At 49.7% G+C, this 71,365-nt stretch overlaps 1 protein-coding gene and 1 pseudogene across 1 annotated transcript; both read right to left on the bottom strand.

Annotated features, from left to right (window-relative positions):
• Positions 1-4,765: 4,765 nt before the first annotated feature.
• LOC133751067 (UDP-N-acetylglucosamine transporter-like) lies at positions 4,766-17,500 on the bottom strand (annotated as a pseudogene).
• An 18,798-nt stretch (positions 17,501-36,298) lies between these two features.
• Positions 36,299-60,771, bottom strand: HAPSTR1 (HUWE1 associated protein modifying stress responses). Its single transcript, XM_062180502.1, has 4 exons — positions 60,508-60,771; positions 59,768-59,848; positions 50,723-50,998; positions 36,299-38,690 (listed from the first exon to the last, which is right to left on the bottom strand). Exons 1-4 carry the CDS (start codon positions 60,731-60,733, stop codon positions 38,446-38,448), a joined length of 828 nt encoding a protein of 275 aa, XP_062036486.1. The 5' UTR covers positions 60,734-60,771; the 3' UTR covers positions 36,299-38,445.
• Positions 60,772-71,365: the final 10,594 nt, after the last annotated feature.

Here is a 71,365-nt window from a genome sequence, read left to right as displayed (position 1 = left end):
ATCCCATATGGGCACCAGTTTGAGTCCTGGCTGCCCCACTTCTGATCTACGTCTCTGCTATGGCCTGGGAAGGCAGAGGAAGATGGTCCAAGTGCATGGGAGACCCAGAAAAATCTCCTGGGTCCTGGCTTTGGATTGTTCCAGCTCCAGCCAGTGTGCCCTTTCGGGAGTGAACCAATAGATGGAAGACCTCGCTCTGTCACTCTGTCTTCCAAATAAATAAATAAATATTTTTCAAAAACTTATCCCTGCAGGTCAACAGCAACATATAACAATTCTCAACCACATTCCATCTGCCACCAGAGTCTTAGGCAGACTGTCTTCAATGCCCAGATGAGTGGCACATAGACTCTGCATTGGTTCCTTTCATTAATCCAAAAAATGAATTTAGGATATCCCTGCCAACAGGTCTTTCCCATCTTGCATGTACCTGGTCTAACGACCAAGATAAAGACTCGGGATCCCTTCTGAAGAGAAAAGGCACATCCAGAGAATTGGGTGCCAGGTTTGGGGGGGCTGCACACAATTAGACATATAATGGCAAAGGAGCCAGCAAGGAGAGACTAAGGAAAAGTGGCTAACACAGAAGGAAGCAGGACAGGAGATGGTGTCTTGGAAGTCTCAAGAAGAGGTGCTTTCAGCAGGGAAAAGTGATCAACAGCTTCTATCCTCATAACATGAAGAAAGGAAATTGACCACTGTGCTTAGCAAGGTGGAGGTCCCTTTCAGAAGGGTCAAAAGCTTGATTGGAGTAGATGGAAGAGAGGAAAGAGAGATGAGGAGGTATAGACTTTGAACAGCTTTGAGACAGCTTGCTAGGGGGAAAGGGGGATGGAATGTTCCTGGACATGGAGGTGGACACAGGAGAAATTATCGTGGGGAAGGAACCAGTTGTGTCCATCAGGCGTGATACTGATGAAAATGGCCTGCAGAGATGTTGATGGTGTAGAGGAAGAAACAGCATTGAGATGAGAAAGTGAGCTCTAGAGTCCGAGAGACATGTTGACCTCAGCTAGCGGTGTGCACATGTATGTCTCTCTTTGTCATAGGATGGAAGGTAGAGAATATGGGTGTGGGTAAGTTGACGGTCTCATGTGAGTGCATCTGTGATCCGCTGTCTCTGTGAATTATGTGGTAAGAGGGGCATGGGCAGTACCAGGGAGCTGAAGAAGGAAGGGGAGACCTGAAACAATATACAGGCAAACAGCTGAGTAGTTTTAGTCTTCATTTTTGGGTTATGGAGCCCAAGTCTGTTGAACACAGACGAAAGTAAACATGAGTAGGGGAAGGGTGTAAAAATGGATTGGCAGCCCAGCAGCTGGAGGAAGGTCAACCAGCAGAACAGATAGTGGTGGCCGCAGACTGGAACGTCGCAATGATGACAAAGTCCAGGGTTCAACTGCAGCAGTCACTGACTATAGGAGGCCATAGAAAGAGAATTGAAGCTAAGGAGGCCAAAGAATTGAGAGATCAAGCTAGTGAGCAGATCCTGTGTCCCAGCAGTGCTCAACGCTGCATACAGGAAGGATAGCCTGAAGATGTCTTGTTTTAATGCCAACATCTGGGTCCCACTGTGCCGATTCCCAGTTAACTGGTCTCAGGAGGAGCTCTAGGTGACTCTGATGTTGTCAGGGCTACGAGCCACTGATCAAGATGGATGTTGACGTTACCAAGGAAGGAAGACACAGAGACAGGGAAGGCTGTTAGTGAATGAGGAATGACCAGGGAGTCTACAGAGGATGGCAGCAAGGGGAGTCGGGCAATGCTAACGTGGAACAACAAGAGCTTCAGAGGATGTGGCTTAGGTGGGAGGGGAGAACAGAAGCCTTGGGGCAGGAATGGGTAAGCACCTCCAGGGCTACAGTGCAAGTGGAGAAAATCCAAGTCTACCTGAGAGGCAAAGCAGAAAGTTGAGTCACTGGGGGTTGTTACGGTTTGAATAGTCTGGTGTCTCCCAAAGGCCCATGTGTTGGAAGCTTTGTCCTCAAAGTCTTACATTAATAGTTAATGGATTAAGGGTGGAGACTTTCTCCAATTATGGTATCTAGGAAGAGGACCCAAAGAGAGGTCTTACATGTTTATCCAGCAAGGGTGCCTATCCTGAGGCAGAGAGAAGGGGAAGGCAGGAGAGAAGACGCCTTTGTGTGGGAAGGCAGAGGAGCTCAGTGGGTCCTACTACACAGAGACCCTCTTACACGGCACATGAAAAAGCCACCCAGTGTCTCCTAGACGGTAACTCTCTGCTCAGTGCAGCTCTCTCCTTGAAACTTTGAAGTGACACAGCAGCATTTTATAAGATTTATTTTTTATTTACTTGAAAGGGAGGGTTGGAGAGAGAGGAGGACAGACAAGGAAGAGAGAGAATCTTCCATCTGCTGGTTAATTCCCCAGATGGCTAAAATGGCCAGGTCTGGGTCAAGTGGAAGCCAGGAGCTTCTTCTGGGTCTCCCACATGGGTGCATGGGCCCAAGCACCTGAGCCATCCACCGCTACTTTCCCAGGTGCAGTAGCAGGGAGCTGGATGAGAAGTGGAGCAGCCTGGCCTTGAACTGGCACCCACAGGAGATGCCAGTATCACAGGCGGGGGCTCAACTCACTGTGGCACAATGCCGGTCCCTAGAGCAGCACTTTTAATTAACATGTCATGTCCCTATCCCTGCTCTGTGCACCACCAGGGAGAGAGGAAAACTCTATGAGGGCAGGAAGGGAAGCTGCTTCAGGGGGGCCGAGGAGCAGGTGCAGGCTTGGAGTCACCCTGAATGCATCAATCTATGCAAGCATTTGAGCCACCTTCTGCTGCTTTTCCAGGCACATTAGCAGGGCGCTGGATTGGAAGTGGAGCAGCCGGGGCACAAACCAGCGCCCCTAAGGGATGCCAGCATTGCAGGCGGCAGCTTTACAGGCTACACCGGCTCCAATGTTTGTGTTTTTATGTGTTTGTGGCAGAAATTAAAAACTGACTCTTACTAAAATCAGAGCAGTTTTTCAAAAGAAAGAAACAGCCACAGTGGGGAATCCCAGGGTGGCTGACGAACTGGGGCTCCTAAGTCCATTTATCTGTTCATTTGTTCTTTCTTTGATCTACCCAATAGCTGCTTATGAGATCCCAGCACCCGTCAGGCAGAAATTTAGGTGAAGGAACAAGATAGTGTAATTTCAGCCCACCTGAACCTCATCTGGCGAAGTCAACAGGTCTCTCTAACCACATATATATATTATGTAATATATATTATATTATACATTATAATATTATATATATTATAGTTTTCACGTCAATTAGAACATCTATACAGCATGAATGAAAAAGTAAACTGAAATACTTTTTATACTCAACAGGTAATTCTGTCTACAGTCAATAATTAAATTAACTGTTAATAATTAGATTGAGCCCATATTCCGACTTCAGAAGGCATTTTTGCTCACCAACTTATTTATAATATATTCTCGCCCCTTGAATCAGCTTATTCAGTAACTCATGTAATTTGCATCCTCAACTCCAGTGCTGAAAGGAAAAACAAAAGCCACGGTTTTAAAGCACTATGGTGGCTCCTTCCCAGGGGCTCTGTGGAGACACAGAAAGCAAAGTCAGACCCTCTCCCAGCCATGTACCCAGAGTATTACTGGGGTCAGTGGGTTTTATAAGAGGTTTAAAACTTCTGACTAGCCTTAAGTTTAAAGTCATAGACTCATGTAAAATAATCTAATAGAGCAATCAGAAATGTCTCTAAGAAAAGTCATTATGGTCTCAGTCTACTGACATGTGTACTACTTTTTTGGCTGTTTTCTCAACAATTGTAGATTAAACAAAGTTTTTACATAGCAATGAATAAAATATTCATTTAAAAACTTCCTAACGTATAAAGTGTATGATTGATAATTCAAAATTCTCCAAATGGAGGTATTAGGCAATAATTTTATGTTAAATTACCAAATGAATATTTCATCTCTTTCAATTTAAACTTTAATGGTAACTAATACACATGAATTGAATTTAAACCAATAGTAAGGATTCACCTGACTTATAGAAAAGAAGTGGAAGAAGGGGGCACCTCCATTAGCACAGAAGTCAATGGTGCTACACAGGAGTAGCCAGACTCCTTTCAGCTCCTCTAAGTATTCAACAGCCTATGGAGAAAGACATTTCTACACTAAATAGGAACTGGATTCTCTACCAAACTAGACCTAGAGTAGTACTTAATCAATGTTCGTGTAGTTCAACAGGTAACATTTAGTAGCCCTTGTTTAGTAACATTTTGTATAAATATAAAAGCCTCAGATCTGTGAAATGTTTTTTTCCCCAAAATCAGGCTTCTATTTTTTCACAGCATCACAGGTAATTACAATTTTCAAACTTCAAATATTCCATGTGATTAGACAGAACTGTACAGGAAGAGTCAGATAAAAAATTCAGTGAGATTACATAGAGTTTGTAAAAATTGATTTAGGACATTTGTGTGCCCTTGCAAACAGTGCGTGGACATTTCTGCAGCAATCAGAACGGTACGATCTTGCTAAACTCAGATTTCAATCTTCCTCCCATATTTCTTTTAATTCTAATCCTGGGAAATGCTTTCATGTTTTGAGTTCTTGATGTAATGTATTTTGTCACATATACAGTCCACCTGTGTATTTTCAAACCATTTTAAAAATCTGATCAGATTTAGCATGATGGGATTGTCACAGAATCTGTAGAAGCCCTGTATGCAAGATTAATGTTGAGATCTCTAGTGCACCCTTGTGAAAAACCAGTTAAAGGCAGTTTTGACTATGCTTTAGTGAGATTTCCTGCAGGCTTGGGATCATGACCACACAAGAAAGTAGCTGTTATTACAAGGATGGCTCCAAGGAAAAAAGACACTGGTGGGCACAAAACCCCATAGCCAAAACAGGGTATCAGTGTTGATAATATTATAGACAAAGATGTTGCAAATCCTTTTAAAATATCATCCACATACTTAGTAATAGCCTCCAAGTGCCGGAAGAACAATATCCTGGTCCATTGGTTATATCCCTGAAAAAATCCGTTCTTTGACACCAGTTCTCCATCATAAATGTATATACAGCCATTAATCCAACCAGACTTCCAAACAAACCAAGCTCAGTGTTTCTTATCCATACTAAGATTTTCTCAAAATAAGCACCAGCAAAGCCACTTGGAAAATGTGCCGAGAACTGCCATGAGGCCGACAAACTGAGAACAGCCCAGAGTTCCTGGGAATCCAGCTCCTGAGAATCTGAGGGCCGCTGAGCAAATGCAACCCCCATCATCAAAATTAGCAGGGAAAGCCGCTGGTACACACCTCATTTTTTACTAAGCCTTGCTGCAGAAAACACGCTGTTGAAAGACCTTTCAGCTGATACGTGGCCTGCTAAGTAGCTGCAGCCAGATTTGACAGAGCCACAGAGTAAACTATTCTGAAGGGTATATACCCCTGATGGAGTAGCAAGTTCAAGTGTTCACAGGGGCTTATTAAGAATCCCATTGTGTGCTGCGCCTAGACTACGTGTGTCGTCTTTGCAGAAGCTCACCAATAACCCCTGCTGTGGAAGACGGGGAACGTGGACCCTCCTCTTTTAAAGTCCTAGAATAACTCACAGTTAGAACCAGACCAGTAGTCTGCAAGACCAATATTCCCAGGGAAAGATATTTCAGGTTGGCAGATGTTGTTTTATCTCCATCCAACTTCCATGTAGTTGCGTGCACTGGGGACGCCGGCTCAGCAATGCCGGGGGGCGGGGACCCAGACTCCGCCGTGACTGCTGACCCGCAGTGCCGCCTGCTCGCCCCACATAACTGCTCTTAGTAAGTGTAATGGTGGCATGCACACGGATGGGAGAGCCAAGAGACAAGAAATGCACCAGTTACCGCCACCTGATAAGCCATCCAAAGCTCAGAGGCATACACCACGAGCGACTGTTACCACACGCCAGTGGGGAAGCTCCACTCCATGCCACCAGGCTGCAAGGCCCCGGCAGGAGCTAAGTGGACGCTGCTCCGTCTGTCTTTGATTCCTTGGGGACCTGCAGTGCCAGTGACCATCTGCATGGCTGTGATGGCCATGCAAGCCTTCACTCAGGTCACATCAGCAGACAGACCACTGGCTAATATGAGTCCCACAGTCAAGTCCATCATCAATGGCGTGGGGCAGTATGTTCTGTTCACAGTGGGAGAGATGGGGAAGAAAAACATAATGAGAAATATTCCCAACCACAGCAGGCACCAGAGAGGGGAGACTGAGGCAGCCTTCCGGGAGCTTGCTATGCACAGTGTGGTCCAGACACCGGCAGCATCCTCAGGGACTCAGGTCCCCCTGTGCACCTGCTGGGGCACAATGCATCATCATAAGACTCCCCAGCTGACCCATACGCACACGCAGAGCTGGTCTAGCAGCGATCACACCTGAGCAGGGTCCTGAGGCTTTAGGAAGAGTTAAGTGGATGGACAAAGGTGATGGGGGAATTGAAGGAACAGCAAATGCAGAGCCTCAGGGAGGCAGGTTTGCAAAGGCCCTCGCTGGAGCCAGGAGCTGCAGAGGTAGGCAGGGGTCTTAGGTGCCCACAGGGCCAGACATCAGTGAGCGCTTACAGAATGCACCACATTTTCCTGCTAATCCACCGTGCATGGTCTACGCAGCTATTCCCTGCCCTATCTCATGCCTCGTAGCTCCCCGGCACAACCACCCCTCCCACCCCTCATGCCTGTGAAGCCACCCAGACTCAGGGCTTCCTCCTTCTTACCCTAAACCGGGTCTTTCTGCACCTGCCCCAGTAACATCCAGGTGCTTCCTAAAATTTCAGAATCCAAGGCTCTGCCAGGATCTACTGGGGCCAGCTCTCTGGGGTGCAGTCCTGCACTCTGCATGTTTAACAGGCTGCTGGGGTCCTCGTGCACATGAAAGTCTCAGCACAGCACGAGGGTCCCTGGCGGTTCCAGCTCAGCTCTGCCACCTCCTCTTTCCCTTCCGAGCTGCCTGGCGAGGCCCCTCTGGCTCCACCAGGGCAGCCGAGCAAGCCGGGATGTTTTTGTGAACCGTGTCCTGCGTTGCACCGTGGGCCCTTCTCATCTCAGCCTCTGACGTTTCCGTTTCTGATGCCTGTGACCCACCCCTCTTTCCAATCTAATACATCACGGGGTTAAATCCCACCTCAGTCCCCCATTGCTTCTTAGAATAACGGCCTGCATCTTCCAGAAAAATCCCACAGCATCCTGCATCCAGGTTTGGAGGGTTGATTTTGTGTGTCAGCTAGACTGGTCCCCGGGGTGCCCAGAGTTTTCCTGTGCGTGTGTTCTTGGATGGCATCACCATCCACTCGTTATTTGAGAGGCAGAAACACAAAGAGAGCTCCAACCCACTCGTTCACTCTCTAAATGCCCGCAACAGATAGGGCTGGGCCACGCCCAAACAGGGAGCTGAAAACTCAACGCAGATCTTCCCCATGGGTGATGGGGCCCGATTAAGCCATCACCTACTGCCTCCCACAGTCTGCATGAGCCAAGCAGAAATGAAGCACCACAGATGGAAATCGAACCCAGGATCTCCGATATAGGATGCAGGTGTCCCGACCAGCGTCTTAACCACTAGGCCAAAGCAGGTCACCTGCGCAAAGCAGATTGCCCTGGGGCCAGTGCTGTGGCATAGCGGGTAAAGCTGCTGCCTGCAATGCCAGCATCCCATACGGGCGCCAGTTCAAGTCCTGGCTGCTCCACTTCTGATCCAGCTCTCTACTATGGCCTAGGAAAGCAGTAGAAGATGGCCCAAGTCTTTGGGCCCCTGAACCCAAGTGGGAGACATGAAAGAGGCTCCAGACTCCTGGCTTTGTATTGGCACAGCTCCAGCAGTTGTGGCCATTTGAGGAGTGAACCAGGGGTTGCAAGACCTCTCTCTCTCCCTCCCTCCCTTCCTCCTTCTCCCCCCACCCCCCTCCGTAACTCTGCCTTTCAAATAAATAAATCTTAAAAAAAAAAAAAGCAGTGCTCTTCCCAGCCTGGGTGGGCCTGATCCAAACCGCTGAAGACTCAAATGTAACAAAATCCCCAGTACTTCCACAAACGAGGGAGATCTCCTGGCTGCCCGCTGGGATGCCAAGCTCTTCCCGCCTTGGAAGCTAAGCTGGACTTCCACTCTCCCGCGTCTTGGGCCTGCTGGTCTTTGTACCGGAACTTACACCCCCGGCTCTCCCGGGTCTCCATCTGGCCGCCTTTCACGGTGCACACGGGGGAACGTCTCCATGCCCATTCCCCCACGATCCAGTTCCCATCATAAAGCCCTTTCCCTCTGCGTCCACGTCCCACAGGCTGCTTCTCTGCAGAAGCACAAAACCCTCACCTGCCGTCCATCAACAGACGATTGTAAACCGGCCCCCTCCGTCAATGAGCCTCATTTTCCAGGAGCAAAACAACCGCTATTTGGCCCTTCTCGAATGACGCACTCCTCCAGCAGTCCTCAACTCACTCCCAGAACTTTTAGAAAATACACACGATGACCACACTCAGTGTTCTTAGCAAAACATACAATAAAAATGAAACCTTAACTTACCTGATTCTCCCTTTCCGTCCGGATGCTGACAAGCTGCTGTGGCTGCGCTCTCCCGTGTGCGTGGGAAACACCTACCTGTGTGAACTCCCTCGGGCCTCGCGTCCTCAACAGCCAACCGACAACCTCTGAACCCAGGTTCCTTAGCCGCGGACTCGTCTCCATCCGGCGACAGCCCGAGTCCGGCTGGTTCCCGTGGAGCCGCAGCCGTGTCTCCTGTTCTTCAGCACACGTGTAGCAAGGGCACCCAACCACCTGCAAGTCTTAGGGGCTGCAAAGGGGCCTAAATTGAGTCTCCAGGTTCTTGCCTTTTACTTAAAGAATTCTAATTACAGGCCCAAACACGGCATGCAGTGTAATAAACTTTATTTACAAAGTGAGAAAGCACACAGGCTCATCAGGGCTTTATTTAGGGAGAAAGGGGACAAAGAAAGGGAATGACCATACCCGGCTCTGTGCATCCTGAGTCCATCCTGAGCATGGGCTTCGAGCGCCCTCGCTTTTTATAAGCTTAGAAAACCAGAAGTGTTTACGTGGTACCACCCCCATGACCCGGGTAAGAGGCGGTACTTCCTGGGGAGGGGTCCCCTGATTGACAGGTAGATGAACATGGTAACACAAAGCTAAGAGGGTGTGGCTTCCGGCTCATGAACTTAAAATTATCTAAGCTTTCCCTCATCAGAAGGATCTGTTCTGTTCATGGCCAGTCCCACGCCGTAGGGTAGAGACCCAGACACAGCTCCACAGCAAACCCCTTTGCTGCAAGGCGACCCCGCGTGCCAGGGCGGGGGTCCCCTCAGGAGAAACCAGGAAGAAGCAGAGTGAAGAGCTCCCCTGGAGGGGGTCAGCCCGAAAGTCACGTTGCGTTTTCACAACTCCCAGCACAAGTGTAAGCCGGAGGTCATTTGCTGGAGTCCAGGAGGCCGAAAGAACCCAAAGCCCAGATTTCTCGTCTCTTGAGTTTCGGTGATGTTAGCATTTGGCCAAGCTTCTGCAAGAATCACCTACTGCTGACGGAGCAAAATCCTACAAACTCCAAATCACCCAGGAAGAAGGCAAAGTCTTGTGTCCGTCAGAGGAATCTTAAGTTCTTAAAATGTATTCCAGAAATGCAGCTTGCTCTCCCTTTCAAGTGCACGCACTGGAGATAAACAACAAAGCATCGCCACGTGGGAGCTGCCTGCTCCGTAATAACCTATTTACATGTAACTGATCTGTCCCACTTCGCCAGAGTACAAAACGAGGGCAGAGCCCTTTTTAATATGCAAATTAAATTACTCTGGGAACACAAATTGGGTCAACCTTTTTGGAGGGCAGCTTGATAGTACCACCCAAAACTTGAAATACACTTACCTTTTAATTCAGAAATTTTACGTCGAAGAATCTGTCCTACAGATACACTCGCACAGATCTGTAAAGACCTAAGTGTAAATTGTGCTTGTGTCGTGAAAAAGAATCGGGAATGATTTCCTTGCCAATTAATGGGGAAGTGGTTCAAACAAATGTGCGGGCATAGTCATCCTGGTCCCGGAAGATCCCCAAAACAACCGCATAGCGACAGAACAAAGTGCAGACCACACAGGAAAGTAGCATTCACCTTGCAAAATGCACTAAACCAAGGTGGGCATCTGGGGCAGCAGCTGAGGCACCGCTTGGGACACCCGCACCCTCCACTGCCCTCCCGGGCCACAGCAGAGAGCTGGACTGGAAGAGGAGCCACCGGGACTAGAACCCGGTACCCATATGGGATGCCAGTGCTGCAGGCGGAGGATTAACCTAGTGAGCCACGGCGTCAGCCCCTATAACCATGTATTTGTCTTACCTGTGTCTGTCTAGGTCTCTGTATATCTGTACCTACGTGTGTCCGTATCGACATCCAATCCACACCTACAGCCATGGCTGTGCACCTGCAGCTGTGCCCACATTTACATAAGTCTGAGGGAGAGGAAGCATCGCCGGGAGACACGGCAAAGAGGAGCTTCTGCTGCTGACTCCGAATGCGATGCGCCTGGGTTGAGTTTTTCCATTGCTTCGTTTATTACTGGTGCAATTTTCAAAACTCAAAGACCCGAGCCCACCGTGCCTCTTAGGGAGCAGGCCTGCCTTCCTTTGCCAGGGCTGCCATCTCCATCTGTTTCCAGCTGCTGTATCCGAAAACCACAGACTGGGTGATTCAGAGAAAAAGAAATGCATTTCTCACAGCTCTGCGGGCCGGGAAGAGCAATGTCAAGGTGCTGGCGTCTGCTGGGGGCCTCCTGCTGGCTCATCCCTCGGCACGAGAGATCCTACTGGTGGCTTAAGTTTCCAACACATGAACTCTGGGGGAATGTATGCTGTGGTCAGTGCTGACCAGCGTCACAGCAGGGACACTTGTGTGGCCTGTAGAGATCTGGACCCCACCACCAGGGCCAGCTATGTCCCCTAGAGGAAAGCACGGACAGGGCGAGCTGAGCCCATGTGGGTTTCCTGGCTCCTGAAAGGAGCGTCCAAGTGGCCACTGGGGCCTCCGAGAGCAGTGACAGAGCCACTGACGAGGACCTGGACCTCAGAGCTGGACCAGAAAGATGATGCTTTGTTGCCCTGAGTGAGCCAAAACCCATAGCCCAGAAGGAAGCAAGGGCATGTGGTCTTGCCTGGGCCTTGGCACACAGGTGCCCCTCAGCAGGAACTTCGACACCACCTGGGCAGAGGAGCAAGTGGGGACCACACAGCCAAGGGCGACTGCCCACCAGCCCGTGTGCCAGGGGTCCAGCCCAGGCAAGAAGCTTTCCTGACCTGCCCACTGGGGTCTGTACACGTGTGCACACCAGGGACACAGAGGGGACAGCCAGGGAGCTGGGGTCGTTCCCCACCAACTCCTGTTGATGGCTGATGCAAGGGTGTCCCCTTAGGGCTGCCAAAACAGAGCGGCATGAACCAAGTGACTTAAACAACAGAACTGTATTGTCCCCCAGTTCCGGAGGTGGCGGTCCAAGACCAATGCTAGAACTCTGTGCCATGCCCAGCCGCTAGCTTCTGGGGGCTTGCTGGCCATCTTCGGGCTCCGTGGCTTCCAGCCGCGTGCCTCCAATCTCCACCTTCGCCTCACATGGCATTCTCCCTGCATGCGTGTCTGTCTCTCTGTCCAGATGTACCCTTTTCATAATGACACCAGTCACCTCGGCGTAGGGCTCACCCTAACTTGATCACTGCAAACCTCCTGTTTCCTATGAAGTCACATGGACAGGCACAGGGTTAGGATCTGAGAGGACAGAATTCAACCCACAGCTCCGCCCTCCCCAGCACGTCCAGCCACGCAGGTGCACCAAGGAAAGCCCAAGGCAGAGCTGCAGGAGAGAGCAGGACCTCGTGATGGAGGATTCTGGGACCAGGGCAGGGACACCTGCTTCAGCCCCTGCGCTCAGATGGTGAATTCTGGCTGCACTTCCAAGGCAGAGCAAATTGGGTGGAAGCTGAAAAGGCCATCAACCTCTCCAGCGCTACCACAAGATGAAGAGTCATAGCTGAAAGCCCAAAGCCCAGGGCTCACTGCGGCCACGGCTCCGGCCGGCTCGGCTGCCAAGCGGTTACGGAACGGCTGAGCCGCCTAATAACGGGAAGTGCTTCCGAACAGCCCCACAAATCATTCCATTAACAGTTGCTGTGAGTCTTCGGCTCAATCTGCGTCGTGCTGGGCAGGCCATTAGGTTAATCAAAGCACGAGGACAGCTCGCCGTCTACTCTTAATTAACAAAGTAGGTCCCGCTACCAGCTCAGCAAAACGGAGCTGGCCAAGGACCCTCGGGGCGGCCAGAATGCACAGGGCACCCCCACTCCCATCCGGGAAGCCGTCAGCCTGGGAAGGCCTCACCGTGCGTGGATTCGGAGAGCTCCAAGACGGCTCTTGGTCCCGCAAAATAGCTGCCGTCTCCCCAGGTTGGTCCGTCTGCACCCTCCCCACCCCCACCCCCGCCAACATACACGCTCCATCAGGTGACAGCTGTTTCCTGTTGGTCCAAGACGGAGAGGAAGCCCGGGACGCCATTCCTGCAAGACTCAAAGCAGGACCATTGGTCACTCTAGCTCCATGAAAGCAGAGACTCGGCCTATTGTGTTACCTGCCACATCCCCATGGCTCACACAGCGCCTGGCACAGAGAATACCGTACACACCAGGCCTTGAAAGAAAACATGATTGAATGAATGAGTGACTGGGTCTCCTCTCTCCAGTCCTACAAGCAGCCTGGGCCAGGGCCAGCACTGTAGCACCGAGAGTTAAGCCACTGCCTGTGATGCTGGCATCCGAGGTGGGCGCTGGTTTGAGTCCCGGCTGCTCCACTCTGGTCCACCTCCCTGTTAATGAGCCTGGAAAAGCAGCAGAAGATGGCCCAAGTGCTTGGGCACCTGCCACCCACGTGGGAGACTCTGAAGAAGCTTCTGGCTCCTGGCTTTGGACTGGCCCAGCCCCAGACATTGAGGCCATTTGGGGAGTGAACCAGCAGATGCGAGATCTCTCTCTCTCTCTCTCTCTCTGTATGTGTAACTCTGCATTTCAAATATTCAAATAAATAAGTAAATCTTTATTAAAAAAAAAAAAAAAAGACAGCCCGGGGTACGTTGCTCTAAGCTCAGCCTTCTGCACACAGGTGAGTTGGCACAGCATAGGGAGCCCTCTTTTCCTCAGGGTGAGTACCAGGAGCCACAGTGCAGGCATGACTCAGCATGACTCAGCAATTTGCTTTTCCACTTCATTCCCAACTCATCCAGCAGGGGGTGCCAGGGGATCGCTTTCCTCTGGGTGTCTGGGTGCCTGGGAGCCAGGGAGATGCTGGGAGGTGGCTGGGATGATCCCCGGGTGAGCTGTCCAGACCTTGCTGGAGCACATCTCTTCTCAGGTCAGCCCGTACAGATCCACCTCAGAGCCTTTCACGCTTCACGGCACTCGGTAATACTGCATGTGCTATCATTTATTCTGTTATCAACCCGCTGTTAAAGTTGTGTTTCCATGCAGCAATAAGTCCCTTACACACATTTGTTTTGTTTGTATCAGGACAGATTCCTAAATGTCAAGGTGAGTTTGGGCATTTTTTTATTTAAACGGACATCAAGGCTCACTGGATTTATGAGAAGGCAAAAAAGATCACCCTAACTGTCAGGTTACACATCCAGTAGCCTGGGGCTGGAGCTGTGGCATAGTAAGTTAAGCTGGCCACCTGCAACGTCAGCATCCCATAGGGGCACCAGTTCGAGTCCCGGCTGTTCCACTTCCGATCCAGCTCTCTGCTATGGCCTTGGAAAGCAGTAGAAGATGGTTCAAGTGCTTGGGCCCTACACCCATGTGGGAGACCTGGAAGAAGCTCCTGGCTCCTGGCTTTGGTCTGGCCTAGCCTCAGACATTGTAGCCATTTGGAGAGTGAACCAACATGTGGAAGATTCTCTCTCTCTCTCTCTCTCTCTCGCTCTCTCTCTCCATCTCTCCCTCTCTCTCTATAATTCTGACTTTCAAATAAATAAATACATCTTTAAAAGAAAATCCAGCAGCTTGGGGTGGGTGTTCGCCATAGTAATGAGGCTGCCTCTTGGGATGCCCCATCCCGTATCAGAGGACCTGGGTTTGAGTCACTCAGCCCCATATCCAATCCAGCTTCCTGCTAATGCACACACTGGGACGAAGCAGTGACTGCTCAAGTGCTTGGGTCCCTACCACCCACATGGGAGACCTGGGTTGAATTCCAGGCTCCTGGCCTGGACCTGGCCCAAACTCTTGAGCAAATGGAAGATTCTCTCCCCCCTCCCCACTTCAGCACTCCCCAGGGATGTGTAAAATGAGATACTGATTGTTCCTTGGGGATGTAGAGGGGACCGTGATGTGGTCCCATCTATTGAAAGCTCATGGGAGTGGGACCCATCCTGCACAAAACACCTGCCAGGCGCCAGGGTGCCCCAGGAGCTTCCAGACATGGGACATGCACACACCGCCCCCATTCCCCGTGGGAGCCATTCTGTACAAAACACCTGCCAGGCGCCAGGGTGGCCCGGGAGCTTCCAGACATGGGACATACACACACCGCCCCCATTCCCCGTGGAAGCCATTCTGCAAGAGAGGAAAGGTTATCTCGATTTTAATAGAAGAGGACCTTTGGTGTGTCTGGTTTAAGGTCAAACAATCCATAACTGACAAAGCTGGGACTTGGACTTGAGTCTGTCTGACCTCAAAGCACTTCCCACAGCACCACCAGGTCTTGACCTTGGCTGTGTTGGAAGCATTATGGCTACCTTGCAGCTTTACACACACATACACACACACATACACTCTCACGCTTACACACTCACTCTCACACTCACATACTTTACACACAGACACTCACACATTCTGATCTCACGCTCCACTCAAGAGCATGTTGTCATAATTGTCCTGGGATGTGGCCTCCACATCGGAGCTTTTAAAAACCAGAGGAGCAGCCAGCATGGCACCAGCATCCCACATGGGCGCTAGTTCGAGTCCCGGCTGTTCCTCTTCCGATCCAGCTCCCTGCTATGTCCTGGGAAAGCAGTAGAAGATGGCCCAAGTCCTTGGGCCCCTGTATCCAGATAGGAGACCCAGAAGAAGCTCCTGGCCCCTGGCTCCTGGCTTCGGATCAGCCCAACCATGGCCATTGTAGCCATCTGGGGAGTGAACCAGTGGTGGAAGACACCCCCCTCCCTCTGTAACTCTACCTCTCAAATAAATAAATACAGTCTTTAAAAAAAAAAAAAAAGTGAAGTGATTCCAATGCCAATGCAGGCTGGAAACAGGGCCGGGGTTCCCAACATGAGGGTGCATTTGGTGCACCTGGAGGACTTGTTAGGGGCTGGCTGCTGGCTCCCACCCCAGACTGGCAGCTCCAGGCCTGGGAATGTGCATTTCTAAGAAGCTCCTTGGTGATGCTGATGCCTCTGGTATGAACCCCATGTTTTGAAAATTCTGCCCGGCACCAGGGCCCTCACTGTGTCCCTGTCTCCCTCCGATTCTTCAGAGGGGGACACTGAGGGCCGTGAGGAAGCCCACCCACCAGGAGAGCAGAGGCAGTGAGGGCCCCCGCACCTTGCAGCTCTCCCTCAGTTTTAGCGACTGAGAGGGCGTCATGTGTGGTCCTCAGTGCCCAAGCCCAGCCCAAATGACATTTCCTTCCTTGCTGGTATTTGTCATTAACACTTTCACTAAAAAAAGCCCTGGCTTTTCTTCCTACCATTTCTATAAACACCCACACAGTAACCAAAAGGAGTGGTGGATAAAACACCAGTAACTCCAGGATGGCCGTGGCATTGTCATTTTCTGCCGGCTCCTGCAAAGGGGACCCCTTATCCAGCAAGGTCTGGACAGCTCACCCGGGGATCATCCCAGCCACCTCCCAGCATCTCCCTGGCTCCCAGGCACCCAGACACCCAGAGGAAAGTGATCCCCTGGCACCCCCTGCTGGATGAGTTGGGAATGACGGGGAACCGGAGCAGGTGGAATTTACAGACGTTTCTCTGGTCCCTCTGACTCACCAGCAATCCCTGCCTCCTCCTGTTAGATGCAAATTTTCCCGGAAGCCGAGCCAGCCTCTCCAAAACCACCTAGGAATCTGCAATCTGCCTGCCACAAGAGTTCACGGAAATGGGATTAAAATATACGTTTATTCTGTGCAAAGAAATTTGAAAACCACGCATGCGAGTCTTCCAAAAGTTCATGAGCAAAGCATATTATGAAAAAGTAAGCATGGGTTTCAACTCTTTGTGCCAAAATAGACATTCTCATTTTCCATGAACTTTTTTTTGATGCCCGCAACTGTGGCTCTGAGTGGCAGTCACTCAACACCTCAGTCATTCATCAATCATTCATTCACTGGCATCTCGACAAGCCTGGCTGTGCAGGAGGCATCAGACATGGGGACATTCGGTTTAATACAGGCGTCGGCAAACTACAGCTCCAAAGCCAAACCCACCTCTCCGTGCTTTTGTATGAACACAAGTAAGAGTGCATCTGACATCTTAAAACTGCTTAAAAACCTAAAGAATAATATAGTTTTAAAGATTTATTTATTTATTTGAAAGGCAAAGGTACAGAGAGAGAGAGCTTGAGAGAGAGAGAGGTCTTCCATCCGGTAGTTCACTTCCCAGATGGCTGCAATGGCCGGAGCTGGGCTGATTCGAAGCCGGGAACCAGGAATTTCTTCCAGGTCTCCCATGTGGGTGCAGGGGTCCAAACACTTGGACCACCCTCCACTGCTTTCTCAAGCACATTAGCAGGGAGCTGGATTGGAGGTGGAGAAGCCAGGAATGGAACCAGCACCCATATGGGATGCCGGCACTGCAGGCAGAGGCTTACCCTTCTATGCCACAGCACCAGCCCCAAGAATAATATTTTATAATACATGAAAATTCCATGAAATTCAACCTTAAGTGTCTGTATATAAAGCTAAAAATCCTTTTTGTCTTTGTACAAAGAATTTATTAAAGATCTTTACAGAGTAGCATCCAGACTCGATACAGCTGCTATGGGGACCGGCCAGGGCTTCCCACCCCTCTGCTCCGAGATGGGGCAGTGGGCAGGGCACCATCAGTGGGTTGCACAAGGCTCGCATGGCGGTCAGGCAGGAGCTTCTGGAGCCGATCTCACCCTCAGGTCCCAGGCAGCGTGATCTTCACTTGGGTGCCCGGCACGTCCTGTCTGAGCAGGACAGGGCACACGGTGGGGTCAACATAGAGTCCCCAATGTGGGTCATTGGGCCATCAACAAGCCATGGAGTTAGCCCCCATCCTCGGAGCTGCCTGGACACCACAACCTCGCAGCCCTTGGCTCTGCTCTCCATGGAGAACCAGGCCCTCCCCGGAGCTGGTAACGCGAGACTCTGCCTGGGTGGTAGCACACACACCTCCTGTAGCCACCTCTTCAGCGTAAAGCGCTACGCTGCCCTCTGGGAAGCCAAACCTTCGCCGGCCCTCCTCGCCGAGAACGGTCTGCATCCTGGTGGCTAAGGTAAGGATTTCTGCCCTGGATGGTGCAGCTCAGACCTCAACTCCAGAGCAGGGCCAAAGTCAGGAGCCAGGAGCTTCTTCCAGGCACTGCTTTTCCAGGGGCATTAGCAGGGAGCTGGATCAGAAGTGGAGCAGCCGGGACTCGAACCAGCGCCCATACGGGATGCCGGCTCTGCAGGCGGTGGCTTCACTCGCTGCACCACAATGCTGGCCCCCAAGGCAGTGGTTTTTAAAGTGTCCTCCGTGGCCCTCAGAGGCCAGGTGGGAATAGGAAGTCACCACCAGAACCGATAGGAAGTCACCACCAGAACCGACGGGACAGCCCTGCTCATCTCTGCTTCCCACACTGGTCATGCTGTAAGGTTTTGTTTGGGAATGAGGACCACACTGACAAGAAAGCAAGTTTGGGGGGGCCGGTGCTGTGGCGCAGCAGGTGAACGCCCTGGCCTGAAGTGCCGGCATCCCAGATGGGCGCCGGTTCTAGTCCTGGCTGCTCCTCTTCCAATCCAGCTCTGCTTTGGCCTGGGAAAGCAGCAGGAGATGGCCCAAGTCCTTGGGCCCCTGCACCCACGTGGGAGACCCAGAGGAAGCTCCTGGCTCCTGGCTTCGGATCAGTTCTGGCCATTGCAGCCATCTGGGGGGTGAACCAGCGGATGGAAGTCCTCTCTGTCTCTACCTCTCTCTGTAACTCTCAAATAAAAAGAAAGAGAGAAAGAGAAAGAGAAAGAGAGAGAGAGAGAGAGAGAGAGAGAGAGAGAGAGAGAGAGAGAGAGAGAGAAAGGAAGGGAGGGTGGGAGGAGGGAGGGAGGGAGGGAGGGAGGAAGGAAGGAAGGAAGGAAGGAAGGAAGGAAGGAAGGAAGGAAGGAAGAAGGAAGGAAGGAAGGAAGGGAGGAAGAGAGAGAGAGAGAGAGAGAGAAAGTTTGGAGACAACCAGTGGGCTGGGCTGAGTCACCCTGGCTGGTTCTGCGACCGGGACCGAGACAGAGACTACATGTGCTTGGAGTAGGGTCCACCCCACCGACCTCATGCCAACTGACTGGTCTCTCTGCAGATCCTGTGCAAAATACCTCCGGGGTACCAGGGACCCTGGATTCAACACAGGAGTCTGGGGCAACAGCACCCAGCCCAGGCAGCGTCACCCGCTCCTGTCTCCCGTGGGGCTCATCAGGAGGGAGAAGAGGACGCGCACAAAGGAGAAAGCGCCAGGGTCCACGCAGAGCCCGGCTGTCAGCAGGAGCAGGCAGTGTGCACGTGGTGCAGCAGATCCTCTCCACCACATTCCGGGCACCTGGGGTTCACCGCGTGGGACTCAGCACCGCAGCCACGGGGTAATGGGAGAAAAGCAAGGCCATCAGGCACGGGGACTCTGGCCTTCACACTCCGTGAGTTATCCATTCATCTCCCCAAAGGGCACTTCAGGGACACCGGGCTGCACTGGCTGCCCGCTCCCTCGTTGTCTCCAGGGAGAGGCTCCTGCGGGTTCAGCCTCCGGGTCAGCGCCACCGTACTGCACAGCACCTGCCTCCAGTGATTCTGATGTGAGGGGTCTCGAGGTGCAGCTGAGAGCGCTGTAGCGGCTGAGCAGGGCACTTCTCCCGTGACCCTAAATGCTGATCTGAGATCGTGGGGCCTGCCTGTCTCTAAGCTCGCTCGCTCGCTCCTGCATCACCAGCAGGCACCAAATGACAAAGTCTCCAGTTGTCACTGGGTCTCTATCCCAGCCTTGGGCCCCTCGCCCTCGCCCACCTGGCCTCTCTTCTCATCCCCACCCCAGTGAGTAGCCAAAGCTCAGTGCTCTGGCCTGGCCTCTCTTGCACCCACCACTGGGTTGGGAGCCCTCTGGCTGCACTGCCCTTGTCATCCTGCAGGAGGCCACCAAGGAACACCGGGGTGAGGATCGGGACAGGTGCGGTTGCCTGGGCTCAGCAGTGTCCCCCAGAGCCCCTGCCTCCTTGAACTTCCGCATATGATCTTGTGTGGACATAGGGTCTTTGTGGATGTCATCAGTCAGGGTTAGATGACCAGTGACTTAAGAGGGCAGTTTGTAAACAGATACAGAGCCTCATGCAGCAAGGGAGGTAGGGGCTGGAGTGGAGCTGCCACAGGCCAAGAAACGCCCAAGACCAGGGCATCCCCCTGCAGGTGGGGCCTGCCTGTCTCCCCAGGAAGAGCCTACCCTGCCTGCACCCTGGCGTCAGACGCTGGCCTCTGGAACCCAGACGGAGCGACGTCTGCTGTTTTCAGCCACCCAGCGTGTGGTCCTCCCTTATGTAGCTCCAGGAGACGAACACAGGGTCGGAGAGCAGGTGCAGTAAGAGGAGGGGACGAAGCCAGCCCCAGACTTCCGACACCCAGGAGAAGGAGCCTGGGGAAACTGGCCAGGTGAGAGGTCCCAGGGACACACACACACACACACAATGCAAATATTCAGTGCTCCAGCAGGCAGCTGGCACTGGAGACCCGGATGCTTGCTCACTTAACCCTCACAAGCTCTGTGTCTCCGTTCTGGGCTGGAAGAAAGCTCCCGCCTCCAAGCACAGTGTGGGCAGAAGGCAGAGCAACACCTGCCTGTGCTCAGCATGACAGGCAGGCGCCAGGGTGAGGACATGGTCTGAGGGTGTCCCCCCAAGGTGCAGTGCTGGAAACCGGGTCTCCAGGGTGGCCATGTGAGAGGCAGTAGACGCTGTCAGAGGTGGGCATGCTTAGTGCGCCAGGAAGTGACTGATGGATGGATCGGTCAGCCCCTCTTGTCTTTTTTTTAAAAGCTTATTTATTTGAAAGGAAGAGCAATGGGGTGGGGTGGGGGGAGATCGTCCATCTGTTGTGAACCTCTTCTTTTTTTTTTTTTTTTTTAAACTTTTTATTTCTTTTCTTTTTTTTTTTTTTTTTTTTTTTTTTTTTTGACAGGCAGAGTGGACAGTGAGAGAGAGAGACAGAGAGAAAGGTCTTCCTTTTGCCGTTGGTTCACCCTCCAATGGCCGCCGCAGCTGGCGCATCGCGCTGATCCGAAGCCAGGAGCCAGGTGCCTATCCTGGTCTCCCATGGGGTGCAGGGCCCAATCACTTGGGCCATCCTCCACTGCACTCCCTGGCCACAGCAGAGAGCTGGCCTGGAAGAGGGGCAACCGGGACAGAACTGGCACCCCGACCGGGACTAGAACCCGGTGTGCCGGCGCCGCAAGGCGGAGGATTAGCCTAGTGAGCCACGGCGCCGGCTGTGAACCTCTTCTTTATAAAGGACCCAGCCCCGGGAGCTGCATCTGTTGGAGCAATAGGAAAGGGACTGACATAGGGGTATAAGACACAGCTCTGGGAGAGCGAGCGGAGGCAGCACTGTGGCGCCGCCACTCCTGTCTTCAACCGCCTGGCGGTTCCCACGCCGTCTGCGGCATATGGACTCATGGCCAGTGGAATTTACTTTCAAGATTTTAATAAAAAGGAGATCTGGTGTGAGCTCCTACTAATACCCCCAAAGCAGAAGGCTCGGCGCCCTGAGAGTTACTCTCCTTTGCCCAGCAAATCACACAGGAGACAAGCACAAAGTTCTGATGCTCAAAGTCCATTCTTCCTTCCCCTGGGAGAGGGCTTCCCCAGCAGGGAGATAGACAACTTCTGCTGCAATGAGGGCCATGCCCGGGACCGGGGTGCAGACATTCCTGGAGAGGCAGCGTCTCCCAGTCTGTGCAGAGAGCCACTCTGGCCCTCATCACGGCCACATGCGTGGGGAGCAGCGGCCACGCCTCCTGCACCTGCTCACCCTCCCACCGCCAGTCCAAGGCAGGCGCTAAGACACTATGTTGTCCACACAGAACTAAACACAAGACATGAATGTGAAAAGAATAAAGCATCAGGTGGTTTAAAAATAATGTTTATATATTATTTATATATTTAAATTTAAAAATATATATCTTGTGTAGTTAATGCTAACTTTTGTTGGTTGTTTAAAAAGACTTTTTAAATTTATTTGAAAGGCAGAGTTAGAGAGAGAGGAGGAGAGAGAGGTCTTCCACCTGCCGGTTCACTCCCCAAATGGCCACAAGGGACAGGGCTGGGCCAGGCCAAAGCCAGGAGCTTTTTCCCAGTCTCCCATATGAGTGCAGGGACCCAAGCACTTGAGCCACTCCCCGCTGCTTTCCCAGGCACGTTAGCAGGGAACTGGATTCGAAGGGGAGCAGCCAGGTCTCCAACTGGAGCACATATGGAATACTGGAGTCGCAGGCGGAGGCTTAACCTGCTGTGCCAGCACGCCGGCCCCAGTGTGGTTATTCTTTAAATGCTGAAGGGGAGTCCCCTGCTCTTACCCTCTCCTTCTTTCATTCATTGGTAATGAAACTTGCAGTGGTTTTCTTTCTTCCATGAGGCTGTCCACACTGTCTCTCTTGGGGCTCCTTAGGAGTGGACGCTTTGCTCCAAGACCAGCAATGTTTGTGTTTTGTAGGAGCTGATCCTGAAAGTCGGACAGGATCTTAGACACCTCTGTGGGCCAGTGTGGAGGCTTGGCAGGTAAAGCTAACACCACCAATGCCGGCATCCCATATGGGCGCCTGTCCGTAACCCAGCTGCTCCACTTCTGACCCAGCTCCTTGCTAATGCGCCTGGGAAAGCAGCAGAAGATGACCCCAAGTGCTTGGGCCCCTCCACCTATGTGGGAGACACATAGATGTGCTGCCATCTGGGGAGTGAACCAGTAGATGGAAGCTCTCTCTGTTACTCTGCCTTTCAAACAAAATAAATCTTAAAAAAAAAAAAAAAAAAGGAAGTAACAAATCTGTGTGCCAACAAACCCTGCCCAGACATGAGGGGAACAACTGAATATTTGCTAACTGGGCGCCCAGGGGTTACTACAGAGCACAAGGCTAACCTGGGGCCACCGGCTCCAGAGCAACGCTCAGACATGTCCTGTGCAAAGGGCTAACGGGATGTTTCGAAAGGCTGGCTTGCACAGCGGGGGCAGTTAGCTCTGTGTGTGTAAACACGCTGCTGAAAAGAATGTTCTTCCAACTCATCGCCTATTGGTAAGGCTGAGCCTTGTCAGCTACCACCAGCAGACAGAACAGAGCGCTCAAGGGATATAGGGTTTCTAGTTGGTTTAGCTGGTTACCATCAGGCTAGTTTCTTTTTTATATAATTGCTTGCAATGAAAAAAAAAAAATGAATGATACAATCCTGATTCTTTCCGGAAGAACTGGTCTCTCCAGTCCTTACTGGCACTGAGGGACAGCCTTGTAACTAGAGTGGTGCTGACCAGGAGCTGCTCCTGCAAGCAGCAAGGGCCCCCTACCCGCCACAACCCACTCCTCCAGGAGGTAAGACACTGAGTTCAACGGCAAGTAACAGACGCCGAAATGACAGCAGCCCACGTGAGAGAAAAGGGCATTTTTCTGACATAAAGAAAATTCGGTATTAGGTAGTCCTGGGGCTGGCGTGGTGGCTCCAGGGTGTCAGGGAAATGAATTTCTGATCTGTCCTTAAGGCTCATTGGTTTGAACAGCAGAGCTCCAGAGAGAGTCTTCCATCCTCTGCTCCACTCCCCAGATGGCTGCAAGGGCTGGGGCTATGCCGTGCAGAACGTGGGTGCAGGGGCCCAAGCACGTGGGCCATCGTCCACTGCTTGCCCAGGTGCACTAGCAGGGAGCTGCATGAGAAGTGGAGCAGCCGGGAATCATTTGGGAAGCCGGTATAATTTAACCCCCTGTGCCATAATGCTGGCCCCATAAATTAATCTCTTTTGTTTTCTTGGTCCACCATGGATGCCCTCATGTCCCAGCCCAGCGGCTCCATCCCTAGCTACTTCCTTCAGAGTCCAGCTCTGTGGAGGGCAGAAAGGGGAGCAGAGCAACACCCCCAAAAAGCTCCACACACCACTTTCACTCACGTCCCATCGGCCAGTATAGAGCCTCGTGCTGCACTTGGCTGCCAAGGAGGCTGGGTAAGTTACAAATCGGGGGACAGCGTCTGCTGATGCGCACCCTGGGAGGCAGCAGGTGACAGCTCAAGTGCCTGGGTCCCTGCTACCCATGTGGGAGACAAAGATGAAGCCCCTGGCTCCTGGCTTCAGCCTGGCCCAGCCCTGGCTAGTGTGGGCATTTAGGAAGTGAACCAGCATATGGAGATGTTTTTCTACCTCTCTCTCAATAAATCAGAGAAGTGCCTCTTTGAAATGTTTCCTGCTTATATGAACAGCAGAGAGACACATATGAGATTTTCAATCCACTGTTCAACATCAGGAAGCTGGAATCCCAAGCAGAGCTAGGAAGGGGACCCAGGCAGCTCTGACAATGGAATGCAGACATCCCAAACACCAAACACCTGCTCCGGGATCTCTGTTGCTTACCATCTCCCACCAGGGGAGTCTGCCGCAGGTCCAGGAGTTGCATATTAAGAAATGCTGTGGGGGCCGGCGCCGTGGCTCAACAGGCTAATCCTCCACCTTGCGGCGCCGGCACACCGGGTTCTAGTCCCGGTCGGGGCACCGGATTCTGTCCCGGTTGCCCCTCTTCCAGGCCAGCTCTCTGCTGTGGCCAGGGAGTGCAGTGGAGGATGGCTCAAGTGCTTGGATCCTGCACCTGCATGGGAGACCAGGAGAAGCACCTGGCTCCTGCCATCGGATCAGCGCAGTGCGCTGGCCGCAGCGCGCTGGCCGCAGTGGCCATTGGAGGGTGAACCAACAGCAAAAGGAAGACCTTTCTCTCTGTCCACTCTGCCTGTCAAAAAAAAAAGAAAGAAAGAAAGAAATGCTGTGGGGCCGGTGCTGTGGTGTAGAGGTAAAGCTGCTGCCTGCAGTGCCAGCATATGGGCGCCCGTTCTAGTCCCAGCTGCTCCTCTTCCCATCCAGCTCTCTGCTATGGCCTGGGAAAGCAGTAGAAGATGGCCCAAGTCCTTGGGCCCCTGTACCCAGATAGGAGACCCAGAAGAGGCTCCTGGCTTCAGATTGGCCCAGCTTCAGCCATTGCAGCCATTTGGGGATTGAACCAGTGGATGGAAGAACTCTCTGCCTCTGCCTCTCTGCAACTCTGCCTTTCAAATAAATAAATTTTAAAAAAAGAAAAGAAATAAATGCTGCCCAGAAAGCCCCTAAGGAGCTTGACCTGAGGCCTCTCCACGGCTCAGTGTAGCGTGATGCTCTCAGAGGATTCCAGAAAATGAGTCCTATGTGCAGTAATGAGCCCCCTCCCTTGGGCAGGAGCCCAGCATCAGGAGAGGGATGAAAGGGTCAGGTGCCCTGTGGCCCAGGAGCCTCTAGATGGCAGTGTCCAGCCAGAAACAGAGCCAGCGGCCGGCCAAGGGACCGTCCAGGAGGGGAAGACACCAGCAACAGTGCTGCTCTCTAGGTCAGGAAAAGCCCAGATTCCCCCACGTAGCCCAAATATTGGTACAGCCAGGCAGGGAGCTAGCCGCTCCCTTCTTGTCAAGAAGGGAGGGCAACCCTTCGAGGGTCTGACTTATCTCTGACTTATCAATGGCTAACACTGATTGAACACTTGCTGCCACACAGTTCTCCCCAAATCAAGACCGTATCGCTGCAGGCAGGCGCTTGGTGCATCCTGCATCCCTATCAGAATGCCTGGGGTCAAGTCCTGGTTCTGCTCTGGATTCCAGCTTCCTGCTGATGCATGCCCTGGGAGACAGCAGGTGATGGTCCCTGCCATGTGTGCAACCCAGATCTGAGTTCCAGGCTCCCAGCTTTGGGTGGCTCTAGCCCTGTCACCAGAGGCATTTGGGGACCAAACCAGGAGATCCATCTCTGCCTTCCAAAATCATACTGTATTTATTTCTCAGTGTATTGTATTTCCCTACATCTTGACATCTTCAAGACTATGTGTATAATTTCATTTTCCAATGAAACTGGTGTTTAATCAATTCCCTATCATTAGGTTTTTGGGTTCTTTTGTCCATGCCAACAAATACTATACTTTACGTTGGCACATAGGAATCATTGTCTACAATTTGATTATTCCCTTGGAATATATGCTTAGACACAGGGTTATAGGATTGAAAGCCCAGGCCATTCTCAAAGATATGGCCAACTTATTTTCCGGGATGTTTTCACATCTCTCAGGAACACACGTGAGAAGGAGCATCCGAGACTTCCCAGCCCTGAGGAATGTCCGTTTCTCTCTCCAAGTGTGTATCGAAACTGTCTCTTGGTAAAATATGGCTTTCACAAAGTAAGGTTGAACCATTTTTCATATATTAGTTGGTCATTTATATGTTCCCCACCCCCTCAGGACAGAGAGACATAGACCTCCCATTGGCTGGTTCACTCCCCACACTCCCCCAGGTACTGCAACAGAAAGGGCTCAAGTTGAAGCCGGGAACTGAACCCAGGGCTCTCATATGGGAAGCAGGGGCCCTACCACTCAAGCTGCCACCTGCTGCCTCCCAGAGTGAGCAGTAGCAGGCAGCTGCCGTGGGAAGCAGAGCCAGGACGTGAACTGAAGCACTGCAACACGGGACGTGGGCGTCTTAACTACCACACCAAACACCTACCTTTGCCATTTGTAGTTCTACTTCCGAAAACGCCCTGTTCATATATTTATGTTTCCTTTTCAGCATATTACTTATTCCCATGGAAGAACTGTGTGTGTGTGTGTGTGTAACACAAGGACTAAGCTTGTCACACTTGTCACACTTCCAATTTTCTTTCAATTTTGTTTACATTGGTGACGAACAAAAGGTTACATTTATGTTCACAATCTTTTACTTTCAAAACCATGGTCCATTACCATCATCCTTATAAGGTTAAATATTCTGTTTTCCTGCAAGTTTAAAAGTTTTATGTTTTACAGTTAGCTCCTTAATCTCGATTCTCGAAGCAGGAGGTGACTTCCTAACAGTACATTTTTTGCCTCAATTTTTCCACTCTCATTAGTTGATGAACCCATTCCTTTCCTGTGTCATTTCTTGATGCAATACTAACTTCTTATACAGGACAGACTATCTTCTGGAGTATCTCATCTGTTTCACTTTTGTGCTAACACCTAACTTTTAACTATTACCATCTTATTAAGTGTAACTTCTATGCTTAATATCAAATTTTTATTTTAAGATGCATTTATTTATTTGAAAGGCAGAGTTACAGAGAGGCAAAGGCAGAGGCAGAGAGAGAGGTCTTTCATCCACTGGTCCACTCCCCAGATGGCCGCAATGGCCAGAGCTGCACTTATCTGAAGCCAGGATCCAGGAGCTTCTTCCGGGTCTCCCACGTGGGCCATCTTCTACTGCTTTCCCAGGCCACTGCAGAGAGCTGGGTTGGAAGTGGAGCATCCAGGACTAGAACCGGCACCCATACGTGATGCTGGCACTGCAGGCAGCGGTTTTCCCCACTACGCCACAGCGCCAGCCCCTCAAAATTTCCTGAGCCAGTCCCAGCTGTAAATTCTTTCAGCTGAACATAGTACTTCTGACAAGCTTCCCAAAAATCTCTGGCTTTGTAATATTATTACAAATTAGACTACCAATTAATGTGGGAAGAAGTAACGTTCAAGTGTGGAAAGGGTGTAGGAGAATGGGTACCCAAAGACTCTGCGGGAGGGCAACATAATTGGCCTTTTCGGAAGGCAATTTGATCATTTCTATTAAATTATTTTTAAAATTTATTTGAAAGGCAGAGTGACAAAGAAAGAGAGAAACAGACTATCTTTCATCTACTGGTCCACTCCCCAAATGGCCTCAAAAATTCAGACGGGGACAAGTGGAAGCCAGGACCCTGGAATTCCATCTGGGTCTCACGCACTTGGGCCATCCTCTGCTGCCTTCCCAGCCACATTAGCAGGGAGCTGGATCTGAAGTGGAGCAGCTGGGACTCAACTGGCACTCCGATATGGGATGCTGGTGCTGCAGGCAGGGGCTTAACCCCCTGTGCCACAATGCTGGCGCCTCTATTCAACTTTTAAACGTATGTATGCTTTCACCAGGAACGTCCACTTGCTACCTAGAAATCCTACACCTAAGACAAAAAAATGCACACTGCAGCCTAATGAAACCAAAAGACCCCACAGGAGGTTGGTTCCTAAGTGACGGCGCAGCCAAACCCTGCAAAACTCGCAGAGGAGCAAAGGGGTCCTGGGTTTGACGTTCCGTGGGGCAAAAGCAAACTGCTCAGGAAAGGCCTACACTATGATTCCATCTGTATTTTTAAGGACTACAAATACCCAAACACACACACACACACACACACAGAGGAAATGGTCTCGAGCAGAGATCAGCAAAGCATTTTCTATCAAGGACCAGAGGGTAAAAATGTTTTGGCTTCCTGCGCCAAGTACTCAGCCCACCACAGCAGCACAAAAGCAGCCGCAGACAATACATGAACAAGTGGCTGTGTGCCAATAAAACTTTATTTACAAAACAAGCAGTGGGCCGGCGCCGTGGCTTAACAGGCTAATCCTCCGCCTTGTGGCGCCGGCACACCGGGTTCTAGTCCCGGTCGGGGCGCCGGATTCTATCCCGGTTGCCCCTCTTCCCAGCCAGCTCTCTGCTGTGGCCTGGGAAGGCAGTGGAGGATGGCCCAAGTCCTTGGGCCCTGCACCCGCATGGGAGACCAGGAGAAGCACCTGGCTCCTGGCTTCGGATCAGCGAGATGCGCCGGCCGCAGCGGCCATTGGCGGGTGAAGGGCAAAAAGGAAGACCTTTGTCTCTGTCTCTCTCTGTCTACTCTGCCTGTCAAAAAAAAAAAAAAAAAAGGAAAGAAAGAAACTATCGCCATCTGCTCTTTACAGGTGAGGAAACCGAGGCCGGAGAAGTTAACTGGGATCACTTAAGGCCACACAGCTCGTTAAGAGCTGCAGCATTGTTTTGTTTGATCCTGCTGTGTTCTTTACATGGTGTTAATATTTCACTTAGTGCAGGAAGAAAAAGCATAACCCCTCCCCTTGGAAAAATGCATACACGAGAAATGATGTCTGTGTCATGAAACACTGGAGAGACTAAAAACCAGTTAGATGACCACAGGACACTAGAGGTCACACTTCCCCCTGGGTCACAGGCAAGGAAATGTCGCACGGGAGGACTTGACTCACAGGAATCCCAAGTCCTCCCTGGCCGGGCAGCCTCAGAGAAGCCTCTGGGCATCAGGCCCGTTCACACGTGGGAGGGGTTGTGCATGCGAAGCACCGTGATGGCGCCGGCACCACACCTGGGGCTCTGCATAACCCTCTGCGGGTCCTGAGACGCACAGAGGCCGGAGCCTGCGCCGCACACGGCCAGGGCTGGTCTCCTGCCCAAAGCCAGCAGGAGGATCGCGGCCCCAGGTGGGATCCAGGGACCATCAGGCCAAGGGCACCACTAGAGTCCTAAGAATGGCAAGATGCTTAGGGAATGAGGTAGTGGGCTAGCATAAATTCTCTGCTCCCTGAATGCCTGATCCAGGACCCCAAGCCCAGGATGGCCAACATGGTCCATCTTACAGGTGAGGCAGGTGAGGCCCAGAAAACTCAAGAGCTGGTTCTGAAGGCACCTGGCAGGGCGTCCACCATTCTCCTAGGCATCCTGACCCCAGGGAAGCCACGGCTAGCCCTGTGCACAGACTGCTCGGCTGGGCTCAGGGGTCCTTAGACAGAATCCACTGTTGTCCCGGACCCTGCTGGTCCTCACAGCCCAAATGGCCCAGGAGAGCGGACCGGGCACAGGGTGTCGGGGGCAGGAGTGGGTCCTTGGGAGAGCGAGGGGGCACCGGGACTGCAGCAGACTCCCTGAGCTCAAAGCCTAACTCCAGTCTGGTCCGGGCCCACATGCCCTGCCCTGGGGAACTGTCGCTTTAAAACTGGAGGGGGCGGGCCCAGCCGTTCCCAGGGAGCTGCCGCCAGGGGTTGTTTCAGTCTTCCACATTCCACTGCCCAAACAGGAAGTGAGTCACCCGGCAGGAATGTAGGGCTCCCGGCCTTAGATGCCCCCATGAGGGTCAGGCCTTTGTAGGTGTGAGGCTCTGCGGGTGCAGGGAGAGCTCAGCCCTGCCCACACCCCCTGAATGTTGTGTCTGAGATAGGGGCTCACCCCACTGACCAGGCTCAAGCAAGTCCCAGGCCGCATGCTGGAAGCCAGCTGTCTAGGAGGCAGTCCTGGGAGGCTCTTAGACTTTGTTATCTTGGGTCTGAGATCTGCCTAAGTTCCTACAACTACACAGTCTTCAAACTCCCCGATCTTGAGCCCAAGGAGCGTTCACAAACACCTCCTGGACCGGACCGAAGCCAGACGCCTGCGCTCAGATCCTGGGCTGGCGAACCCTTTATCCCTTCAGTCTAAGATTTCCCTCCATCTCATTTACCTTATTTGCAAGGCAGACCAGGATCTCCCATGCATGGATTCACTCCTCAAATGCTCACAACAGCCGGCTGACCTCAATCCGAGCCTCCCCCGTGGACGGCAGGGCCTCCGGTTCTCGGGCCTCCCAGGACGTGCACCAGCAGGAGGCCGGACTGGAAGCAGAGCTGGGACTGAGCCAGGATCTCAGGTGGTGTCTTAACTGTGCCAAGCACCCACTCTACCCCTTCACTGTTCACTGTCTCCAGACGCAAGTAGACGCGGCCCTGCGGGAAAGCCAGCCTGACACTAAACCAGTAGACATTCCGAGACACAAGCCGAAATGAGGGGCAGAGAGTGCGGGAGAGAGTCAGAGGACCCTCTGAGAACAGGACACGGAAGATGGCCCAGCAGATAGAGGACAGGCTCTTCCGAGAAGGTCGAAGGCCATCCCAGAGGCAGATAGAACAGAACGCTGCGGTGTTTGTAAAGCCCATAGCTGGAGACCCCAGACCCTGCTGGTCACAATGCAAAAAGGAAATCCTATCACCACTCCCCCCACCAAGAACCCAAGCCTCAACCCTGGCCCTCCCCAGCAGGTGGGCTGAGCCAAGAAGCCAGTGCAAGGATGTTAACCAAGCCCCCAGGAATGTGTGGGCAGCTCGGGCTTCAGGGGCTGGAAGGAAACGCAGTGAGAGATGGGGCTGCAGCGAGTCTGGCCAGGGAGTAGATTCAACACAGGACTGCAGGGGCCCACGCTGTGGCTCAGCAGGTTAAGCCATGGCCTGCAGAGCTGGCATCCCATATGGATGCCGGTTTGAGTCCCAGCTGCTCCACTTCCAATCCAAGTTCCTGTTAACGTGCCTGGAAAAGCAGTGGCAGACTATCCAAGTGCTTGGGCCCCTGCACCCACGTGGGACTCCCGGATGAAGCTCCGGGCTCCTGGCTGGGTCCTGGCTGTTGCGGCCATTTGGAGAACAAACCATTTCATGGAGGATCTCTCTCCTTCTCTAACTCTGCCTTTTAAATAAGCAAACAAATCTTCAGAAAGGGAAAAGAAGAAAAAAGAAAAAGGATTGCATTGGGTTGCTTTGACATCAGGTCACGGGCAGCTTCGCAGGAGTCGGTCACCCGTAGTGCTTGTGCTGTTCATGGGTTCCAGCTGGGGTAGGCAATCGGCCCAGGTCCAGGACAAACCAAGAGAGGCGCACCATGCAAGCCATCCCTGCTGTCACCAGGCTTCCCACCAACCTCCCCACCCCACCCTCTCCTCCTTCAGCCCCTCCTCTCACAAGGGCAGCACAAATGGCTCTCTCCCCCAAGGAGAAAGTAGAGACAATGCCATCTTACGTTCGGCTGTGACGATTAGCAATGTGACTGAAGGTTTACACGGTACTCACCCGTGGCAGGCGCCCTCCTAAGTGTTACAGGCAACAACATCTCATTTCATCCTTCAACCCTGCCAGCCTCACCTGCACGGATCGGGAAACGGAGGCAGCTGGGCTGAGCGGAGCAAGGCGTCATGTGTCCACAACCACTATGTGCACCGGGTTTTCAGGAGCACCTGTATATACTTACGCTATTTTTTTTTTTTTTTAAACTAGTTGTAGTCAGTAAACACTTGACTGGGCAGGGAGATTGGGAGTCCACGGGAACACGGGAGAACACTGCTTCAGCCAACAGAACCGCAGGTGAGCTGGCGCAACAGCACACACGCTTGTGGACCCTCGGTCTGTCTTCTGTTGTATCCGTCAGCCTTGACTGTGGCCCAGTTTGCCTGCAACGATTCCAGGCTCACTGCACATCACATCCAGAAGACGCTCAGGACCTCACCTGCACCACTCTGTGCAATCCCCTTCTGTCCCCCAGATACAAGCAGTACTCATGCAACTTTTAAACAGGGGTACCCGGTGGTGGGATTCAGTCCCTTCTCCCAGATCTCTGGAGTCGGTTTGAGTGTAGGCAGGGAGCCCAAGAATCAGGATTTTTAAACCTCCCCCCACCAGGGAAACACAGCCCTACCAGGTTCCGGAAGCTGCTGCCGGGTCACTCCTGGTGAGCCATGACTCACCACCACACCCTGGGGCCTTGTGGGTGCCAACTTCCTCCTGCCGAGCCCAACCAAGCACCCTGCCCCACAGAAACAGGCTGATCGTGCCTGGACTTCCTCGAAGCCTGGGGGCCTGAAGGTGAGTGGCAGGCAGCCCGAGAGCAGCTGCCCTAAGGAGGAATTCTTTCCAGCCAGGTGCCGACCATGAGGACCCCATTTAATGGTGAACCACATAGCATGCACCATCCCTGGCAGGGCCAGGGAGTGGGATTCTCACATCTCACTGATCCCCAAGGCCTGCTCTTACCCACACCCCAGAGTTCTGGACACACTGCAGGCCCAGGAGGAAAAACAAGGATTTTGTGAAACCCAGAAGACTTTTCCAAGCCACCTTTAATCTACTTACTCATTCACGAAACATCCCCAGTCCTGAGCTGGTTGCAAAGTCAATGCAGCAGGTGACACAGGGCAACTGGTACCAAGAGTGCATCACACACGGGACAATGGCCTTCTGAGACTCACTTTGGTTACGTCATGTGTAGCATAAGGGTCTTGGGGGAAGCAGGGTGTCTGAGACAGACAGAAATGAGGAAGTCCACACAGTGCCATGAAACACTGACAATAACCTAGGAGGCCCCAGACAGCATATCAGAACCTCCTGGTTGTTGTTAAGACTCCTACAGGGGCCTGTGTTGTGGTACAGCAGGTGAAGCCACCACCTGCAATGCCCCAAGATCCCATATGGGCAGCACTGCTCCACTGCCAATCCAGCTCCCTGCTAATGAGCCTGGGAAAGCAGCAGAGGACAGCCCGAGTGCTTGGGGCCCTGCACTCCTATGGGAGACCTGGATGAAGCTCCTAACTCCTGGCTTCAGCCTAGCCCAGCACAGGCCACTGCAACCATTTGGGAATGAACCAGCAGATGGAAGATCTATTATCTCCCTTCCTCTCTCTCTGTGACTCTGCATCTCAAATAAAATAAACCTTCTTTAAAAAAAAAATTTTTTTTAAGTACACCTGGAAAGTGATACAGCCACTGGGATCATGCTAATGACTGTGGGGAAACGAGGCGGGGGGTGGGGGGATGAACCTCTCCCACAGGGAACCGGCCTTGGCGCCACTCCTGGAGGAGCAGGGACTGGTGGTCTCAGAATCTTTCCTCAAAGCTCCAAACGACAGCGGCACAAGCCTGGATGGACGGACAGAGGACATCTGGATTGTGTGTCCAGAAGCAAACACTGCTGAGGCCACTGGGCCCCAGGTGCTGAAAGCAGCCCTGGAAACCAGTGGTGGCTGACTGCCCCGAGTACCCCCAAACCTCCTTCCTGCAAAACCTGCCTGCTGAAGCTCTCAAACGCAGCTCCGGGAATGAGCAGAGCCCTGCACACCTCCAGCAGCTTAAAGAACGTGCCCACCAGAGCTGAACCAACGCAGCGCCCCAGCCCTCACACCAACTGCAGTCTCGTTGCAGGACCTGCACTAACACATCAGCACCCAAACTCCCTCAACCGGAATGCGGCGTGGCTCCCCTCCAAGGGCCAAGTACTAATGAAGTGAGGTGGCCACACTGCCGACCTGTCGCATCCTCTTGGGAGGCCTTAGACTTGAAGGTGCAAAGATCTCGCTCACACGGGGACAAGTGTTTGCCCTGAAAAACAGCACATGGTGGCACCCACAAGTTTCACCACATCTGTTACCTGGTCTCACACCGCCACAGGACACAGTCCATCAGTCCATTTTCAAGATGAAAACATTCCAGTTTCCCCCAACTAACACCACTCCTAAAAAACCATCGAACAATCAGCTATCCCAATGGCTAAATCCACGACTTTTAGCACAAAGATGGTTTGTCAGGTGAAGCTCCAACTCTGTTCCTGGGTTTTACCTTTGGGGAGGGTGAAGGAGAACGGCAGGACAAAGGGGCCTCTCTGGGGTTGGCGCTGTGGCATAGCACGTAAAGCCGCGGCCTGCAGTGCTGGAATCCCATACAAGCACCGGTTCGTGTCCCGGTTGCTCCACTTCTGATCCAGCTCCCTGCTAACATGCCTGGGAAAGCAGCAGATGAGGACCCAACTGCTTGGGCCCTGCAGGAAGCTACTGCCTCCTGGCTTTAGATTGGCCCAACTCTGGAAGTGGTGGCCATGTAAGGAGTAAACCAGTGGATGGAGGATCTAACTCTGCCTTTCAAATAAATAAAACCTTTACAAAAAAAAAAAAAAAAAAAAAGGGGTGTGTGTGTGTGTGTGTGCTTCTGAAAAATGTAGTGTCAATTTCTCAACAGCACAGTCCACTGATGTCAATGTGCCCAACTTCCAAGGAATTCGAGTCACTAAGTATCATTTTTTTTTTCCTATTATGCCTTTTTCAGATGATTATATTGAGCCCAGGTGGCAAGCTTTCTCAGATTCCCAGAGCTAGTGAGGTCAGCATTTAAACTCACATGACACCAAAGAAATCTCCCTTCACATGAACAGGCAAGAATGGCTTCTGTCTGCGTGAAGTACAGATGGCCCACACTGGCGAGATGCGCTGGGGGGTGGGGGCAGGTGCGCAGGCACTCTTGGAAGCATGCGGGGGTGGGAGGGGGGTCATGCAGCAGGGCCTGTCAGGTTCTTACACATGGATTTCTCTGAAGTGACCATTTCATCTGCAGAAATGTATCTCACAGAAACTTGAACCGTTTCACTCCCACTAATTACGAGCAGCCAGACCTGCATAAAGGCCCATCACACCAAGACATACCACTCAGTCACAACACGTACATACTCACTCTAACCTGCAGACAGTGTGTCACTTCACATATATTTAAGAGCACAAAATCAATACCAATAAAGAGACTAAACATCAGAAACTTGGAATAGCATCAATGGAGCTTCCTGTTTTCGCCAAGAGCCATAAAACCTGGGTGGAACCTGAAAACCTGCTCCTGTCAGTTTGCTCTTCTGAACTACAGTGCAGCTCAATCCCAGAAGGTAAAATACTGATCTCGCCAGGCCAAACACACCACATCCAGTGTGCCAGTCAACCTCGGTGTCAGGCCTGCTTGTCTCTCCAATCCCGTCCCCGTTAAAACACCACACCCCTCAGGGCGACTGTTGTGGGTCATCTGGGACGCCACATTCCATACTGAAGTGCCTGGGATCAAATCCGGACTGTTTTCTGGTGTCAAGGACCCTGCCACCACGTGGGTGACCCAGGAGTGGCTGGCTCCTGGCTTCAGCCTGGCCCAGCCCCCGCTGCTGCAGGCATCTGAGGAGCCAATCAGCAGGGTCCTCTGTGCTCGCTCTCTCAAATACACACAGGATAAGGGCATCTAAACTATAGAAGTTTGGCAGTTTCCAAGGAGGCCACGTACTATAAACACGTGACCAGAGCAATCTGCTTCAACTAAACCCGTGGATCTCATTTTCTTCATTCCAAGAGTCCAGACCATCTCCATGGAGATTCCCAACGAGACACCTCACTACTTGGTCTGATGGATACAACGCCAGGTTGTGACAAACTTCACAAAATGAAATCCAAATAATCTAACAGTTACCACTCTACCTCTCAAAAAACCCAGGTAGTCATACCAACAACATAAAGACTCTGGTCACAACAACCTTCTAACAGTAACCGTGCTGACCGCAGCCCCAGCTCAAGGCCGCTTTTCAAAACCGCAGCCCCCAGGCACTGACGAGCCTCCGGGTGGGCCAGCCCCTCTTGCTGGAGAGGAGGCCAGCCTTGCTTTCTACTGGATGGAAACCTCCAGGCCACTCAGTTCCAAGTTTAATCAGTTCAACCACCCTTGGGAAAAAATTTACAAGACTAATTCATTTTTAAAAGCCTAAACTTCGTTTTATTTCAGATGTGATGAGCAAAATAGCAGACAAGCCCCATCATTTTTTTGTTTGTTTTAAATGATTTATTCACTTCATGATTTAAGTTGTGTATCACTACTCCAGTTGGGTAAACCACATTGAAGAACTGGACTGCAGGTCTCTGGGTTCAGCCAAATGCTCTCCAGCAACTTTGCTCTATAAAATACGAAACATTATCATTAAGTTTTTAATACTTCAGCCATGCTCGGAACGCCGCTGTGTAAGGATGACTCAGCCAGCTCACGCCACGTGAGGCAACAGGAGCAAAACCAATGAGCTATGGTGAATCAAAGAATCAGACTCCAGTTTACGACAAAGAGGTTCTGGTGTCCCCCTCCCCCCACGTTAAACTGCTCAGTTTTAGAATCCAGCCTGCACGGTTCAAGAGACTGAAAACATCAATGCTATTTTTTAAAAAGTACCACACAAGTATGCTATCTTAAGTGATTCACTCTGTATCTAAACTGGTGTAAAGAAATGCTGCAAGAACTCTAGCTGTCCAAACTAAGTCTTCCTAAGAGAAATCGTTTCCCTTTCTGCCTAGTGTGTCCACACCAGAGAGCTATGTGGGAGGGGGTTCCTTGAAGTGGGAAGTAGCACTTGAGATTAGATGCAATGGAAAACAAATAACAAATGCTAAAGTTTTTAAAAAGTTTAATGGGGCCAATAAGGCATATAAATTGTGTTCTGGCAGACATTAAGACCTGCTTTCTCTTACCAAAGAAAATGGCACATGTTTTATCAAAATTTGACAATTGAGAGTAAAGGGTACTGAGATTAAGCTTCAGAGCACCAACTTAAACAAAACAACCAAAAAATTAGTAACTCAACTTGGAAAGAGGAACCAGAACGAAGGCATAAAGGGGAGATTAAATGTGTATTCCTCAATCTCAAAATCCTGTAGGAGCAAGAGTTCTGGCTGCTCTGAGCAAAGCGTCACAGCAGCAAAGCCCAGCTCCAGAATGGGAACCCCAGGGACAGGTGAGCAGAGACAGCGCCAGCGCATTTCTTGGTGCATTCCAAAGGGAGCCTTCAGAGTACCGCCCAGGCGTGTCCGTCTCAGGTCAAATGAAGGATTGCTTTCAATCTTCCTGCTATTATGTTCAAACCAAAAAAAATTATCCACATTGCAAAAATTTAGAAATACCTCACTTTCATTCCTAGTTTCAGTATGGAATTCACTTCTTTAAATAAGGGTTCTATCTATAATGGTTACAGAACTTCAATTCACACATATCTAATATTCCATTCACGTCTCACCCAGTCAATGAATATTATGGTTAACTTAGCAAAGTTTCTTCACAGAAAGGTATTATTAAATAGCTGAAGAAATTGCAAACTTTAACAAAGTGCTGTGAGTAATTACCGGAAAAACCCTTACACTGATTTGCAATGGTCATTTAAGGATAAAAATAGGAAGTAACTGATCCTGGACTACAAGTTTGCAAGGAAACATTTTTCACTGTCCTACTTGATATATAATATAATATGATAGAGTAAATTACAGTACCTGGCAGGCTGACATCAGTTCTTCATCTAAAAACACTATCATTCAGTTCAAGGTATTAAAAATGAAGATGAAACATGCTCTAAAACATTGTAGCTACAAGAGGTCTTATATTTACTCAAAAGAGGAATCTATTCAGAACTTCTATTCAGGTTCACCTAACATCTAGACAACCTCCATGCGATTTGATCTTTTCCAGGATGATTCCAAACTGCACTTCTTAGGAGAGGTGTTGGAAGGTGGGGCGAGTTGGGTTTTGCTCTTTAAGTTGCAATCACATTAGGAGATAAGACAGACCTTGAGCATCTTCCATCTGTGACAATGGAAACTGCACTCAATAGGGCGTCCATGAAAAATGGCAAACAGGGCACGAAAGACTAGAATCCCCCCTCCCCCCAATCCATCTCCCTCTAACACTGCACCAAAAGAGAGAGCCCACTCTCCAAGCTCATGAGCTCTCTCAAGGTCACCTTGAATGCAGTCTACATGTTTACATTTACCATAAGGAAAATACCCTGCATAGGAAGTAGTACTTGTCATAAAACTGAGTATTTTAAGCCTACAGGGTGAATCTGGGGGCAGTTCAGTAATATTGCTACCTTTAGAGCACTAACACACACAAAGTGAATCCAGTAAAGTTCTGTGTATTAAGTATTAGTTGCATGACCATCATAGCACCTCTTTACATCACACAATCACCAGAATTGAGACTGTTTTGAAAACTGAAAACTGGGCACGGTCCACTAGTTAGAAGTTGCACACTGTTACACAGAACCAGGTGCATGGTACAGTGCTGCTGCAGGAACGGAAGCCTATCGATTGGACGAGGAAGCCAAATCATGTTTTTAGATAATTTTAGGTACCTGGCAATACTGTTGAAGCAAAATACTCAACACAGCAGGAAATGGACCAAAAGGAAAAAAAAAAAAAAGCATTCTATAACCAAATAAACATCTGATATTTCCTTTCCCTTTGAGAATAAATACAGTTAAGGTCACTTTTAGCCTTGGAACGGATATGTTTGCCTATGATGATCTTGCTAACGACTACACGACATCTGATGTCCTCTGCTAGGATTACAGTTTGAAGAAAGCCATGGTTACAAGAGGCATCTACTGGAAATACCTACAACTTCCTTTTATGGCAACCACTATAGAATTCACTTGTCTTAAACAGTGAACAAGGGAAGATGGCCTCATGTTTCCTTTGCAATAATAGTATATGTTGAGGATCAAGTGGCTTTCAAGCAGCATGGTGGGTGTGAAAATGTTTGCAGTTTAGATCATTCTGTTGCGTTTATGGGTTGGTGAGTCTGTAATGACATCGCCACACTGGGCTGAGGTACGCTTTCTAGTTCCACCATTGTCCAAGTGGAGTGCCATTTCTTCTGATATGAAAGTGTTCAAATCGACATCATGGAGTCCATTTCTCCTTCGACTAGCATTCGATCCACTGCTTACATGTGTAGGAGAGCCTGGGGTACTCGAACGCACGCTTATACTAGCCATTGCACCACTAAGACCTAGGAAGAAGAAAAAAGGTTTTAGAGTTGCTCGGTTAGTCGACCCTTTTGAAAGCAACCCACTTTATTTTCCATGTTGTCACAGTGTCAGAAGATGTCTATTTGCTTCGTAAGGGGTCACCAGTGAGCAGTTACCGTTTTATTTGGGGAAAACGAATCCTCCAGCTTTGACAGGTCTTCTTGGTGATACTACCAGTTGCTGAAGGCTATGTGTCAGGCACCTTGCTGGGTGTCCAGTACACCATGAAGCTCTCCCTCCTACTCTACTAACACACACCTACTTGTAGACAGTTCACAGATGAGGACAGGGGGGTGCCTGCTCTAAACTGGGCATTCTAGTGACCCAGGGTCACCACTCCAATGTGCCATATCTGTGTGTGGTGCTCAACAGAGAACAACATTTCCAGGCCTGAGTGGGCTCCTTGAGACCTCCCCTCTACATAAGGTAACCGCGTAACTTATCGCCCAATCCCACTGTCAAGCCTGAATAGGGGCCACTGTTTAACAGTCACACCAGCACATGAGGGCACAAAGTGGGTCTGCCCTGGACAAACAGGGTTCCGTGATCAGCCCAGTGGACTTGCTGGGCAGATATCCCTTGCTACAGCCTAAATCACTATTCTCTCTCAGAGGAGGGAAGGCAAGGACAGTGCCCATCATCTCACTGCTTTACTTTCAATGTTAAAGAGTTATTAAATCCACCCAGCACTCACAGTTGGACTCTTGAGCACCTTTAGGAAATCAGCCTTAAATTTAGGATAAACCCCTGAAAGGCACGATCGGGCCAGGAAGCACAAACCATCAACTCTGAAAGTCTTCTATCACTCGCAGTGGATTTTCCGCCTTAACTCCCCCTGCACTATTCTAGCCTCAGCTAGAGATCGTTGCTAACAAGATTTCAGATCATCATCTGGTAAAATCAATGTTTTCAGAGAACAGGAGTCCTATCTCTACATTTTAAAACAGTCTCACAGTATGATTCAGTGGGGGTTCACTCTAATTTTAGAGCCTAGATATATGGTTTCAATTTGAAAGCTAAGTGCCTCCTACCACATGAAGTCGGCTGAATTCCCCCTGATACTGCTCCTGCTCCACAGGTAGTCTGTAGACAACGGGCTCAAACCCCAGGCCTTAGGCACCGACCTCCCAGTGTCTGACAGTGCTCGCCAGCCCGTACCTCCTCCTGAGCTGCTCAGGGCACCCTACACAGAAAGCTTCCCCTCGCTACTCTCCCGGTAGTAGTGAACACTATCTCACTACTCACTGTCCTTCCCACTGATGCTCAGAAGACACCTACGAGGGTCTGTCTTCAGCACTGAAGACTACAAGGTTAGTATCTTTAAAAAAAAAAAAAAAATTAAATAATAATTAAAAACAAAAAGCTCAAATGTCAGAGGACTTCCTATATTGGGTACCACATTAGGTCCTTTTTAAAGCTTAATCCCTCCAAATGCTATGACATCTACAGCACTTCTGTTCTGCAGATGAAAAAACAAGTTGAAAAGGCTAAGTAATCCTCCCAGGGTCAACAGGCTGTACCTAAGAGCTGGGACTCACTCAAGGAAAACCTGTGTTCCTATTACAGTTATTCTGCCGCCTCTTAAAGCCTCAAGTATTTTTGCAAAGAAATGGCTCCAGGGCCTAGGGTTGGCCTGCACCTCAGGCCTCACCTCTCAAGTTACTCTCGTTCCCTGCCAGATCTGTAGCCCCCACCACCACCACTGGACGCAGTTCCTCCAACACTTCCGCCGGCACCTCCCTGAGGCCCCTTCCTCTTTCTCCCACCTTTCTTATTCCAGCCTCTTGCTGGCTCTTCTTCCTCTTTGCTCCTTCCTCAGCCACCTGTGTGGGCTTTTATTTTGCCCAACAGGCTGGGTTCACCCAGGGTGACATCCTACCCCCCTCAGCATCAGTGTTTCCCTAATCGGTCCCACAGAGGCAAACATTTCTCTCAAGGGCACACCCAGGTTCCTAACTGCTCAGTGGGCATCATAAACTTAGCACCTTCAGAAAGAAACTGTACTGCCTCTTCCCCAACCCACATATGGTTTTCTTTTAAAAAGTTTAAAAAAAAAAAAAAAAGACAAAAGAAACATCTTGGGCTGTTTTCATTTAGCACCATCAACCCTCTCTTCCTATACAAAGTGTCACCTCTAGTGAACGAACTTAACATGGTGCCTGGGCCACAACATTCATCAGATTCACTGAATTTTGAAAAATAGTGCTACGAGTCCTACCCCTCATGATTGAAATTCCAGGTTGAGCTGTTAATGTTTATTCACTTCCAAGGCCAGGAAATACACACAGGCAGCTCTCTTCACTTACATCATTGCCATCAAACTTAACTCAACTATCTCCAAATGCCTGGTTTTTCAAGTCTACCTCAAAACTATAAACTCCTTTAGGGCCATCGTGTCTTTTTTCCTAACCTCCCAGCTCATAACATACTACCCAAAGGTGCCCAGACACTTAAATGACAATCTGTTCACACTTGCTTCATAAAGCAAAAGGTTCTGCAGTCATTAATTATACTGCAAACCTGGGGCATTCGGCAATAAACTAGGCACTTCAGTTACTAAATTCAGGATCCCTTTTGTCACTAGAAACCACACACACACACACACACAAATTCCAACACATCCCAGCCCATGCCTTTCCTGTCACTGCAGAGGGGCCCAGGGCAATGGCGGAACACTGAAGACTCACAACACAGCCATCAGAAGTGGATTAGGCCCTTCAAGCGAATGCTTCCTGCTTCCCTAAGAAAGATACATTAAGCATTGATTTGGTCAACCTGAAAACTCTCCAGTCCCTTCTGGAAAGCTATCTCTTTCCACAGGGTGTAGGACGTGGGTTGCTGACAGCCCAAGTAAAACCACAATGTGCAACACTGCCTTCACCTAGTCTCACTGGTGATCATCTGTTCTGGGTTCATCTACTTCCTTGTCCCCAAAGACTTCACAAGTCCAAAAAAGAAAAAAAAAAGTAACAACCAAAAAAATATGTATTTTTACACATCCCAAATTTTATTTTATAAACCAGTAACAGCTACTAGAAGATGCTTTAGGAAGCCTTAGCTAAGCCACATGAACAATCAAGCCTGTACAAGTACAGAAAATCTGAACATGCTTCACAGCTAAAACAACTAAGCTGTATGTCCTGAGGGCATACAACTTAATTTCTACTAAAAATACACTTTTTCCAAAGGGCTACAGGAATACCAATTGACAAAAGCAGAACAAGTAGCATGATTAGACAGAGAAGTCTCAACTGCTTAATACAAGATAAGTAAAATCAATTTCAAAGTTTCTGCATCAATTTTAAATGATTAGTGCAGGAGCAGGGAGTGGGGGAGAGGATTAGAATGATTTAATTAACTCTGAAGGCTCCCGCTGGAGCTAACACAAATTTACAGTCCAGGTTATTGGAATTCAAGTTACATGGTAAATTATTAAAATAAGTAGCACAGAGCTATCATTATACTGAGTTCATGCTTAAGGTGATAGAAAAATGCTGTTTGCAGAATTAATTACACGTAATCCGTTTCCCAGTATAGTTAGATCACACACAGGCAGAGAAAGAGCAAACGCCAACGCGGCCCATCTCTCTGCCTCAGACCCAGCAACTCTGACTGCGCTACCTGCTTCCCAAACCCTGACAAGCCCTGGGAGAAAGGGCAGGCCCTGGAGGGGAGAAGCACTGTCGATCCACCAGCACTGGCTCAGGCCTCTGCTCCATCAGCGCATCTTCCACAGAAAGCGGGGATCTGAAATCCCCACAACTCCAGCCACGTGGGCAGCATCCTGGCAGGAGCCCCAGGCCCCTGGCCTCCTTGCACTACTATGAATGGCACCCTTCAGGTGTGCAGCACTCCCTGGACAAAGCTGGGTTGTGAAGTGCCAGGCAAGCAGCATTTGCAGTGTCCATGTAGTGTTTTAGATGTACCAGGGGAGCTGGATCACTTAAAAAGAAATTCTACTAGGAAGACCTTGGGAAGTTGAAGGAGATACCACTCCCCACCCCAATCTGTAAATTGTAATACTGAATTTTTATTGAAGTAAAGCACACTAAATCAAACCAATTACAAAGATACACATGTCACACCAAGAAAACATTTTCAGTTAAATGCTGACAGCCCAAAATGCTTTCCATTTTTCAAAGACAGTTTTTAATGCCATGGGAAAAATGCTCCGACGTTGAAAGAAAAAAAGAAGAAAAAAGCAAAATACAGTACCATATATGCAGTATGATCTCAACTGTAAAATAAGTTTAATATTTATACATTGAAAAAAAGACTGTGAAGAAATGCACCAAACATTGAACTGCATTTAACTCCATGTAGCAGGATAACAAGATACTGAATTTTTTTTATTTTTTGGAAATATTCAAATTTTCCAAGAAATGAATATTTGTAAATTCAGAAAATTAAATTCAGATATTAAAATGCTTCTTAGCTATCAACAGAGTACTGAATGAGTCCAGGAAACTGGCTCTGAGGCATAGCCACATGGCCTTTTTCACAACAAAAAAAATTCCAACAAAATGTTATTGCAAGTTCAAGACAATTTTGTATTATGGTATATTAGCAGCTTTTAAGTCCTACCTCCACAAACTTCAGTAGCTAATATCTAATGTTAATACACAGAAAATGCCAACTTCAATGCCTTAATTGTTCTTGACCTTCAGAGGCTATTTTGAACAAAAGGCGTAATTCAGAAATTCCAGCCTTCATAAGAAATTTAATGAAGAGTCTTTGAAATACAGTAACAAATTTTAAACAACTAAAGAGACTGTGTTGGTGCATTCATCTCTTACATCTTCTTTTCCAAGTTAGGTTTCTTAAGATACATTTTACTGTCAAGCAGCTATCCACAGGTCTGTCATTTTGGAAGATGCAGGTTGTAACATTCCACAGGCATTTATGAGGCATCTACTGTGTTTCCCTGCACTGCTGGGAGTGTAAGTGTGCTCAGAGCAGAAAAGGGATTCTCTAAGTGGGTGACACAAATCCCCCACGAGTCCTTTCTAAGGCATTTCTTTTGCACTATACCATCAGGTTACAAATCCCTCATCTCCACCTCGGCGTTAGCGGTCCAGGCATTTTCCTACCTGTTTGGCTGTGTCAATGAAAGGATGCACGAGAGCCAGGAAAGGGATGCAAAGTGAGAACCAAACAGGAATCAGTCTCTGCATATGTACTCAGCACCAACTGCTAGAGAATTTTATCAGGAAAGATGTTCTGACAAAACTTGGTAACTTCCATTCTGTATCACTCTGGCACAAACAGGCCAAAGAATGTTTTGAACAACAACAAAAAGAGCTCCAGAAACCTGTGCTCACATTATACAGAAAACCCAACTGGTTCCGGTTACCTTTCATCACAGTATTCCATAAATCCTAGGGAAAAGATGTTGGCTATTTCAAGCTTCGAGTGTGACAAATTAGGAATTTGCTTTACATTTTTTTCCTACGTAGAAATTCCTATCCAGGGTCGGCAGTGTGAGGTAGCAGGTAAAGAAAGCCAACGCCAGCACCCCATATGGGCTCCTGTTCATATTCCAGCTGCTCCACTTCTGATCAGTTCTCTGCTTATGGCCTGGGAAAAGCAGTGGAAGATGGCCCAAGAGTTTGGGCCCCTGCCACCGGCGTGGGAGACCCAGAAGAAGCTCCTGGCTCTTGGCTTAGGCCTGGCCCCAGCCCTAGCTATTATAGCCAACTGGGGAACGAACCAGCCGATGGAAGACCTCTGTCTCTCCCTGTCAATCAACTTCATGACTCAGTGCCTAAGAACTCCCCTGTAGCCCAGAAACCTTGTTAGAGAAAAAAAGAAAAAAAAGTGCACAGTTGGGGGTGCTTTCAGAAATGGAGTCTATGAATTCCCAACGTATCTCCGTCTGATGCCCTAGAGGTTTACATCCTTCAAAGTGGCTAATACTCTACCAGGCCAGAAGCTCCCTGAGCATCCAGCTTATGCATCTTTTACTCCTCTGCCCCTACCACCGGCCTCTAACAGGGCTCCTAACACTCATTCTGGTCAGTAGCTGGCGGACGACAGAATGATGGATGACACACATTTTATTTTAAAATGACCCCACTTTCTGCAGAAGGATTTAGCTGCAGAACGCGGAATTTGTAACACCAAATTCACAAAAAGGGTTTGAGCCAAAAAAGGCTCAGTCTTCAATGCGAAGGAGCTGCTGTCATTTAACTTACAAAAGTACTTACTTTAACCAAAAAAAAAAATCTTTCCTTCAGTTTCAGTCCCATTCCTTTCAGAAATTCTCCAGTATCCTACTAAATGCTAGACTGAGTTAGACTAAGCCCCTCTCAGCACAAACAGCAGAGTACGCCGGCCTACTGGCCTAACCTGCTTTAAACAAGAACGAACCATGAAGTTGGGAAGATGGCATCTCAAGGTCAAATACCAGTAAGAGCAACGGTTCCCGCCAATGCCTACTTTGACACCAGATGCTGTATGTGAGAGAACTGAGTCAGAAAAAGGTGCATAAAGAGACCACCAGGCAGGCTTAGCAGCGATAACTCCAAGTACTGCAGTCAAGAACTAAAACAAGAACTGAAACATGGGACAAGAACTAAACACAGGACAGTGTAAACTGGGGTCAGCATCCTACAAAGACCACCCAGGAGATGATCTATGTGAAAGGAAGCTTATGGGGCCAGCGCTGTGACTTAACAGGTAAAGCTGCCGCCTTCAGTGCTGGCATCCCATACGGGCGCCAGTTTGAGTTCCAGGTGCTCCACTTCCAATCTCGCTCTCTGCTATGGCCTGGGAAAGCAGAAGATGGCCCTAGTCCTTGGGCCCCTGCGCCTGCATGGGAGACCCAGAAGAAGCTCCTGGCTTCGGATTGGCACAGCTCCAGCAGTGGCGACCAACTGGGGAGTGAACCAGCAGATGGAAGACCTCTCTGTGTAACTCTTTCAAGTAAATAAATAAATTTTTAAAAGAAAGAAAAGAAAAAAAGGGAGCTTAGAGTAAAAAGCCATCAAAGTTTCAGGTCTGACCTGCCCTCCGGCTCCCAGAACTCAGGTCCTGGCCTCAATCCAGACCCTATTTTCCTAATTCACACAACAGATCTAACTCAGAATGAGGAGACAGATTTCTATTTACAGTTGTCCAGACATTGCTTGGGCTTGGGCAACCCGATGCAAATCTCTCACCAGCCAGGTAACTTTGTGAATAGGAAACAAGCTCTGGATCTTAGAAAGTAATATTCAAATAATTTTTTTAGAAACTGTTCTAAATTACCTCTCCCCCTAGAGTGATGTAACTAAAAGGAGAGGCAAAAACAAGGTTTGGGATCCTGGGCACAGGTTCTATTTCTAGTACTGCACACAGGCAAAGAGGGCACTCAGGACCAAGAGCTACCAGCTGACAGCCTGTACGCAAAGCCCAAGCACCATTCTTAGCACAAACAAGGAGACAGCAGGTCACACACTATCACCTTCAAGCCTACTTATCAGATCCACCAGGGCAGGGAGAGAACCCCAGAAAGATACACAAGTGTTTATGCATTCTCTGATGTCTTCAGAGGAAAGCCTTGAGACCTTCCCCAGCCCATCCCCCAAGCCCTACAAAGCAGGAGGAGCAGAGAAACCCTGTACCTACAAACACAGAAACACAGTGGTTAAGAGGATGCATTTTGGAGCAAAAACAAATGTGGATTATCTACTCTATGCTTACTAAAATATTCCACCTGAGCCAAACACATCTTTCTTCATCAATAAAAAGTGTTACAACTGAGCAGGTATGAGGATTTAACAGAACTTTCCTTGGCACAATGCTGATACAAAGTAAACAGCAAAAAAGTAACCCTAATAATATATCACACTCTCAGCCCCACCCACACTTCAGTTGTTCTGAGATGCACCTAGGACCACTAGGTACACAGGTGATACTTTACCCTGAATGCAGTAATTTGGGGATTGTAATCGACAAGGTTAGGTTCTCCATGCCCATTATGTGTTGCGTTTGTTCATTTTCATAGATGCTAACCTACATTTTCAGAGATGCTAACTACATGGTAAACACAGAACACACCTATACTAGATTCTTGGGCCAGGTTTTGTTAAAGCCAAAAGAAAAAGACGAGTCCTCTGTTCTCATGTAGCCCTGGTCAACTGGAAGGGAGACCCATGGAAACAAACCAGTGGACAGTGGCACAGAGAGCAGGGCAGGCTGGAGAAAAGACTTCACAGTGAATGCTATAGGGAAACCAACCAGCAAAGTGACAGAATCAAAAAGATCATTCCAGTGGTCTCATCAAAGAAGGACTGGCAACTGACTGGGTCAGCTCAGGACTGGGAACCACAAGCAGAGAGAGGTTACCCTGAGCCCAGACACCTCCTTCAGAAGGCCAAAGCCACGGCAGAGCTCACTGAAATGGCCCTTTCTGGGGGCCAGCGCTGTGGCATAGCAGGTAAAGCTGCCGTCTGCAGTGCCAGCATCCCAAATGGGCACTGGTTCTAGTCCTGGCTTCTCCTCTTCCGATCCAGCTCTCTGCTATGACCTGGGAAAGCAGTAGAAGATGGCCCAAGTTCTTGGGCCCCTGCACCAGCTTGGGAGCCCTGGGAAAAGCTCCTGGCTTAGGATCGGCCCAGCTCCAGCCATTACAGCCATTTGTGGAGGGAAGCAGCCACGGAAGACTTCTCTGTAAGTCTCTGCCTTTCAAATAAATAAATCTTAAAAAAATAAAAAACGAAATGAAATGAAATGTCCCTTTCTGCTGCAAGAATATCTGATATACCACATTCAGCAAACACTGACGTGTGGTTCAAATCCAGAATCTACCAGGTGGCCAACTGAGGGGAAGAAATGTATTCACTGTTGCTGGAGCAAAAGGATGAGCCCAGCTGAAAACTGCATGTCAGACAAACACCTATGGAGCACCTTGCGACACACGTTTGGCAGTCAGAAGAGAAGGTGGAAGGAAGAAGATCCCTCAGTGAAGTGTGAGTGAGATCGCCCCTGAAGGGCCTACAGCAGGCAGCCGCTGGTTCTGCAATCCTGGGGAGTGGAATTTAGGAAAGTGAGAAACCTAAGGAAAGAACACAGAAGTTGAAGTTACAGAGGAAGAGGAGACGAGGAGCAGCTCTAAAAGAAAAAGGACGATTTGAGGAGGAATAATCGAAAAGACTAGCAGAGAACCACAGATGTCTTGTCTCTCTGAAATAGCGCAAAAAGCTCCCAGGTATCAATTTAGCTAAGTTTCCCATAATATTCTCATGTTAAGAATTTTAAAAAGGACAGAAATCAATTTAGCACAAGCCTGTGTGCTTCTGTTATTTCTGAGTCTAACATCCAGATAAGCAGGTCCCAGAGCAGACACAGAAAATGAGCAGCAGGGTGCAGACAAGTGTCAAAATAAGCACTGGATTAGCCTCGGCCTGCGAACCACTCTCTCTATCATCATTAATTCTACGTCTCTCCCGCTAAACTGGGCCACAGGTCCAAGGAGGTAACCACCATCACTGCATGAAATGATCAAGTCTGACATTTTTTTCTCCAAATAAATGGTGTATTTTACACATCTATGAGAGTGTGTTTTTTTAGGGGGATGGGGTGTACTAGTAAGATGGATTTTCAGGATTAAGAAAAAAATGTGGAGGAAAACTTCCTCATAAGGAGGCAGGACATAAGGAATGTGATATTTGATTATATGAGCGTACTTCACAAATTCATGGGACATGCATATCATGAATACATGCATGGATTTTTAATTTTTTATACCAAAATAAACTTCTTTTAATTCTGTTTTTCCATGAACTTTAAGCACCCATGTATGCTCAAGTCTGCCTCAGCATACTGATTCTCTCAGGTCCCCTAAATGCCAGAATTTAGAACTTTCTCACCAGTGGGCAACTCCAAAAAAAAACCTACATCTGAACTCACACTTCATAGATTTGGCTAATCAAATTATACTCCAAACTGAATTCTGCCGCAATATGTACCCTAATTAAGATGTTTCTAAGAAACAGTTTTAAAAGACTGCCTTCAATGTTTTCACTTCGTTTTGCAGACTATTCAACAAATCAGGTCATAAGGAGACTCAGTTAAAGTTAGTCACTAATCTACATAACTTTTCAGTTAACAGTGCCCTATTACTACAAATCATTCAAATTATTTTCTTTAAATATTTTAACCGAGCTACCATTTCTCAATACCCTAACGTTCTTACAAACCACCAGAGCACAAAACTCAGCATTACTTGTTTCTGTAGATTCTTCCAAGGGATCCTCTATTACTTGACCATCATCCCGTTTAAACTGCATGAATTAGAGGTACGAACCCTGATCGGACCACACTGGATTAGTGCTACATTATGAGTGTCCTGAAGGAAAATATCATTTTTTTCTATACAAAGTTTTCCTTTATAAATGCTCATAAATTTAAAAGTCAAAATTATAAACAGTACCTCCCTACAACTGTATCATGACTAAAACCCCCAATGGTCAAGAAAATAATAAGTCATGGGTTAAACACATTCAACTCAAGAAAATGTAATGGGAGTTAAAGGACAATCGTTTCTCAAGTAAGGATGGGGCTGGTTGCCCTATAATACACTGCGGCATCAAGATTTTCTAATAAGCCTGGCCTCTATACTGTTTACACTCTTCTCAAATACAGTAGTATAATACAAAAAGATACTTTTAAGAGTATGGAATGAGTCATAAATCCACTTGATGATAAAAATCAAGGACAGACCACTGCATCTAACAAAACCATGCACTACAACTGATCTGACAAACTACGTATACCTCTACTTTTCCAAACTTGTTCAGAGGAAAAGATGTGAAACTAATTTAACAGGAATTGATCAAACTCACTGCCACTGAGTTCCTAAAGTTCGGCAATTTAACTCTTCTACTACATTAGAAATAGCACGCAGTCTTAGGAACTGTGTCCCCAAAACACGGACTTTCTTCCAATAAACTTCCTTGTTCTTGTCATAAACTCTCAACCAAAAAATTAAAAGCAAAGCAAAACCCTTTTCCCAACTCCATGCTTTGATGGGAGACTTAGGAGAGAATCAAGGTTTTCCCAAGAGAAAAAGAATTCCCATGGGCATTAAGTTCAATGATACAGAAGTTCTTTACACATATTCCAATACTCTACCAGGCTTTGTTTTGGATGACCTACACTCTGGTCCAGAAATCTAACTTTTAACAGGTCCCATCATCTCACTACTTCTACCTTAGTTATTTGCATGATCAAAGTTCTCATGTTGATACCTATTGTATTGGGTACATTTTTCTACAACATTAAATCTCGTACACAGAAGGCTGATCTCCCAGTTCTGCTTGGAAGTCTGAATTGGAGAGCAACAACCAACAGACTCATTGCTCACCACCCTCCCCAGACTTCTCCAGTGATACTGAAACTCCTCAGGCAAAAATGTCTTCTGGTGACAGGTCTGGCCTGGGGAGATGGTGTTGAGCCTGCCCACGAGCTGCATCTCTTGATGGTCCTATCAAAATATGACAGACCTAAGGGACAGCAGGCTAAACCAAAGTTAGTAACTCTTCCATCTGACCTCTTTCCCCTTGGGTCATAAACACATCCTACAACCTACTGGCTAGACTAGGGTGTCAAAGGCAGTACCTATTCCCAAGAGAACTAACCTGAGAATTATGTCTTACTTGCCTGTCATGGATCAGGCTCTCCAAGCAATTACAATTTTTTTAAGACAAAGGAAATTCCTGTGACTCAGAGGAGTATATACAATATAGAAGGGTAAAGCAAAAAATTCTAACCAGTGTTGAGAAAGATTCTGTTATCACACCAATAAGCCCACACTAACTCTCTAACAGCATTTTAGGATGACCTGCTGACAGTCAGAAACTGCCCACACTGAATTCTTGCCTTACATTCTACTGAAACATTTCTAAAGGAAGTGTTTACTAGAGTGGACGAAAGACAGACAATAAATCTGGACCTAAAACTAAACATGAAAATGGGTCCACAGGCACACTCTTAACCATTTTTCCAAAGAAATATGTTTAAACGGCTTTACCATGCAGAGCTATGGCTTCCCGGAAGGGTTGCAAATCAGTCTCTACAGATGAGCTAGTTTCCGTTGAAGTAGCTCGGTTAGGGGACACTACAGTCAGTCTTGGGGGAGCTCTAGAGTTTCGTGGAGGAGGAACCTTTCCACACAGGAAGCTGATCAAATCTTCTCTACGGATAGTTCTTCTGCGTTTTTTAACCCAAGCCAACACATCCTTATTGCGTCGCTGATAGCCAATCTGAATTCCAATATCAAAACTTCGCTGATGGGTATCCACGCTTTCTGTTAGAAGGAAAAAAAAAGATAGAAGATACATGATGATCATTACAGCCATACTGGATTCTCTTCAAAGATAACCGTCTTACAAGTTAACCAAGATGAATTATCATGTGTAACTGAGGCCTCTCAGTCTGTAGTATTGAGCTGAATGAAATGCGTTTTGCTCATCTTAGAAATGGTATACAGGATAATCTAATGGTCTAAATGCAGAGTTTACACATGACAAAGTCCTAGAGCTTTTCTTGTTCTTTCAAAAACAAAAATTAGAAATAGAGCAATAACCTGCTATATTTAACCTAATTTAGTTTAATAGCACTAAACAGCTAAACTATCAAATGTTTACTGGCATTTTACTAGATTCACCCAAGAGGTTAGGTCTTCCTAAGATAGTTTCCACTGTCCCCTTATCGCCAATAGGGAGACTGAGGTCTTGAGAGGGCAATGAGTAACTACCAGAGTCACAGAACATATGGAAAAGCTGGACTTTGCTCCACAGCCTGTGGGCCCTTAACAGCCAAGCTACACTGTTCTCTTCAGAAGAGTGATTCTCATGAATTCTCCGAGCATCAACAGAGGACTAAAGGATACACAATCCTCAGGGATCACTCCCCTGCTTTGATGAAGTCATTTTGGAGATACAATCCTACTGACAGGTTCAGCACACCAAGGATTAGGAACACACCAAAGGCAGCAGTAACTGTTTCACAAATAGCCAAGCAAAGCTCATTCTGATGGACAACACCACCAAAACTAAGTAGAGTTTCAACAAAGTGTTTCTCCATTCATCTTCCAGGGTGTATTTTTATTCTGTTTCTAGGTCTCAAAAGCTTTCTGGAACTCATACACAGTCCCACCATACCTTGCCTCAAAATTTCCAGACTGTACTTCCTGTGTATCTTGACCCTGAGTTTCTAGTAAAGTGATCCCTGTCCTTTAGCGGTTTCATGTAGTTGAAAAGTCACTACAACTTATTTTCAGTCAAGCTGCATGCTAACAGAAAATCACCAGTATGTCTTTATCCCTACATCTTTAAAAACAACCCTTATGTAACACAAAAATACACCTCCTGGATCTATCTTGATTCCTTGTCTGTCACATCCTAAGTATTCTGAAAGAAGAGCAATCATCAGGCAATGAGTGAAGAGCTGTGTCCCAGAAGACAAGTCACCCGGATGCCGGAGGACCATGAGCCAAACCCATGTCCATGCTCCAGAAGACCGCACCGGGCAGCAGCACACAGTGAACTTCTCTCAGCAGATGAGCAGTCCCTACTGCTCAAGATTAACACAAGAATGCAGAAGCCATCCACTGCGGAGCCTTTCCTCCTAAATAACACACTTGAAAGTAAAAAGGCCCAGAACTAGAGTTCCCAATCCCATCTGAGAACTTGTGAGGGCTCACACATCTTCTCAGGTAAACCCCATCACAAGTTTGAGACGCAGGGGCTAGCACTGGGGCGTAACAGGTGAAGTCGTCGCCTGCAATGCTGGCATCACGTATGGGCACCAGTTCGTGTCCTGGCTGCTCCACTTTTGATCCAGCTCCCTGCTAATGGCCTGGGAAAACCAGCAGAAGATGGCCCAAGTACCTGGGTCCCTGCTACCGAGGTGGGAGACCTGGAAGAAGCTTCTACTTTCAGCCTGGCCCAGCCCTGGCTGTTGTGACCATCTGCTGAGGGAACCAGAGGATAAGAATCTGTCCCTCTCTGTGGCTCTTTCAAATAAATAAATCATTAAAAAAAAGTTTGAGAAAGAGTATTCTTTTTTTAAAGATATACAAAGCAGCTCAGGAGTGAACTCATTTCTATAGGGTCTCACCATTAGAACAATGCTCAAGTCACAATGTAAATCGCTCTTTTGATTTTTCATTTCACCACAAAGCAAGCAAGCACAAACTCCATTTTAAAAGTAAGTACCATTTAATAGGATATCGATGTTCAGTGCTTTCCCAACTCTTCGGGGGAAAGGACTTAAATAAAGCCTATCTCAGAGGGTGGATAAAACCAAAACGTGATAAGCTGTGTTGTCTAGACCTCAAGTGACTTAAAAGAACTGCTGGCTCCAAGTAAGCCTACCCCATGGGACCACGGAAAAAGCAGATAAACATAATGTGTGAACCCAGAAGCAATCTAATTGCCCTTAAATGGAGCTCACAATCGGATACAAACGTTTTTCTTCCAAACAGAATGAGGAAATCCCATTTTTCAAGAACCAAATGGGGCAGGCACCGCGGCTCACTTGATTAATCCTCCGCCTGCAGCGCCGGTATCCCATATGGGCGCTGGGTTCTAGTCCTAGTTGCTCCTCTTCCAGTCCAGCTCTCTGCTGTGGCCCAGGAAGGCAGTGGAGGACAGCCCAAGTGGTTGGGCCCTGCACCCACATGGGAGACCAGAAGGAGGCTCCTGGCTTCAGAATGGTGCAGCGCGCCGGCCATCGCGACCATTTGGGAGGTAAACCAACAGAAGGCAGACCTTTTTCTCTAACTCTAATTAAAAAAAAAAGAACCAAATGGAGGTGGATCCACAGTAGGGAAAGCACACAAAAAAAGCAAGTCTGAAGCAGGCTTGGATCAAGAAAGGTGAAACAGGAAGGTAAAATGCACACCTGGCAAACCAGACAGCAAAAAAGAAAAGCTAACTGGATACAACATCCAAGAACCAATGGGAAGAGGTTGGTTTAAAAACCAAACAAAACAAAAGGGCTAAAATCCTGGGAACGCTGAGCTTGGCCAAGTTTTGCTCTGTTTGACTGAAGACAAGATGTTCCAACAATCCGACTGCAAAAAGCTGATGCTGTTAGCACAGATTTGAACATTAAACAACTCGGTATTCATTAGTGGACTGCTTTAGATGGAAGTTAGACCTAAAAGTTGTGAGCCTCTTAAGCCAATCATTCCACTTCAAAATTTCTCACAAGTCTCAACATCAGAGCCAACAGCAAACTAAAAATCGGTTATTTTGCAAACAATGACTGACAGACGACAAGGTACAGGAAGAGAAAGGCAGATACAAAATGCAGGGTCTTTAAGAACATGCTTTTCACTACCTAGGTGTAACAGCATATTCTGAAAGCTTGTAATTCCAATTACAAGTACTTTAGCACCTCAACTAATCCAACCTCAGTTACTTCCCTAAATAACTAAGTCTCAAGTTAATACTGAGGGGTTTGGGGCAAGCATTGTGGCATAACAGGCATGGGGACCTGCTCAAGTCCCAGCTGTTCCACTTCTGATCCAGCTCCCTGCTAAGGTACCTGGGAAAGCAATGGAAGAAAGCTGCAATGCTTGGGTCCCTGCACCCATGTGGGAGACCAGATGGAAGTCTGAACACTTGGCTTCAGCCTGGCCCAGCCCTGGCTGCTGAAGGCATTCAGGAAGAAAAGCAGTGAATGGAAAGCATCTCATCTCCTCCCCCACCTCTCTCTTCTATACTTCAAATAATTTTTGTTGTTCTTTCAAATAATTTTCATGAAAAAATTTTACTTTAAAATTTTGCAAAGTTTTATTCATGCAACAGTTAGAGATGTATGTTTTCAGGTAAGCATGTGAAATTGAATTCAACAGAGTTTAGAAGTCTAGTTCTTGGCCAGCACCATGGCTCACTAGGCTAATCCTCCACCTGTGGCCCTGGCACCCTGGGTTCTAGTCCCGGTTGGGGCGCCGGTTCTGTCCCAGCTGCTCCTCTTCCAGTCCAGCTCTCTGCTGTGGCCCGGGAAGGCAGTGGAGGATGGCCCAAGTGCCTGGGCCCTGCACCCTCATGGGAGACCAGAAGGAGGCACCTGGCTCCTGGCTTCGGATCGGCACAGCGCCAAAGTCTAGTTCTCTCACCACTGAGGGGCAGGAGGGACAATAATCATACCAGTTCTAATGTAAAGACTTAAATGCAGGACTCTCCAAACCACGATACACACAATATTAGATTGCACTATTTATAGTTCTTTGATACTCACAAAACTTTGTGACTTAGCCAGAGCAAGTATCCCAATTTCATAAATAAACTGAGGTTCAAAGGATCTTTCTTGTCCAAAGTCAGCTAAGTCACAACCCATTTCTTCCTTGGCAAAAAAGCAGATGTCTCTTACCCTCTTTAGAGAGCATACAAAATCTAACAGCACACTGCTAGATCAAAACGTCTAAAGACCACCACGGATTACAAAATATTTCAACTTAAATTTTTATTATCAGTCTGCCAAAGGAGAAAATTGATATTTCATCAGGATTGACTCACAGCCAAAATAAAATAGTTTTCCAATTGTTTTGAAAAAATATTTCCTATGTATTTCCTAGGCAATTAGCGTCCAAAAGTAAGTTCTATCTTCCCGATTCTTATGTATTTATTCTTCACCCAGCACACAAAGCAAATGCTTAAGAACCATGAGGCAAAAAAAAAAAAAAAAGAGAAGAAAAGCAAGCAGCGGGGGAGAATCACAGCAGCCACTGTTTGTGGCAGCCTGTCCTTTAATCCCTGCCGTCCTCCCCCAGAGGGATAGCAGGCCCTGTGCTCCGAGGGGCACTGCGGCTACGTCTGCCCAGGGAGTGGGTCTGCACACCGCACCTGGCTGTGGTACAGGTTCTCAGGAAGCAAGGGACCCTATTTTGGCCACAACTGTACAAATCATTTCAGGTTCTTCTAAGATTCCGTGAGTGGCCCTACAATGAGGCCTACAGCCATTCTGCCAACACAAATCACCCTACGAACAAAATGCACCACACACACAGGGAAGAGAACTCCTGGGCAGGGAGCCTGAGCCCCTGAAATAAGACAACCCTACCTGCAGCTCCAAAGTTGGACAGGAATCCACAGGCATGCATACCCCCAAAGCAGCCAGGCCAGCTGTGTCTTCTGAAACTTTCAGCCAAAATCTTTCACACAAAGTTCTACTAAGTGATGCTCTTCTATAAAAATTAAGGAAGAAAATCCTACAACTGGCTATTACAGTAAGTGACTGAGACTACTGCTTCTAATTAAAGGTGAAGAATAAAATGTAAGGCTACAGTTTCTAATTGTAATGCACACTTTGAACAAATCTAATTTAATGCATATTTTGAACAAAGTCTCACAGCTCAGTAATTTTTGCAACAGAGTCAGAAACTCCCTGCCTTTCTCTCCAGATACAGCATGCTTCCTCTGACCACTGTTTATGGACCATCACCCACCACTCAGCCCATTTTCACTATGTTCAGTTCACCTTCAGCTTACATAGAAACATAAAATGGACACTCTAAAACTAGACTTACTTCCCTTCATTTTAAGCACTGCTCAGTGAGAAACATTTTAATATTTCAAACTTGACCGACACAATCAACACTGGCGTGCACTATACACCAGGCACAAAACTAACCTTATGCTATAATTTGTGGGTACATAGTAGAGTAACCCTTTACAGTTAAGTAAACAAACAAGTGCAATGATGCAGTCCCCAACAATACAGCTAGGATGAAGAGAGCAGAGTCTGAGCGCTAGACAATCTGGCAGGGGTGGGTACTGCGTGGCAGTGTAAGCTATGGCCTGCAAAGCACGCATTCTTGAGTTCTAGTTACTCCACTTCCAATCTGGCTCCCTGCTCACACACCTGGGGAAGCAAGTGGCAGAATGCCCAAGTACCTGGGCTCCTACAACTCCCGTGGGAGGCCCGGATGGAGATCCAGGCTCCTGGCTTCAGCAGTTGTGGTCATCTGAGGCGTATCCCAGCAGATTGAAGAGCTGCCTCTCCCACTCACCTAACTCCACCCCCCTTACCTTAAGGCACTGCTGGAGGAGATGCTGAAGGGTAAATGCTATCCAAGACAACCAGAAGTGGCTTTAACAGAAGCATTACCAAGAGAAAAGCTCAACACCAGCAGAGCTCACAGCAATGAATGCTTCAACTGCACTTTCACAATGCCAAGTGAAAGCAAACAAGAATCAAAGAAAAGCAGTAAGAGCTGAGAAAGAACAGCTGTGGGGAAGCACGGGCGCTGCCTTGCTGCTGAGGGGCTGGGCACCAGCTCCCATCCCGGGCGGGCCACAGGACCACCTCAACTGCCTGCCCAGAGTCCAGCCTCAAGCAGGACTCTGGAATGAGAGAGAGAATACCTTCCTGCAGAAGAACGGAACCAGTCACCCAGAGAAATGGGAGGTGGGTTTCAGAAGCAGGTAGACTTCATCAAGTATTTCCCAGGTAAGCATCAACCCTGGCTGGTTAACATGCCACTTCTTTACAGATATCAAAAACCGTTAACAAGCCAAGGGCACAGCTGAATATAAAGGCAACAGCATCGTCTTTGACCTTATCAAATCAAGAACCAGGAATCAGAATTCTTTCCCTTTCTAAAAAAAAAAAAAAGGAATCCCAAGTCTGACCCCACGACCGTGCACCCCGCTTCCTTCATTCTGTATGCACCGAGGGAAGACCCCAATTTGGTTCCACTTTTCAAAATCCACTGGCCCCTGAAAGGGGCCCTCCCCTGGGTTTTTATCTCAACTCTGAGCTTCTTGTGTGCTCCTTTTAGCAGTTATCAAGCTGGCACGAGTGCCGAACCCTCCCCAGTCTGCAAAATGACCCATTTTTGCCTTCCACACAGTGCTTTTCTACACCAAAAACAGGCATACAGCCCACTTCAAGGATCCTCCAAAAATCTTCCCCTCTGTAAATCATATCGAAAATTTAAATTTACCACTATTTAATGCTAACAGCACTGTGACACTACCTTGCTAATTTTACTGGCTCTATTTAAGGTAACCAATTAATCCTAAAGCAGAATGCCTGTGCTCTGAAGCCCCCACCCTGGGAAAAAGGAAGTGTGGGGCTCTCCAGGGCATCACCAGGCTCCAGTGGGCAAGGATACAAGGTTGCCAGACCACCAGATTTCACCAAACACAACTTAGCATTTCCAACAGGTAGAAAAGGATGTTTCCTTCCACTGACACAGGATACAAATTGTAACTAGTTCACACTGCATAGTCAGTTCACATGTAGCTCACAGCCACATAGTCCAACAACACTTGATGTTTATTCAAAATAAATGCTACTCAAATCCTCTAACCAAAGAAAACTACAAAATCCCACGGATTTCCAAGTAAGATCACATTCAGGATTATTTCAGAGCTCACTCTGAGCCCATCTTTTAACACCTATTAAGAGTCAGTACCAGAGAAGCAGACTAATTCCTATAGGGACACATTCTGGGAATACAACAGCACCCAAGTCAGGACAGTCGTACTCGTGTACAAGCTCAGGCTAAGAGCCCAGACACTTGCAAACACTAAAAATGGATTGTTTTCCCCCTCAAGCAAAAGTTAATTGCAACAAAACCAAATGACAGAATACTCCACAATAAAACAAATTAGTAACTGCAATGCCAATTCAATAGATCTCAAAAAATACTATGCTAAGTAAAAGAAACCAGACAAAAAGACTACCCCCTGTACCAGTATAGCTTGCTTTATGAGGCGCCACAGAGAAAGAAAAACTGTCCACAGTACAACTAGATCAGTAGCTGCCAAGGGCTGGGTTGGTAGGGGGAAGAGAGTCTACCTGTCACTTATCAAACTATACATCCCAAGAAGTTGATTTTACTCTGTGTAAACTGTACTCCAAGGAACCTAAGGTTTTTAAAGATTTGAGCTTCAGCACTAACTCGAAATCCAGAGCCGCTCCAAAGAATTCCCAACACCCTCAAGGACTCAGGAATCAAGATTTAAGATCCTCGGCTGCACAAAATCAAAGCTGACCACCAGCGCCACTTAATTATATTCCCTTTGCTCAGCAAGGCTAGTATGCTGGTTCCTCATGCCCTAAAATTAACATTCCTATTCACCAGATTCAGTTAAAACAGTTCTCATGTTACTGCCCCCCACCAAAAAAAGCCCCAGAAGTTCACTCAGGACCTCTCAGGACAAGGGGGTTATTTGTCCTACAGATGCCGCCATGGCCTGACGTGTTCCAAATTCACACAATTTCCTCTTACCAGAAGCTCACAGAACTGGAAAACCTCATCAAATATCAATCCCAAGTTTCCAAACCCCCAAAATCGGAAAGGCGGAAAATCTCAACCCAGGCTTTGCAGCAGAGCACAACAGGCTGCCACGCTTGCTCACAGACCTTCCGGAGCGTGGCCAGACAGGCCAGGGGAGCTCCAGAGGGGTGCCCAGCCGCTCTCAACCCCAGTCAGACTCCCTGCTAACAGTACACACTGCAAGGTCGTTCTGAAGAAAAGTATTTGCTAAAACGGCTGGAGAACAGCGCTAATAAGCGCAGATGATCCCAATTAGCAAAACTTCAAAGCACCTAAGGCTATCACACTGCCATGCCCTAAGCTGCCTAACTCAACAACCTCTCCCTTCAGGTCTGTCCCACCTGGTCCGTGCCACACATTTTAAGGAAGAACAAAAAAAAAAAAAGCTTCTTTCTCTCCCTCGATGCCTTTTCCAACGAGACGCAGTCCCACCTCGTAGCTCGGGGTCCTCAACCCGGGCCTGCCTAAGACTTCGGCGTTGGGGATCGGGTGGGTGAGGGTGAGGGGGCCGCCCCGGGCCCTGCAGGGCTCACCGGGTGCCCCTGTCAGCCCAGACAACCAGAAGTGTCCGCAGCAGTGCCTTAAGTCCCCGGGGGGGCGTGGGGGTGGGAGTGTCGGGGTGTCCAAGCCACCTCGGGGTCGCCGGCCGGACCTCCACTGCGCTCGTCACGGTGCGTGGCGTCCGAGGTGGGCGGAAGGCACACGCAGCTCGCAGGGCCTGCACCTGACCCGGGTCGCCCGTCCCCGCGGCCGACAAAGCAGCAAGGTTATCTTTACCTTTGTAGAGATTGGTCACCGCGGTGGCTGCGTTTTGGAAGGGGACCCAGAGAGAAAGTCCTGGCTGCTGACACACTCGGTCTGAGAACAAAAATAAATGCAAAACAAAAAAAAAAAAAAAAAAAGGAAACAGGGAGAAACACGAACACACACACACAGACAGAGACAGAATGTTACTTGGGCGTCAATCACTCCCGAACGGCCATATTAGGTTTCGCCATTTTGTTCAAGGGTTTCGGGCTCCCAAACCGAGTGGCAAAGACGCTAACAACGGGGGATCGCGGCGGGGCGGGGGGGGGGGGGGGCAGGCGGCGCAGCCGGGGCCCAGGCCGGACGCGGGGAGGCGCCCCCTTGGCAGACCCCGCCCCAGGCCGGCTCCGGGGCACAATAGGGCCGGCCCCGCGGGCTCCCTTCGCCATTTTGTGACTGGGGGGGGCGGCCCTGCTCGCCCCTCCCCAGCCGCGGTGGGCGGCCGGCCGGCCCGGCCCGGGCAGCGGGGGAGCCCCCCACCCCCCTGCGCGGCCCCAAGTCCGGCTGCGCCCCCGGCCCCCCCCCGGGTGGGGGGCATCCCCGCCCTCGTCGCCGTTGTCCGGGGAGGGGGCGGCGGGGTTCCCGACGACGCCAGCAGCCGGGCCCCCTCCCCCGGCGCCCCGAGGCCGCCGCCCCCACCCCGCCCCGGGTGGCCGCGGAGGGGGCGCAGGCCGGGGCCGGGCGGCGCCAAGATGGCGGCGCGGCCTCACCTTTGTAGAGCTGGGCCACGGCGGTGGCCGAGTTCTGGAAGAGGTGCCACAGCTTCTGCTGCTTGTGCTCGGGCTGCGCGGCGGCCGCCGCCTCCTCCTGCAGCTCCGGGGACAGCTGCTCGTCCTGCTCGGCCTCGGCCAGGCACTGCCGCTCCCACTTGGAGAACCAGTGCTCCGGCCCGTGCTCCTGGATCTCGGCCTCGCCCTCCTCCTTCCGCTCCTCCATCCTCCGCGGCGGCGGCCCGGCGGCCCGGCGGCTCCGCGCGGCGGCCCCGCGCTGCCCGGGACGACCCCCGCCCCGGGCCTGCCCACCCCCCGGCCCCCGCTGACGGTCGCCGCCGCGCCTCGCCTCGCCCGCCGCTCGGCGTCTACCGCCCCGCCATGGCGCCGCGGCCCGCGCAGGGCCGCCGCCGTCCACCCGCAAGCCCCCCGCGCACACGGGCAAGCGCCGCCGGGCCCACTCGGAGCACTGAGCGGCCGCGGCGTCGCCTCCGCCGTCGACGCCTCTGCGGCTCCGGGCCCCCGCCCTCCCCCGCCCACATGCTGACAGGAGAAGCACCGCCCCCTCGGCCCCAGCTCCCCGGCCCGGTTGGGGCGCGCCCGCTCCGGGGGCTCCCATTGGCCCGCCCCGACCGGTTCCGCGTGCCGGCCCCTGAACACAGCGCGATGATTGGCTCGCCGGGCTGTCTGCCCGACGTAACCAACGGGGCGGGGAGAACGGCGTGAATGTCAGGAAAGATGAAGAGGAAGGAGGGAGGGGGGAGGAGCTGACAGTGGCAGCGTCCGAGCCGACCGAGCGGGGGTGGCGCATGCGCACTCGCGGGCTGGCCGAGCCGCGGGGCGCCTGGCGGGCGGTCACGTGACCCAGCCCGCGCCCGCACCCCGCGGGGGCTCTTCTGGCGCTGCCAGGCCCTGGGGAGACGCGGAGCGGAGTCCGGCAGCGGCGCCGCGGACGCGGAGGGGCGTGGCGGGTGGCAGCTCGTTTCTCCAGGCCCAAAGGGAGGAGGGGAGTGGAGAAAGTGTGGGGGGGGAGCCCGACTCGGGGCCAAGCGCGCCACTGGCGCGCGCTCTGAACTGTCCGGTCCCGGTCGCGGGTCAGCACCCAAGGAGGGGCTTGCGAGCTGCGAGGCCGAGGGGGGCCTCCCGGGCCTGCAGGCGCGCCGCGCTGCCCCGCACCTGTCCCCACGGGCACGCCCCGGCCAGCCTGGGGAGGGGGCGGCGAGCGCTGAGGCGCGGCCCTGGGGGCGACCCCCGCCGACGGACTCCTGCACACAGACCCCCGCAGGGCCCCTCCGTGCCCCCGGCCCGCTCCCCTGGGCCGAGGCTCGATCTCCGGGAACCCTGTGCGGGACCCCCACGACGACCGCCTAGGGGGGTGCGGGACCCCCCCCTCACCCCCGCCACGACGACCCCCTAGAGGGGCGCTGGACCCCACTCACCCCCGGCCACGACGACCCCCTAGAGGGGCGCGGGACCCCCCTCACCCCCGGCCACGACGACCCCCTAGAGGGGCGCGGGACCCCCCCACCCCCGGCCACGACGACCCCCTAGAGGGGTACGGGACCCCCCCTCACCCACGGCCACAACGACCCCCTAGAGGGGCGCGGGACCCCCCTCACCCCCGGCCACGACGACCCCCTAGAGGGGTACGGGACCCCCCCCCACCCCCGGCCACGACGATCTCCTCACCCCCGCCACGACGACCCCCTAGAGGGGCGCGGGACCCCCCCTCACTCCCGGCCACGACGACCTCCTCACCCCCGCCACGACGACCCCCTAGAGGGGCGCGGGACCCCCCCTCACCCCCGGCCACGACGACCCCCTAGAGGGGTACGGGACCCCCACCCCACCCCCGGCCACGACGATCTCCTCACCCCCGCCACGACGACCCCCAGAGGGGCGCCCTCCCACCGTCGCCTGCCGGTCCTGGGGTTTTTTCTCAGGCGCTTAGCCCTGTCCGGAATGACCCGTCTCCCTTTTCTTCGTGTTTAGGGGTCTCCTCGCACCAGAAAGATTGAGGGCAGGGGTCTCGCTGGCCCCTTCCTGGTTGAACAGCGAGCGAGGGGCAGGCAGGCGCTTTGTATGGTCAGCATTAGGGGCACCGGCCTGCGCGGTACAAACCCTACCAACCCACTATTGATTTATGTTGGGGGGAGGTGGGGTTCGATAATGGTTACAATAGAAAAATATTGGACCGGCGCCGCGGCTCACTAGGCTAATCCTCCGCCTAGGGCGCCCTGGGTTCTAGTCCTGGTTGCTCCTCTTCCAGTCCAGCTCTCTGCTGTGGCCTGGGAAGGCAGTGAAGGATGGCCCAAGTGCTTGGGCCCTGCACCTGCATGGGAGACCAGGAGGAAGCACCTGGCTCCTGGCTTGGGATCAGCTCAGCGCGCCGGCCATAGCAGCCATTTGGGGGGTGAACCAACAGAAGGAAGACCTTTCTCTCTGTCTCTCTCGCTGTCTAACTCTGCCTGTCAAAAAAAATAAAAAAATAGAAAAAAATTGGATCACCTTCAATTTTTTTTTTTCACAGCAAAAAGGTTTTTTTGTTTGTTTGTTTGTTTGGTCCAAGTGCATTTTCTGTATCAAAGATTTATCTATTTGAAAGAGTTACGAAAAGAGAAGTCCTCCATCTGCTCGTTCACTCCCCAAATGGTCACAGCTGCTGTGGCTCAGGCCAAAGCCAGGACTCCCAGACTCCATCCAGTTCTCCCTCATGGGTAGCAGGGGCCCACAGGCACATTAGCAAGGAGCCGGATCAGAAGTGGAGCAGCTGAGACACACTGTGCTGGTATGGGATGCTGGCCCCTGAGTGGGTGCTAAGGTTTCCTGTGAGAAAGGAGAATGTCTCATATGGCCTATGTCCTAAATGTGATTTCAAGGACAGTGGGTGGACGGGGAGCAAGGGATGCTGATCAGTTAGCCTCTGTGGCTGAAACCACATGTTGAACCACATGTTGACTCCATGTTGAAACCTCCGCTTCAGTCCTTAAGTCTGGAACTAGCAGGGCCACCACACCCTAGAGACCTACAGGCTTTACTGTTAAGCCCAAGCAATACAGAAGTAACAACTGCTTCTCCTTAGGGCTGCCTCTTGTCCCAAAGCTTCTCCTGGCTGCTTGGCTGTAGCCAGCGTAGGTTCACCTGGCCCAGAGTTTATAAAAAAAATTGTTGCCAGGGGACTTTACCAAATGCTTCCAAGCCCTGCGGCTAGTGGCTGCAAGAACCTGTCCCAGGGCCTGGGCCTCTCCGTTTCAGGTGCGCACCTGTTATGGTTCCCTAAGCCCTTCTACTTCACAGATCCCTTGGTCTCAAGAGTTTTGGTTTAACATCAGTAATCAAAAGAGTTTTCTGGGGCCTGCCGAGGTCTTAAATGAGTGTCTCACTCTCTCGCTCACTCTCTCACGCTCTCACACACACGCCTTCGGGACCAAGCCACTGGCGGGTGATTTTTGTTTTTATGATTTTTTTATTTGATAGAGTAACAGAGGAAAAAACAGAGATCCTCTATCTGCGATTTCACAAATAGCCACAACTGTTGGGGCTGGGCCAGGCAGAAGCCAGGAGCCTGGAATCCCCACTGGGTCTCCCACATGAGTGGCAGGGACTCAGCATTGGGGCCAGCTCTGCTGCCTTCCCAAGCACTTTATTTTTTTTTTTTTTTAAGAATTAGTATATTTATTTGAAAAATCAGAGTTACGTAGAGAGAGAAGGAGAGGCAGAGAGAGGGAAAGAGAGAGGTCTTTCATTCCACTGGTTCACTCCCCAAGTGACTGCAATGGCCAGGGCTGTGCTGGCCTGAAGCCAGGAGCCAGGAGCCTCTTCCAGGTCTCCCACACGGGTGCGGGGGCCCAGGGAGTTGGGCCATCATCCACTGCTTTCCCAGGCCACAGCAGAGAGCTGGATCAGAAGAGGAGCAGCCAGGACTCGAACCGGCGCCCATATGGGATGCCGGCGTTGCATGCTGGGGCTTTAACCCACCATGCCACAGCACCGCCTCCCCCCCCCCCCCCCCCAGCCGGAGCACTTTAGCAGGGACCTGGATGGGAGTGGAGTTGCCAAGCAAAACTTGAACTGGATATCGGATGCCAGCTTCAAAGGCAGTCGCTTACCCCCCTGCACCACAGTACTGGCCTCGAAAGTTTTGGTTTTTGCTTTTTTTTTTTTTTTAATCTTTAATGGCGCTTAATAAAACCTAAGCAACGTTCTCACCCATCAGCACGCAGTCAGTGCTCACAGCCTGGCTGCGAGAGTGGCGAACAGCAAGTGCCAAGTACCAAATGCCAAAGTCACAGGTTGGTGGGGGGAGGGGATGAGAGGGTGCCCCCCAGGGGTGACAATGAGGGAAGTATTCCCAGAGGAGGAAGCATCTCAACCAGGCCAGGAAGCTGGGACAAGGCTCCCAGAGGGGACAGACCCCACAGGGCAGAGGGACACAGATTTAAAGGCACAGAGGTGGGAAAGGCTTTAGGAACCAGAAATGATCTGGTTTGATTTGAATCTATTTTCTTTGAGCTGATGGCACTTTGCCACCTTCGATAGCTTTCTAAATAATCATACAGGTGCTTCCCAGTAATTATGCTAATAACCTTGGTGCAAGTTACTAAGCCTCTCCAAGATTCGTAACTGGAACTCCTGCGGCTCACTCTCAGAGTTAGATGAGGTTAGGTAGGAAAGAACTGAGTCCCACTCACAGTACACGGAATCACCCCGTGAAGGTGCTACTTGGGGTCCAGCATTGTGGTTCAGCGGGGTAAGCCGCCACTGGCAGCACTGGCGTCCCATATCAGTGCCAGCCAGAGTCCTAGGTGCTCAGCTCCTGAGTCGGCTCCCTGCTACTGTGCCCAGAGAAAGCAGCAGAAGACGGCCCCAGTGGGAGACTGGGTGGAGTTCTGGGCTCCAGGGCTGAGCCTGAACCAGCCCTGGCTGCTGGGGCCATTTGGGGAATAAACCAGTTATTGGAAGATCTCTCTCTCTCTCTCTCTCTATCTATCTTCCAAATAAATTAAAAATATATTTAAAAAAAAAAATAAAGCCTAGCTGGGAAGGTACTCCCAGGTTAGCCTCCAGCTTTGGATTTGTGCCTGTATGAGTCACGATACATATGACAGCTCTCAGTGAAGATCTGGAAACTTCACGGCCACTTAATCTGACTAGATTTAGGGACCCAAGAAAATGTGGGTTAAAGCACGTTGTGCTTTTTCAGCATCTTCCAGACTTTTAAATAGGTACATATATATATATAAACATTTTCTAACTTGATAGAGACTTTGCACAGCTTGCTGTGACGCCTACCTTTCGTTTTCCACTTTATAACATATCACCAGCATCACTTCCTCATTGCTTCTTATTAGCATCACATAGCACTCACTCTGTGGCATCGGCTCACCAGAACATACTTCAGCAGCCTGCAACTACAGGCATTTAGCTTGTGTTCAGTATTTGAATAGTACAACAGTGAGTAGTCAGCAGCTCTGTGCCTTGTTCATTTGCCTTCCTTGGAGAGATTATGTATGGTGACATCACTTGAACCAGAGGTTTTCCATCCTCTGGTTCACTCCCCAGATGGCCACAATGGCCGGAGCTGAGCCAGTAACTTCCTCTAGGTCCCCCATGTGGGTGCAGGCGTCTAAGGACTTGGGCCATCATATGCTTTTCCCAGGCCGTAGCAGAGAGCTGGATCCTAAGTGGAGCAGCCAGGACCTGAAAGACACCCACATAGGATGCCGGCACTGCAGGCAAAGGCTTTACCCCCTACCCCACAGTGCCAGCCCTGTTTTTTTTTTTTTTAACCGCTGTGTAGTATTCCATGGTGTACATATCCCATAATTTCTTTATCCAGTCTTCAGTTGATGGACATTTAGGTTGATGCCCTGTCGTAGCTATTGTGAATTGAGCTACAATAAACATAGGGGTGCAGGTAACTCTTTATTTGCTGATTTCATTTCTCCTGGATAAATTCCCAGGAGTGGGATGGCCGGGTCACATGGTAGGTCTATATTCAGATTTCTGAGGTATCTCCATACTGTCTTCCACAGTGGCTGTACCAGTTTACATTCTCACCAACAGTGGATTAGGGTACCTTTTTCCCCACATCCTCACCAGCATTTGTTGTTTGTTGGTTTCTGTATGAAAGCCATTCTAACTGGGGTGGTTTTGATTTGCATTTCCCTGATGGCTAGTGATCCTGAGCATTTTTTCATGTGTCTATTGGCCATTTGGATTTCCCCTTTTGAAAAATGCCTGTTAAAATCCTTTGCACAATTCCTAACTAGGTTGTTTATTTTGTTGTGGAATTTCTGGAATTCTTTATATATTCTGCTTATTAATTCTTTATCAGTTGCACAGTTTGCAAATAATTTCTCCCATTCTGCCAGTTGCCTCTTCACTTCGCTGAGTGCTTCTTTTGTAGTGCAGAAGCTTCTCAATTTGATGTAACCCCATTTGTCAATTTTGGCTTTGATTGTGTGTGCCTCGGGGTCTTTTCCAAGAACTCTGCCTATGCCAATGTCTTCCAGGGTTTCCCCAGTGTTCCCTAATAATCTGATGGTATCAAGAGAGTGCCTGGCTTTGATACCAAGTTCTGACTCCCAGCTCCCACTTCCTGGATGTCTCAGACTGTATTCCTGCTACCCATGTGGGAGACCTAGATTGAGCTGTTAGCCCTCAACAGTCCGGGCCATTGTGGGCATTTGGAGAGTGAACCGCAGTGGATCAATCTCTCTCTCTTTCTTTCCCTCTTTCAAATAAATAAATAATTTTTAAAAGATTAAAAAAGTTAAATAACACCAGGGTACTTCAAGAAAGTGGAAAATGTAATTAAAATATAAGTTTATTGTGCTACAAAAAAGTTTTGAAATTCTTTTTTTTTTTTCATAATAGCAACTTTCCATGAACTTTTGAAGGTTCCTTATAGTCTAAACACAGCGAGCCAACAAAAATAACAAGGTAGAGGTGGGCAGTTGGCACAGCAGGTGAGATGCCACATCCCATATCAGAATGCCTGGGTTTGAGTCCAGCTCTGCTTCCGAGTTCAGTTTCCTGGTAATGTGTACCCTGACAGGTAGCAGATGATGACAGAAATATTTGGAATCCTCCCACCCACATAGGAGACCCTATATTAAGTTCTTGGCTCCTGGCTTCCAGTGCAGTTCTGGCTGTTACAGGCATCTCGGAGTGAACCAGTGGATGGAAGATCTCTCCGTGTCTCTGTCTCTCTTTCTGAGTCTCTCGGACTTTCAATTAAATTTTGTTAAAAATTTAATATTGGGGCCATGGTTGTGGTGTAGAGGGTAAAACTACTGCCTGCAATGCTAGCATTACATATGGCTACTGATTTGAATCCCAGCTGCTCCACTTCTGACCAGCTCCCTGCTAAAAGCCTGGGAAAAGCATCAGAAGATGGCCCAAGTGTTCGGGCCCCTGCCACCCATATGGGAGACCCAGATGAAGCTCCTGACTCCTGGGTTCAATCTGGCCGATCCCTGGCCATTGGGACCATTTGGGAAGTGAACCAATAGATGGAAGATCTCTCTCTCTCTCTCTCTCTCTCTCTGTGCCATTCACGTAAATAAAGTAAATCTTTTCAACGCACCCTGCACTTGGCTCTACTGGCAGCAGAGTGTGAGAAGTGCAGTTTCACACAGAATACAACTTCCCACTTCGCTGGTGTCAGGCACTGCTTCAGAAACCACACACGGCTTCATCTTTGACGGCTGGCTCAGGCTTGAAGATTTTTAGTAATGAAGGCTGCTCTTGTTCTCCACCTAATTCAAACACAGTTTAAGAAGCTTCTGACCCCGACCTTCTTCTGTAAGTACGTAATGTTGTCAGCCATAGATCCATGAAGGAATGAAATTGAATTGCATAAATGCTTAATCTCCAATAAACATTTTTCAAAAATCACTTATCTCCTTTGCTGCCATGACCCTAGCAATACATGTCTCTCTTTCACCTCTCAGAGTTTCTGAACGCTGAATTTTGATAGTCTTACGTTCCCAAAGCTGTCACTTAACAGCTTATCTTATTATCCACATGGACCTTATTATCAGTGGCACTTGGACTGGCAGAATGTTAAAATGACAGCACAAGACAGGTACTGCAACCAGCAACCACCAGATAGAAGATCCTGTTCATGTAAAGACGTCCAACAGAAGCTGCCTCCGTTTAAAGATCAAACCTCCAGAGATTCAGAATCCTGCCCTTGATGATGTTGTTAGAATGATCCACATGTCAAACAGCACCTGATTATGTAATCACAAGAACAGCCGTATGTTTCCTTTGTTATCATGGAGCCTTGTTTGTCAAATTGGGAAGGTAGTGTGGACTTACGAAAAACGCGTTAAGGAAAAAGATCACAGACAGTTGACACAGTTACCACCAAGTCTCCTCTTCTACAGATGGGGAAACTGAGATGCTGAAGGGTTCAACTGTGCGAAATCACACAGTGTGTCAGTGAGACAGCCAGGACTGTGGCTCGGGCAATCTGCTGCCGGGAGGAAGGGGGCCCTGTGTGCTCTTGGAGAGGAGCGAAGACGTCACTGAGAAGTCTTAAGCTCCCGGCCCACAGTCTGATCTTTCAGTGAGAGATAATCTGATCTTTCATCCAGCTGACCTGAAGCCTAGCAGGAGGTCTTTTCCCTCTGGAAAACTCCCCCAAAGACAGGAAAATGGGCTCCAAAATGACCTGAACATTGTTCTACAATATGAGAATTGCTCTCAGAATTACATGAGGCTTTTAAAAGGGGACAGGTTCGAGTCCCAGCTGCTCCACTTCTGATCCAGCTCCCTGCTAATGCACCTGGGAAAGCAGCACAAGATGGCCCAAGTCCTTGTGCCCTGGCATCAACGTGGGAGACCCAGATGGAGTTCCAGGCCCCACTGTGACCATCTGGGGAGTGAACTAATTTTTGAAAGATCTATCTCTCTCTCTCTCTCTCTCTCTCTCTCTCTCCCCCGCTGTGTGTGTGTCTCTCTCTTTCTCTGTCATTTTGCCTTTCAAATAAATGTAATAAATCTTTAAAAAAAAAACTATAGGAAATACTGCTAATCTATCTGTGAGACAAAAAATTTAGAGAAATATCAATGAATCTCAGAGGTTATGGGGAAACGGTAGACTTTCCCAAGCGTATCCCAAAACCACACATGCAAAGGAGTACCATAGCAATATAAACAGTGATGGAGTCCGCTCGCTCCCTCCCAAGTACCCACACTGCCGTGATTTCCTCAGAGTCTGAATTTCATCAAATTCCCACTGTCCCCACCTTAAGGACTACAGTTCCCAGCCTCCTTTGCAGCTAAGGGAGGATGATGAAACGATCAGAGGAAATCGCGGGGCGAGGCTTCCAGGAAAGATATTTAAAGGGACTTAGCGTGCGCTCTTGCTTGCTGCTTCCTCTTTCCTCCTTGCCTGGAGCACAAACAAAATACCCCAGGCTGCAGCAGCCATCTTTGGCCATGAGGGAACTTTAGGGAAGGAAGTCCTGTGGTAAGAATGGCTGACTACGAAGGAAGACGTCCTGGATGAATTGTTTTTAAGTAGAGAATAAGAGGCCTCGACTTTCTGTAAGCAGCTGTGGTCAGGTCTTGAGCAACACAACACAACTCATTATAGCACCAAATGCTCACAGCAGTGTGCAGACCGCTAGGAAATGTGATGCTCCGTGGTCTAGAGAGACCGGAGGTGCTGGCTTGTTTGGCTTCTGCTCCGCTTGTACTCCCCATGTTTGTGCAACTCCCCATCACAACCCCGCAGGTCCTTGGCCCAGAACCCAAGCTGCACGTTGCTGCCGGTTATGAGATAGCACTCAGGATGAGAATGTGGCCGTCACCCTGGCTGCTGTCTGGCCGATGAGTCACACGCAGTTAAATGTGTTTTCAGAAATGCTGCCTGTGGCCTGCTCCCGCTGCAGCCGCGTTGTGGGTGCGCCACCCCCCCACCCAGCCTGGATCCCCGCTGCTGGGCTCCCACCCTGCATCTCAGGTCTGCCGCTTCTGACAGCCGCACGATGCCAGTTTGCCTGAAAATGCTGTTCTAAAAGTGGCAGAGGCCCAGGTTCAGGGGCCCTCGTGAGCAATCACAACTGGAATAGCTTCTCAAGGAGGCAAGACGTCTGCAGAACAGAGCCTCCCTGGCTGAGCGCGCCTGAAATCACAGAAGTGCCCGAGATTCACCTGCGGAGCTGGGTCTGCAGGTCTCTCTTTCTACCCACCCCCCCACTCTGCATTTCAAATAAATAAATGAATCTTTAAAAAAAAAATCAGCGGGGCATCTTCATTCTCTTGGTTGCTTATTTCCATATCCCCTCGCCCCTTCTAGAATGTTTCATGAGGACGGTTCCAGTGCCTAGAGCAGTGCACTGCACACAGTAGGAGTTTAATAAATATCTTCAGCCTCTCCCTCAGTCAGAATGTTCTTCCAGAAATGAGCTGGAACCATTCAGTTATCTCAAGACTTTAGAAAGAGTATTTCTTTTCTGATAAGGAGAGCACTGTTTGTCTACTGTGAAAAAATAATTTCAGGGTGGGCATTTGGCCTAGCAGTTAAGACACTGGTTGGGACAGCAGCATCCCATGTGTGAGTGACTGGATTCAAATCCCTGCTCTGCTCTCAATCCTATGCCCACCAAGGGAGGCAGCAGGTGACTCAAGCAAGTACTTGAGTCCCTGCCACCCACATGGGAGACCTGGATTGAGTTCCAGGCTCCTGGCTTTTACCCGGCTCTGTTCTAGCAGTTGTGGGCTCTCTCGCTCTCTCTCTCTCTCTCATTCTCTGCTTTTCAAATGACTAAAATCTTTAAATGTTGAAATCCACAGTTTAAAATATTAATAATAATAATTTCAAAAACCGTGAACTTAAGAG

This window comes from Lepus europaeus, chromosome 21 (assembly GCF_033115175.1).
Source record: "Lepus europaeus isolate LE1 chromosome 21, mLepTim1.pri, whole genome shotgun sequence".
Taxonomy (NCBI): Eukaryota; Metazoa; Chordata; class Mammalia; order Lagomorpha; family Leporidae; genus Lepus; species Lepus europaeus.
This window is presented reverse-complemented; position numbering and strand designations above follow the sequence as displayed.

What these genes read in the sequence shown, in the direction of transcription:
- HAPSTR1 (XM_062180502.1), bottom strand. Translation starts at nt 60,733, where the DNA reads ATGGAGGAGCGGAAGGAGGAGGGCGAGGCCGAGATCCAGGAGCACGGG. An exon ending in GGTGACCAATCTCTACAAAG is followed by an intron (nt 50,999 to 59,767) that starts GTAAAGATAACC and finishes TCCTTCTAACAG; the next exon opens with AAAGCGTGGATACCCATCAG. An exon ending in GGAAGCCATAGCTCTGCATG is followed by an intron (nt 38,691 to 50,722) that starts GTAAAGCCGTTT and finishes TCTTCTTCCTAG; the next exon opens with GTCTTAGTGGTGCAATGGCT.